This window comes from Lathyrus oleraceus, chromosome 4 (assembly GCF_024323335.1).
Source record: "Lathyrus oleraceus cultivar Zhongwan6 chromosome 4, CAAS_Psat_ZW6_1.0, whole genome shotgun sequence".
NCBI lineage: Eukaryota > Viridiplantae > Streptophyta > Magnoliopsida > Fabales > Fabaceae > Lathyrus > Lathyrus oleraceus.
Window position 1 is genome coordinate 294243316 of NC_066582.1, and position 72089 is coordinate 294315404.

Sequence of the window (72089 nt, forward strand, 5' to 3'; positions counted from 1 at the left end):
TTCACCGGAATCTTTACATTTGGGACCAAACATAGCTCAGAGGCGCTCTTCCCAAACAAGTCCTTCCCTCGAAGGGCCTTCATTTCCTTCCTCAAGTCAGAGAACTGGTCTCTCATCTCGTCTAATTTTTCATACACATCCGGGTTCTCAAAGGCCTCGGAATGGTAGATAGTCTCGTCAACACGGACTTGAGGAATGTAAGCTGGAATAGGAACAGAATTAACCACCGGGGGTGGCACCACAGGGACCGGGCTAGATGTCGACTGAGCTTGCACCTGCGGATGATATCCTTCGGGCATGAAATTATGGGGCATCCCCCAAGGGTAACCGGAAGGCATAACATTGACTGATCCCATAGCAGGGGCTGGTATAGAGGTAGGAGCTACTTCAGGTGCTTGATTGGACGCAGATGCTTGCACATTTACAGCTTGTTTTTGAGCTTGGAGCAGAGACTCCACTAGAGCAGATAACCGGCTGACTTCTTCTTTGAGTTCTCTGTTCTCATTCTCTAGTTGTTCGGCCATTTCCTTGACGTTTGCGCGAGTGCGGTATGGATGCGTCAGCTTGTCTTCAAAATAAATGAAGAGCAAAGAGTTAGACCACTGTATCAAGAGCTCGGAACCATAACCTGCTTATGCATATGATGCATGCAATGCTTGTGCATATGCTTTTTTTTTTATCGGAGGAACTTTATAAGGATCTATTTACAAATATTTTGAAAATATTAAACTTTTTGAGACATATGTGGAATACTCATAGCAATATAATATTTGGAATTTTTTTACACCAAAGAAATAGTACAGTCTCGGTAACCAAATACAATACAAGAGAAAAGGAGAATAAACATCCTATGGAGCCCTAGAAGCAGTCATCTAAAGCCCTCGAGGTCGGAAGATACTTCGCACGAAGCTTCTTCACCTCTCTCTCATAAGCTGCTTCCATGTCGGCCTTCTCCTTGGCGAGCTGATCACATCTCTTCTTCCAAAACCTAGACGAGTGAGGTAGGAGAGAAGTAACCACATTATCGAGCTCATCAACAACCTGATTCTCTAGAAACTCGATCAATGCATCCTTATCCTTGAGTTACTGAAGAAGCTCCTCACGTTCACGAACCCAAGCATGCGAACGGTCTTCGTCTCTCAACTTCTCTACTCCTTGATTAGGGAGGGTTGAAGGCCCAACCATAACCATAGGGGTAGGTCTCGGATACTCATACGGCATGCGGTACTCAAGGGCTCTCTTCCTTACCCAAGAGGTGTAAGGCTCCAAAGCAACACAGTTCCACGGACCAAGTGAAGGAGAATTTCCATCCAAGGCGCAACGGAATTTAAAAATTTCTCCATTTAGTGATCCTTACGAATGGGCATGATCAGTGATAGAATTGTTACCTCTTGTGGCGATTACGAATGTTGAACGATGACAACGTCTCTACTCAGTCCACACGAACGGATTCCTTCAATCTCAGTGCTAGCTGGTACGAATGAAGGTTTTGAGTGAGAGAAAGAGAGATACGAAATTCCAACTCTTCAGTTGTGTTGTATTCCCATACAATGCTTCTGCACAAGAGTTCTATTTATAGAACCACTTGTGTGGGCTTCAAGCCAAAAAGCCCACTTAAGTGTATTTTGGCCCATATCTCATAATATGCCAAAATCACTTAAGTATTTGGTACCTTACCATATTTCGTATTCTAATTAAGTACATCGTACCTTACGATGTTCCTTAATTACTCTATCTCTCATCAATCTGTCCTTTGTGTGTGACCCTATAGGTTTTCGCGGCGTTGACAATTATATTAAATCACATATTTAACATAATAAACAGTGAGCAGTATCTAGCAACACATCACTGCTACCCAAGTCACGAAAATGTCATGTGATCTGACAAAACCTCCTGTGATATTAATTATGTGTATAATTACCCCTTTGCCCTTATGTCTATATTGAACACAAGGTATAGATCGTGTCATCCTTGTCCAGTTCAATATTGGGCCCATAGACATTTATCCTGTTACGCAGGATGGGCAAATTCCATTTAGGTCACTCATGTCCCTCAGCATGCTTTGTGGAGTACCCATCAACTGTCTTTATGGTTATCCAGTTACAGACAACGTTGGATCAGCAATAAAGCACTCGACTCTACATCTAGGGTCCATAGTGGTTTCAGGTCGAAGAGTGGTATACATCATTATCACCATGAGAATAACTTATGACACTTTGCATAACTTTCTATATAGTATTCTCATAGCGGGTCAATCCCGTGTAAATATTACTCTTAATATTCATATCTATGTTTAAGACTTGATAACTCCTTATCCATGATCCATGAGATGTGATCATCAGTCTACAAACATAATAGTCTTAATGCTTTAATGTTATCCCACTTCACAATAAATCTCGACTACGGATACTTTAAGAATAGTGTCCTTATGTTTAATGTGGTCTCATGATCAAGTCACACTTGATGCATTAAACGGACTAACTATTCTAGGGACTTTATTTAAACAAACGTAATAAAGAAAAAGCCTTTTATTATTAATAAATAATTCGATACAAGTACCAAAAGTATTGGCCTCTAGGGCTTACACCAACACCAAGCTCATTCCTCCCTTTCTTATGAACCTTACGCCAGGCGCGGACCATCCTATCATTCAGGTTTTGGGGATCTTTACCCTCTTGAAAGAATAAGCCTTCCAATGAAATATTGTTAGGTTTATCCTTTAAGGGGAACCCAAGTTGACGGCGAGCCAAAGCAGGGTTGTAGTTAATTCCACCACATGTACCAAGAAGAGGTACATTGGAGAACTCACCATAAGAATCAATAATCTTAATGCCATCATAAACATGATTATACCAAGAGATATCATCATTAGTGAGAGACATAAGTCTCGTGGACCACCGTAGACATTCCTTGTTCTCCTTGAAGGCAAGCGTCTGAGGCAAGTGCGAAATAAACCACTTGTACAACAGAGACAGATAAATACAATGGAACCGCCACCCTTTGAGTTCCTCATATGCAAAGAGAAATAAGTGTCACCCAACAAAGTCGGAACAGGATTAAGAGAAGAGAAAATCCTAATAGCGTTCACATCCACGAAGTTGTCGATGTTGGGAAATAACACTAGCCCATAGATGAGGAGTACAAATATGGCTTCAAAAGCTTCCTTACTCATGGCCTTCCCAAATAAGGTAGCTTTGGCAATCATAAAATCAGACGGGAGACCTTGAATTCCACCTTTGGTAGTCATATTGGCAACAATGTCGGATACCTCTGCCGCATCCGCGAAAAACAACCGGCGGGCAAAAACAAAACAAACAGAGCCGCCACCGTGCGTTATTTATCCCAAAGAGGGAAAGGAAACGCTCAAAGTAAACCTGGAAAAGACATGGTCTCGCGACCAAAGAGAGATGGGATCAGGAGTCGGTTATGCGAAGGGAAGGTATTAGCACCCCTACGCATCCGTCGTACTCGACGGGATCCACGCTCAAAAGGATAGAAGAAAGGTTGCTAAACGCTGCTCAAAAGAATGCACACACACACCAGAACAAAACACAGATGGAAGAAAAGGGGGAACGGGCTCGCTAGGATATCGCATCCTATGCCTACGTATCTCATCTGGAATGAGAATCAGAGCTACCGTAGTTCGGCTCACGCACGCCGAAACAAAAGACACAGGAAACCGACTGCCAATCGCTGGACTTACGTCAGACTCCACACAAACAGGCAAACATGGAAACCGAATGCCAATCACTGGACTTACATCAGACTCCGAACCAACAAACACACACTGGAAACCAACTACCAATCGCTGGACTTACGTCAGACTCCAAGAAAGCAAGAGGTTAACCGGACACTGAGTCGTCAAAAGCAACAAAAAAGAGAACAAACAAGCTAACAGGGAGTCTGGTACTCGAGCCTGCTAACTGTCACGCAAACACACACCAAAAAAGGAAAAGGGTGGAACATACAGACTAGAAGGGAGTCGGGAACTCGGACCTAATAGATGTCAAGCAAAACACACACAAAAAAGAAAAGGGCGCCCGGAGAGATCTCGCACGATCTCCTGCCTATGTACCTCATCTGGTATGAGGATCAGGGCGACGTAGTTCCCCTCAACAGGGGAGAAACTTCTTCTAAACCAGAGACTGGGAAATGATAAACTAAAAGGGAGACTGACTCGAGCCTAATAGTTATCATGCAATCCACAATGGTCCTAGGTTGAGGTTTCTATCTAACTTGCACATGCAACAAGCTATCCTAAACAACACAAGCAAACACATACAAGCACAAAAAGCAAGCACACACACTATATGCAAACAAATGGGTTCATACAAGGTTAGGCTGTGAAACATAAGCCAACTGGAATCGGGTATAGTTAGCTCTTAACCCTAACATTGAGAGTTAGGGTGAAGCAGATAAAATGGGAAGTGAGGGTAAGACCTCACAGCTCTTATCCCTGGCCTGGGAGAGCTTTAGACAAATGAAAGTGTGGGAGTTCAGAAAGTTGGAACTCTTCTCCACATATGACTGACACAACAAAGATCTTGGGTTAATATCCACAATGCATCAACACAAGGTGTGAGCAAAGTGGATGACACACTGAATAGCAGGAGATGGACTACACATCTCTTTTATCTGCCAATTGCCTTATCAAAGGACTTTTCCTGCTTGGCACAAAAGTAAACATTCACAAGCATTGCCTCTTAAGGAGGACTTCAGACAGGTGCCTGCCCACATAACAGGACAGGTCTTCCAGACTACATGAAGTCAGAAAGTTATACCTCAATGGTTAAGCAACCAAGCAAAGCAAAGTTCACAGTGAACTTAGAGCAACTAATGTACCTGCGGAAACATCAGACAAATCAGTTCAACTGTCCAGACAAACAGACAATCATGAATATCAAACAGTCAAACCCAATTAGCAAAGGCATAAGCCAACAAGTCAAACTCAAATGAGTTAACAACCCTACAAAACACACAAGGTTAGTAGTCAAAAGTAAACATCAAATGCTCAAGTGATAGAGCATCATCAACTATGGAACTTGCATGCTCAACCTGAAATCAAAGCTCAAACATAAGCAACCAACCACTAGGTCAAGGCCTAGGGTCAAAGATGGAGAAACAATCCAAAACAGAACATGAAATTTAACATGAATCAACTTCATTCAATCAAGAACACAATCCAAAAGGTCTCACATCAATATCAATTACCAAATTCATTTCATGAACCAAATATGGCAAGGTATGCAAATTGTGACCACATTGTGACATCAGAATGAACAAATGCACATTAAATCAAAAATGATTCAAATAACCTTGGCAAAATTCATGAGTAAACAGGACATACAACATGATCATCACACAAAAAATTAGAGGCATTGGACAAGATTAGGCATGGTAATCATATTGCATAAGTCAAGGCAAGCACAACAAGCATATGTGTGACACAAATTGTCACACCAAATTAGCATAGGCCTAAAACAGAAATGGTAATTGGTAAAAACCTCAAACCAAAGCCAAAACACCATTCAACATGTCTAGAAATAGTGTGCAAAATTTCAGAAGCATTGGGTAAACCATAAGCATTTCACAATCAAATGAAGTTCAAGGCAATTTGAAAGCTCAAATGTGACCAACCAGAATGAAAAATCTCAATTAAATCAGAAATCAATCCAAAAATTCCACCAAAAATCATGAGCAATCACAACATCCATATCAAACATCATACAAAGAATCAAAGCAATTGAAGTTCATTTGGCATGACAAACAAATTAATAAATTTGGACATCACAAGGTGTGACACACATTGTCACACCTACATTCACATGATCATAAAACAGAAACCACAAATGGTAAAAATACCAAATCAACACCAAAATGTCAAGCCAAGAGTCTAGTTTCAGCATGTAAAATTTCATGAGCATTGGATAAACAACCAGCATTTCACAAAGGATATGGCAAGGCAATGTACAAAATGGACATGTATACACAAACCCTAGAACAAATTATTTTCCAGCCAAGCACAATTTATGGAAAAATGATGATAAAAAACTAGAGAGAAAATGTGGCACAATGCAAAAAACCTCATATTTTTTGGATCAAAACTCAATTTGATATGATTTTTTAAAGATTGAAATGAAATGAAATAAAATGTAGCAAATTAAATGGATTAATTGAAATTATTTAATTAATTTGAAAAAAGGATTTGGCGCCAGCAGCGAAACGCTGCGTTCCACTTATGTGGTGGCAGCCAGGCGCGCGTTCAACAGGAACCGGCCAATCAGAACGCAAGCATGGGCGTCTCATGCAGCCAATCACGTTCCAGCCCCAACCAAACACATATGGCAATGCTTTTCCATGGCAGAATGAATCAAAACCGTTCCCTTAGACCTGGAAATCATCTTCTTCATCGTGTTCATCACTGTTCATCAACCTCAAGAACAATTTTCCCAGTTTTCACAATTAAGCATATGAACATGAAGATCTTTCAATGTACATCACGAATCCATGCCTAGTTTATCCTAATTCTATCTAACATGAGAGAATCGAAGCCAACAAGTTTCATGCATGAATCTTTAAATCAACATAACTCAATGAATATGGCATGAAAAATCACGATTCAAAGCTCAGTGTTACCAGCGCAAAGAGATCTACAAATATATCCTAACAATTTTAAGAATCAGAGAGATCGAATTTGTGACCTCTTGATGAGCAGCTTTGGAATTGGACGAATTCTGGCCTTGCAATGCTCAAAAGCTCTTCTAGGAAACTTGTACAAGTGAATGGATGAAAGATCAAAGCTCAATTGTTCTTGATTCAACCAGAATTGGATTTCACCATTGTTGAGCTCAAGCTTGCATATGCTTCAATGTGCACGAATTTTCTTGGATCTAGGTTCAATCTTGATCAGTGATGCTTCAGAGTCATGAATTAAGCAAAGGAAATGCAAATTGTTTGGAGAAATTTGGAGAAAAAAGTGAGAGAGAATTTTGATGAATTTTGTGATTCTAGATCTAAAATTGGGAATTGTGAAAAACAGTTAGAGATTAGGCTTATATATGCAATGCTAATCATGTTTAATTAATCTTAAGCCAAATGCAAATGGAATTAGTGAATTATGGAGTGTAAGTGCAAAAATGAGTTTTCACCCTATGCATGAAAATGCATGGTGAATAGTGCACGAAAATTATTGAATTTCACTTAAAACCACATTTTAAAATCAATGGTAATTGCCAAATGTTCAAATAATTCACCAATTTTGAATTTCATGTTTTCCCTCCAAAAATCCAAGATTTTGAAAATGATTATGTGATGATAATTGATGAAATGCAATGCAAGATTTTGAAATTAGAGGTCAAAAATAAGAACAATTCAAAAAGAACCACTTGAATTGGAGTTTTGGTTGAGAAGTTATGCCTATTTGAAGTTCAATGCATCCTTGGCCATGTTTTGATCACATCTCCTTAACCACACATGAGAAATTGATGATCTTGGAAATTTTGGAAATGGGAGAGAAAGATCTACAACTTTCATGTTCAACAAAATTTCATTTGAAGCATTCTTGATGATGAAATCTTGAGTTGAAAACCTTTCCATTTTTGGCAAATTCAAAATACAGGTCACTTTCTATTTTTGGAAAGTTCTGTCCTGACTTTAAATTCTTCAATGTTGATGTTTGAAATGTCAAATGAGACTTGTTTGAACATGAATGAAGTATTTCTAACCACTTCCCACCTCCAAATCCAGCAGTTGACCTGACAGTTGACTTTTGCAGTTGATAGATGACTTGGTCCTACACAGATGATTTTGAGCCTCAATCTCTTGATGAAATGGCTCCAAGATGACACCCTAGCTTATATAAGCTCAACAAAATCATATGATGATCTCCATCTCATTAAAGACCTCATCTCCTTGACAAACCCTGATTGGCATAATTCAACTGATTAGGGTTGACTAGAGGTCAAAACCCTAATCCCAAGGAAACTGATCAGAAATAATGAACCATGATGATGATGATGTATCACTTCAACCAAGATAATACTCCACCTCCTTGAGGAACCAAAAAAATCTAATTGAAGCACAGTCCTCAGATGATTAGTGATCAATTCATGAGACCCTTAGGCTTGCATCTCTTACCCTCTCCATCTTCTGAGAAAGACCTAGGAGGATGACTTGCTTATTTTCACATGATATGCAATATGAAATGACTAATGTCCTACAAAATGAAATGCAATATGCTAAGCTAGTCCCAAGAGAGGAGGGCAAATTTTGAGGTGTTACAACCTCCACCTGAAGCATGTCAGCAATCTCTTGAGAAGACGGAATCTTCTCCAAACCACTGAACGACAATCGGTCAAGAATAGGTATACCCACATGATAAGCGTACTCCTCCAATGTAGGTAAAAGCTGGAAATCCGGAAAAGTGAGCACCGATACAGAGGATCGTAGAACTGCACCAACACACTCATCAGACCCTCATCCACCTTGGTAGAGAGAATAGCTAGAAGCTTCCTATGGCGAGCTTTGAAATCCAAGGGCTCTAATAAATAAGATGTCAGACGCCTTAACTCTCTCAAGTCGGGTTGTCTGAAACTGTACTTCTTCGTATTCCTTCTTTGCTTATCCATGTCTAAAAATTTGCAAATAGACCTTTTAAGTTCCTTGCAAAAATCTTATTGTTGATGACATGAATGCGGATGAATACATGGATGCATGGATGCAACAAACACACTCAAGGATCAAGCAAGTCACACCACACAAAGGTCACGGGATGGCTCAAGTTATCGTCAATATCAATCATCTATCTTGGTGGATTAGATTTTACACCATATCAACACCCAAGATCCATTGATTTTAAGGATATACGAGAACGGATCGACCGTGAATCACGGGTTTGTTGTGAGTCGCGAGCATGGAGTCTCGGTTAAGAACCACTCAACAGGAGTGTACTACGGTTAAACCTGACAATCATGTTCTAAAAAGTTCCCATAGTCATCATCCTATCTTTCGGATATTATCGGATAAAACGACTACTCGTCCTCCAAAAATATTCTCGAGAGGGACTCTTATGAGTGTAGTATCGCATAACAATCACATCAAGTCTTACACTTATATGAACTTCGCACTACGTCCTAAAATAGGCCAAGATGGGCTAGGTATCTAAGGTCTTTGGTTTCTAGGGTTCATATTGGAAATAGTAATGCCTAACCACGACTACTCGTGTGACATTAGTGATCCCAATAAGACCTCCACCAAGTGAATGGACTTGCAAGTTAACTTGTTAAGGACTAAATCCACACAAGTCAACAAGACCATGCTATTCTCTTATCATAAGTGCACTCGAGTTCGGGTATAGAACTCATCTCACAAGAAACCACCAAGCATACACGAAATTAATATATCAAGCAATTCATACATTACAAACAATACATTCATCCCAAATTTGCATAAAAGTATGCCACAAATAAATATAAGCATACAACACATACAAGCAAAAAGTAGGCTAAACCCACGGGACTCTCATTCTCCAGCAGAGTTGCCACTTTTCTGTAGCGGGGTTTTCGTTACCTTTAAGTATATTGACTAAACCAAAAGTCAACATACAATTTGAGTCGCCACCACACTTTTATTTATCCAAAGGAAAGGCTAAAAAGCGAACAAAAGCCAAGTAAGAAGTTTATCAAATAAAAAACTAATAAAAATGTCAGAGATCTAGGTAAGGGGGTTGGTTATGAAATGGGAAGGTTTTACGCACCCAAAACATCCTTAGTACTCTAAGGGAACCCTTTTTGAAAATATGTGTTGTAGGTTGGTATTTGTGAAAATATTTGTGCAAAAGATTGGAGGGATGAGAAGAGAATAGATTACATTTACAAATTTTATTGTTTGAATGGATGAACCCATTGCCTACGTACCATCACAAAGGAGGATCAAAACCTCGTAGTTCGTGGTAAAAATTTCAAAGATTGGTGAATTGATTTTAATCAAAAGCCTTAAGGTCTTTTGTTATCAAAGGGAGAAAACTCAACCTAAACCAACAATCCACCATGCGAGGAAGGCTTCAACATGCTAGTGAGGGGTTAACCCTATGATAAGCATGGAAGGCTTATAATCCAACACTAAGGATGAGGTGGGATTTACATCAACCACTATGATAACTCAAACCTATGACTAATGTTTTTGAAAAGAGTTTAACAAGTGGCCATTGGAACCACAAAAACAACTTGAAATGGGTTATATTTACCAGTTGAATTTATTTACAAAATTAGGTCAAAGTTGGATTGAAGTTTATTTACAATGAGTATTTATGAAAATGGTTTTGAAAAGTCAAAGGCCTAAGGCCTAGGTTTCTAATTTGAAATAAAGTCAAAGTTTTGAAAATGATTTTTGCCTTGGTTAGAGGGGGGAGAGGAGAGAAGGGTCATTCCTAAAGTATACAAAGATAAGAGGGGAGAGATGACCGTTGGAGTTCCTTTTCTTGGAGTCATAGAGATGACTCAAGATGCTTCTTTCCTTTGGATTTAGCGCACAAAGCAAGCAATCAATAATTTGAATTCAAGCTCCTAGGATCTCCATTTGGCTTGGCTCTTAACTTGGCTACTCATGGAAATGGTCTTCTTTTCCCAATCTTAGGATGAGATTCCTATCATACAAAGGCACACTTAAAAAGCTCTCAACATAATAAGGGGAATGGACAAAGAATAAGTTTGAGGAGAAGTCCTTTGAGGTCAACTTTGAATTTTAGCATTCTAAAAGCATGAGGCCTAGTTGCTCTTCAACACATTTTTCATTCTAAAGGCATGAGGCCTAGTTGCTCTTGAACTCCTGTAAGCATGGGTGAATCCTAATTCTAAGTCCTTTCTCCTTTTGTATTTTGGTTCACATCAAAACAAACACAAAACACAAAATAGCAGTATATTTATATAAAATAATGGGCTCAAATGAGCAAGAGAAAAAAAGGCATAAACATAAAATATGTGCTTAAGTGAGCAAAATGAAAATCAAGATGAATAATGAGCAAGAAATAACTGACATTAAAAGTAAATGACAATAATTTAAAAACTCAAATTAAACTTAGTAGTTAGTAGAGTTATGTTAGCTTGTAATAAGACAATGTAGCACTATGTTAAGCAATCGTAAGTGGACTAATATAGTAGCCACACCTATCTGAGGCCGGTCAATAAGAATATAGGCAAAGAATACAAGTTAGAGGTCATGACTAGTAAGCCAAGCTCCATAAACTTTCCATGCCAAACAAGAGGGGAAGGGCCTTGTATTGACTTTTGGTTATTTGCTTGACCAAGAAGTAACCTATATTTGACACAAAATAACTCACTTGATCATGGATCAAGTTGAGTTTGGTTTGGATCAAAGAAGGTTAAACTTCTATTTGTCAATACCAACCTCAAGACTTTAACTCATTGGCCATTGAGGGAAAGAAGAGATGAAGATGAAAGGGAGGGGGGGGGGGGGGTAAGAAGACAGCAACCAATCCCAATTGATCAAGGGATAACTCATCCCTTATCAAATTCATTCATCTCTCTAGGTGATGATCCTTAAGGATTCTAAAACCACAAGATCCAATGAATTTGATCAAAGTTGAATCAATTCAACCTTGATCAAAACCAAACAAAAGAGGAATGAATATAATAAGTCAAGAAGTCAATAATATGTTTTTGGTAATTTTTGAATTAAGAGAAAATACAAATAAAAAACAAACAAACCAAGTTGAACCTCAAATTCAATTCAAAACAACTTCAATAAGTCCAATTAAATTTTCATAGGTTCAACATAGTCAAACAAACTTTGACTAATTTTCTCACAAATTTTTAAAACCGGAAAGCAATTAAAATCAATTAAAAGACAACCAAAAATAGCATAATATGAATTAAAATCTCAAATAATCTCAAAACAAACAAGAAATTATTGAGACTATTTTTCATTGACTTATCATGATCCATAGATGCTATGAAAATATTTTTGTAGTTTTCTAAAGTCAGAAAGTATTTTAAAATGAATTAAAATCATTAAAAACCAAATAATTCATGAAAAATATCAAATGAGGTCACAAAAATAATTAAAAATCATAAGATGAAACTAGATTTTTCAAGAAATTTTTTTAAGTTGGTCTCATATTTTTCTGACCTCATATGATTTTTTTATGAATTATTGAAAATAGAATTAATTAAAAGAAAATAAAGAGAAAATGAAATAAAGCGAAAAAAAAAACTGAGCCACCGGACCCGTTTCATTAACTGACGTGGCGTGTTACACGGCCTGGATCTGAGGGTGCATAATGTACTATAGACAACAACGAAACACAATGAATTAAAATAAGTAATTAGAATGGATGCACGAGATTAGATCGTGAGGGAGAGATCCAATGGCTGTGACCAGTACACATGGTGGTGGCGGTGGAAACCACCATCTTCTCCGATCAGCCATACAAACTTTGGCCAGAAATTGCAGGAAAATGAATCTCATCAAAAATGAAAAACAAGACCAAAGAAATGAAGCTTATGTGATGTAGATCATCATTTTACCATTAAATTCCTCTCATTCTTTCTATATTGAGAGGAAAATGAAAGATAAAATCATGGTGTCCACACGGATTGATCTTGAAATGGAAAATTAAATGCACCAAAAGCTTGCCTCAAGTATGAGGACTTCAGAGAACCACAAAAACACAAGAATACTACATTGAATTGTGAGTTTCAGATCCAAGCAGTTTGAGCTTATAACTTCAAAAATTGTGAGTTTCTGGCCACGAATCCTTCAAGCTTTTTGCTCCTTTTTGATCTCTGAATATGGGGAAGATGACTGGCTAAGGAATCTAGCTTTGAAACTCAACTAATGTTGCTGAATTTCAAGCTCGAAAATATTGAAAATGGTGAGTGATTCCTTTGGTGAGGGTTGTGGTTTCAGTTCAGCAGCATGTGGGATCTCCAAAGGGTTCCCAAATGAAGGAGAGGAAGCCCTTATTTATAGGTAAATGCATCTGATCATCACACTTTGCTCATGTGCATGGGAATTACAATTTTGAATGCATGGGCCTTTGTGGACGTGTGAGAGGCCCATGAATGGCTGAAGGGACCTGCTGAGCTCATATGGAAAGCATGTGGTCATGCACATGGAATGGAAAAAGCTTGCACCTCAAGTTTTAACATGAAATGTCAAAAATACACATAAATGAAGAAAAATTCGAATCTCTCAAATGGTAAATCCAAATGACTATTGTGAGTAATGGTTTGAAAGCTCTTGAAATAAGTAATAAAATTCATGTTGGGAAAAAACCATTTGACATGTGAAAATTGATCAAAACTGGCTTGGAAAGTTCAAGTGTAAAACATGTTCAAATCATTTTGAAAAAGTCAACCAAAAGTAAGCTTGATCAAACCCCTCTGTCCTTATGATAAAGCTTCAAATGAAAACATATCCAACACAAAAGTTGTATATCTTTTCAAGAAAGTCAATTTAGAATCAAATTTTGCATCATTTGGATTTTCTATGACAATGTTTTGGGCAATTTGAAGTTGGGTACTTTTTCAAATTCAATGAATTAGGTCAAAGATGACCTATAATGTTTTGCAATGGAACACGTATTTCCTTTAGGATTATGAAATTTTGTCCAACATAACATTTGAATTAGACATCTCAAGAGTTCCAATTCCTTTTGTCCCACCTCAAAATCATAAAAATTGAGAAAGTTATGCCCTTGGCAAGTTGACCCAGAATTAGGGTTTCAGCCAAAATGACCTATAATGTTTTGAAATTAATGATGACCTTAAAAGCTTCAAATGGATTTTTTTATGAACATTAAAGTTGTTCATATGGTTCTTAGGAACATTTTTTATTTTAGGGTCATCTTCATTTGACAAACACATCAAAAGTTATAGCTCATTGATCCTCAGCTTAGTCAGATGACTTGACTGGTCAACTTTTCAAAGTCAAACTTCCAATCTTGATGAATAAATGATTGAGGGGCATAAAATAGGCTCATATATGCATAAAATGATAAATGAAAGAACTTACCTTGATTAAATTTGATCAGAGGTTGAGATTGCTTCATGGGCAAGGCATAGTTAAAGCATAGTGAAATTAGGGTTTCCTTGGGAAAAAATCTTCAAGCCCTTTGGGTTATCTTGATCAAATTGGAAAATTGAGATACTTGGGAGACATATAGGATTATTAGGAACTTTTTGGACCATTGTCATGCTTTTTCTCATCTTCATCTAGCCATTGCATTGGGCTTAGGAGCCTCATAGGAGCATTGTGGAGCACATGATCACTTGAGCTTTAAAACAAAAAGAGTTAGTGACATATTTTTGTGATTTTGGTTAGTAATCAAATAAGAAAAGCAATAACATACAATACAAGCATGCTTTGTGATCTCAAATCACTCAAACAAGTCCCAACCCTAGGGTTAAGGAGCCAAACATGCTATGATCCTTGTGGCAATGCACTTGTGCAATAACATGGTGTCATGAGGGATCTTAGGGTCAAAATTAGAGTCTTACAATCATACCTTGGCATCCTCATTACCCCTATTCATTGGGCTTATTTTGGGAGAGATCACCAAGCACCATGTGATTGTATCATACTTGTATTTTTATCATTTTACTAACCAAAATACCAAAAATATGTCTTTGCATTTGCCTAACTCTTTTGTAGGTAAGGCATGATCACCCTTGATCTAGCAAGTTCACATCTAGGGTTTAAGACCCTCATTGCCAAGAGAACAACCAAGGAATAATCCACAATGACTCTAAGCATCATGTATGAGTCCCAATGATCTCTACATGTTATTTTGATCAAACATTCTTCAAGAATTTGGAGTTGATTTGTCTTGGAAACCCTAGTTCATTTGAGTATCTTGAGTAACTTCTTTAATAAGCTTCTTCACCAATTGATCAAACTTTTCAAGGGAAACTTCAAATTTCATCATATCATGCATATATTATCTACCATGAGCCTAAAAAGTCAAGAGAATTGCAAGTTAGCAAGTTGATTGATGGTGGTTGGCCAGATGAGTTTATCTAATCAAAATTGGGTCCCCCTAGACCCTATCTCCTACAGTTTTTATCATATGAAAATTATTCCAAAACAAAACTTACTCTAAATGACACTCCAAACAACTTTCATGTTGAAGTCTAGAGCTAATTTTGCTTAGAAAGTCATTTTCTATGTTAAAGCATTATAGGTCATTTTGTCTAAACCCTAATTTGAAAGTCAACTTCCCAAGGCCATAACTTGCTCATTTTTTGTGATGTTTGGAGTGATAGCTAAATCAACTTTTATGAGCATGTGATATGAGGATACATTATAGGTCATTTTGGACCAATACCATTGAACAAGTGATTTTCCTCAACCTCAAAAATGCATAACTCACTCATACCTAGTCCAAATGATGTCAAATTTGTGACCATTTTGAAGGTTTTTGAAATATCTACAACTTTGATGAAAAAACGTTTGTCATTTGGAGCTCACATAAAAAGTTAAGAAAGGTGGAATAATTGAACATGTGGCTTGACACATAGAAAATATTTTGACATGTTGAAATTTCAAAACTTCCACCTCAAAATTCACCATGATACAAGTTTCAAATGGAAAAGCGTTCTACATAAGAGTTGTTCCTATTGATCTAAGCTTTCCAAAGAGTCCTAATTCATTCATTTTGGACAAAGTTTGAGGGGTATGCACATGGCTTAAACAGGGCTATATCAGTTGGCAAGATTCATGCTTCAAATATTCAAATAACTTTGCCTTGCAATCCAAGCTTCATGCAGACCTCATTTCAGTTGATTGTGGACCTTTTTGCATTGCTTCATGGGCCTGCACACGCCCATGCAAGCATGTACATTGCATTGACAATTTTGGAGGTAATTTCAAGTGTGCAAATAACACTTCCCATTTGCTATAAATAGAGGTCTAATTCTTCAGTTTGAAGGACCTTGCGCGCCAGCTTTGAATCCCTAGCTCCAAATCCTCACCATTCAAAGGAAAACCTGATAAATTTCAATTGAAATTTGAGTTTGAATCTCACTGTTTGGAGATTCACAAACTCCAGGATCCTAAGCTTTGCATTACTCTTAAGCCACTTCCACAAGTTCCATAAGAAAATCAAGCATGAATTGAAGCAAGAGAGATCCATTTCTGCACAACATTGAAGGTATTTTTCCAGATTTTTCTTCTCTTCGATTCTCTCTCAATTCTTATCAATTCTCTTGGATCTTTGATTGTCTGAAGTCCTACCAATGTAGGCAAGAAGATTGAATGGCTTTGAGGTCAAATCGAAACAACTCAGTTGACACACCTCAAAATTCAACTCCAGTATCTCTCTATATATTTGGAGTTAGGTTAAATTGAGGTGATATTCGTGATCTACAACATTTTTTCTTTAAGATCATGTCCTCCTTTTTCATTTATGATATGGTGATGATTGAACTAGTTCGGCCAGGGTCATCGGAGAAGATGACCGACCTTTGGCTCCGGCGATGAGCTGGAAGTGTTCAGAGTCATTGATTTGTTTTAAAATGTTTTAATCTAGAGCGCTCATTGTGATTACCAAGCGTGTGGACAATTGACTAGCGTGCATCATGGAACGTGCATTCTCCACCATTTGATCTGCCACCTCAATTAATGAGGGAGATCAAGTGGCCCACGTTTTTTTTATTATCTGATTTTTATTTTTATTCCTTTGATTTTCATTAATTCAAATTAATTTTAATATTGATCCAAAAAATATGAGAGTTTCACCAAAATTTTTTTAAATAAAATCCTCCTTCATTTTCTGAATTAAAATTATTTTTTGGATCATTATTAATATTTTTCAGGAATATTTTTAAATTGATTTTGATTATCTGATTATCTGATTTTTATTTTTATTCCTTTGATTTTCATTAATTCATATTATTTTTAATATTTTTCTGAATTTAAATTGATTTTGTGAATATTTTTAATTGTTTAAAAATACTTTTAAGTTTCCAAAAATTCTGAATTTTTTTCTCCAAGGTCCTTTGACCTTGTTTGACCTATGATAAATCTCATAGCCATTTCTTTGGTGTTTTGATGAGGTTTTAGGAAATTGACCAACCATATTTAATTTAATGCATTATTTTTAATATTTTTAATTGATCAAATGTCAAATTAACTGTGTAGAGCCATTCTAATGGTCTTTGTGAATTTGACTTGTGTTGTTGGGCCTTGATCAAGGTTGATTTGACTTTGTTAGATTAAGATCATTGGATTTAGGAGATTGATGGAATGTACATTCCATCTCCCAAAATGAATGAATGATCTTAACTTGGTAAAAGTCCTCCTTTGTCCAATTTGAGTTTGATCCATTTCCCCTCCCTCTTCATCTCAATCCCATTCTCTTCTCATTCATTTCATGGACCTATGATATCTCCATATCCTAAGGCTAGTTGATTGCAAAATCAACATAAATATGGATGAGATTAGGTCCATCCCACTCTGCATATTCTTTTTGTGTGTGGTATGTTTCATGAGCATGGTTCATCATACTATGTCTCTAACATGCATTAACACCAAAATTCTATTGCCCAACCTCAAATAGTTGTGACTTATACATAAATCCAATTACGATTGCTTAACATAACGCTAAATTTTGACACAAAAGGCATAACATTCTAGTTAGTGAGATTGTAAGTCTCCCCTCTTTCATGGTAATGTGTGGAAACTTGGCCTTTTTTCCTTCCTTTGGAAGATATCTTGGTTCAAGGATCCATGCTTGTGATAAGTGGGTTAAGTGTTCTCCAAAGAATGACTTAAACAAAAGAGAAAAAGCAAAAGAAATACTAACTTCTAACTTATTAATAGCTAACATTTAATTTCAAGGCCATTATTCATACCATTCTAATTGTTTATGTTAAATGTCATTTTCACTTTGTCCACTTGGACCATATTTTGTAATATATTTTGTTTGTGTATATTGTGTTTGTTTGTGTGGTATTTGACCATTAATGTACATAATAAGAACAAAAACCCTATAAATATCTTGTGTGGACTGTTGGTTTGATCTGAGGCAATTGGAATTAGAATTTAGACAACACTCCATATGCAAAGGACTTGGCCAATGCCAACTTTCATGAAACCAAGTGCTTGATAATTAAAACTTCATCTGATGCAATATTGGAGATCCATTTGAATTCATCTGTAACATGATCATTGTAAATCTGTTATTTTGAACCTGTGACTTATGCCATCTTGGAATTCATCTGCTATATGGGCAATTTTGGAGAAGATCATGGAGTTGCTAAGCTTGGATGGGGATATCTTTATTTGATGCCTTGCTCTTCAAGTTGATATTTTGTGCATTATTTGTTGCTTGATTCTAAAGTCCAAGGGAATTGTGGGTTTCTATATGACATTCTTGTCTATTGGATTGCAGCTCATTGGTCAGATCTTTTCAACTCTCAACTTTTAAATTTGTGCTTAGGATTAGTCTCTTCATCTCCTCCTCACTTCTTTAATTTCAAATCTCTCCCTATTTTTAAAAAAATCTTCTTTGCTTGTGTTTGTTTCTAAACTTAGACCATTTCTTTTGCAAACTAGAAACTTTGGCCTTATGCCATTGCATTTTTCAAACTCTTTTCTTAAGCAAACTTGTAAATAAACTTAACTATACTTGACTTTAAATTTTCAAAAGCCAAAAAGAACTAAGACTCATTCAAATCATTTTAGGATTCTGTGCCTTTCAAACTTAAATTTTTTATTAAAAGCAATGCATCCACTTTGAAATTGATACCATGAACTACGAGGTTTTGATCCCTCATTTTATGTTGGTACGTAGGCACAAGTCCGAAGGTCTTGTCAAATACAAAAATATAATTAATGAATTCTTTTCTCATCCCTCCATTCTGTTTGTTTGCAAACATCATTTGTATAAAAACACATATGCACACAAGAAATGGCTCCCTAGGAGTACCTAGGACACTTTGGGTGCTAACACCTTTCGTATGTGTAACCAACCCCCTTACCTGTAATCTCTGGCATTTTATTAGTTTTGATTTGAAAACTTCTTATTCTTGGTTTTTATTTGTACTTTTCCCTTTTCCCTTGGAAACAATAAAAGTGCGGTGGCGACTCTTGTTTAATTGATGTCCGGCTTATCCATAGCTTGATGATCATGAATTTACCGCTACAGATTAGTCCAACTAAAGTGGATGATCTTCCTTTGGCTTGGAGGTCTTCAAAGGGCCATGCGATTGATAACATTATTGGGGATATCACCAAAGGCGTGACAACCCACTCTAAGCTAAGTAAGTTTTGTTATCACTTTGCTTTTGTTTCACAATTTGAACCTTAAAACGCAAAAGATTCCTTGATTGATGAACATTGGTTAAGGGCCATGGAAGATGAGTTAAATCAATTTAAAATAAATGATGTGGGACCTTGTCCCACCTCCGCGAGATCATCAAATCATTGGCACTAAGTGGATTTTTAGAAATAAACTAGATGAAAACAGAGTGATAACTCGAAACAAAGCTCGGCTAGTGGCTCAAGGATATAACCAAGAGAAGGGCATAGATTATGAGGAAACTTATGCTCTGGTTGCCCACCTCGAGGCTATATGCCTTTTACTTGCTTTTGCTTGCTTAAAAAACATCAAATTATTTCAAATGGACGTGAAAAGTGTTTTCCTTAACGGTCACATAAACGAGGAAGTGTATGTTTCCCAAACCTCCCAAATTTGAAAACCATAAGTATCCTAATCATGTTTATAAACTTAAGAGAGTTTTGTATGGTCTAAAAACAAGCCCCTAGGGCTTGGTATGAGTAACTTAGTAAATGTTTTCTTGATTAAGGATACTTTAGAGGGAAGGTAGATACAACACTTTTCATTAAATGTCAAGGAAAACATCTTCTTCTAGTTCGAATATATGTTGACGATTTAATATTTAGGTCTACTAACATGCAACTTGTCAAAGAGTTTTATAAGCTTATACATGGTGAATTTGAGATGAGTCTAATGGGGGAGTTAAACTACTTTCTCGGACTTCAAATCAAACAACTCAAGGAAGAGACATTTGTATGTCAAACAAAGTATTGTCATGAGTTACTAAAGCACTTTGGCATGACAAATTCTAAGTCAATTGATACTCCAATGCCCATAAATGGAAACTTGGATATAGATGAAATGGTAAGGATGTTGATGCAAAGATGTATAGAGGTATGATTGGTTCTCTTATATACCTTATCGTATCTAGGCCTAACGTAATGTTTAGTGTGTGCATGTGCACTCAATATTAATCTGCTCCCAAGGAATCACATTTAAAAGTTGTAAAGCGCATTCTTAGATATCTTCATGGTACTTCTAAGTATGTATTTTGGTTTTCCATGGGTAGCGATTATAGTTTGGTTTGTTACTATGATTTTGATTTTTCCGGTTGCAAATTGGATAGGAAAAGTACTAGTGGAACTTGCCACTTATTTTCAAAATCCTTAGTTAGTTGGCATAGCAAGAAACAAGTTTTTGTTGCTTTTTCAACTTCTGAGGCAGAATACATCGTAGTCGGTAGTTGTTGTGCTCAAATCCTTTCGCTAAAAAACTAATTACTTAACTTCGATATTAAACTTTAATATATTCCTATCATGTGCGATAATACTAGTGCTATCAATCTAACTAAAAATCTTGTGTTACATTCTCGTACTAAACATATTGAGATACACCATCATTTATTGCGAGACCATGTTGAAAAGGGCGGTGTCATTTTTGAGCATGTTAATAGTAAAAATCAACTTGCTGATATTTTCCAAAACCTCTTGCAACTGAGTTGTTTTTCAATATTCATCGAGAATTGGGTGTTCTTGATATCTCTAATCTTGCCTAAACTATTTTGCTCCATGAACTTGTTTATATTGAGTTTCAACTTTCGTTAGAAAGTCTATTGTCGTAAGTAGTGCATTCTCCGACTTATCTTATGAGGTAATATCGTTCTAAATCTATCTCATTATCCTTAATGTTTCTATCAAATATGTCGCCTCTCTTTGACTATAATGATTGCATGATTATGTTCCAAGAGTATGCGATTTACTTGATGTATGAAGAGTTTCATATGTGTTCACTTCCAAAAATTTCAATTGATTGCACTGGAGTTGGTCAATTTATATGCTTATAATGAAATTGTGTTTACATCTCTTCATTATTCATTTCTAATAACAAATATGTCTTATATTTGAAGTAAGTTCAATGATTTTGTAGTTGAGCATAGTATTTATCTTACTCTACATGAAATGTGCATATATGCCTTCATGTTTTTTTGTTTATCGTGATATTGCATTGCAACCCTTCATTTTAAATGTGTAATTATATTATCTACTTTTGGCTATTCTTGGTTGTGTAATTAGGATTAAGTTTCTATTTCAATTAAGACATGATTCTATGTAAGTGTTGTTTTATTTGATTCATTTAATCTTTGCAACGCCTCTAAGTGCATTTATTTATGTATGTTGTTGTGTATTGATCATGATACTTCTCACATTATCTGTCTTTGCCTCTTTTTGATATTGTCAAATAGGGAGAAGCACAAGGTTTATGATGCACATATTCAGAGGGAGCTTTGCCAAAGTCATCAAGGGTGCTTAGTATGTTTTGCCATGCTCTTAAATGTATGTGAGTGTAACATACTCTTAAATGTATTTTGAATGATGCCAAAACTAGGTAGCTTAGATCTTTGTGTATTTGGACCATACAATATTTGTTAAATATGCATCATCATCATCATAGAACATGTAAGATTATATTACATAAGCCATCACATGTCAAAATATGAGTTTTTTCACAAAATAACATGCATGGGTCGATACAAGTTGTGGATGGGTCGACAGATACTGAAGTGAATTTTAAGGATTTTTATTCGGCCACGAATGGGTCGACACAAAGAAGCAATGGATTGATACATCCTATGAATGGGTTAACTCATTTTTGGTTGGCTCGACTCAATCTGAAACATGTTTTCTAAAGTTTTTCCACTGCCTCGAATGCGTCGATACGATCAAAAAATGAATCGATACATTGATTGAATGGGTCGACTCATCTGTGTTTTGAGCTGACTCATTTTGAAATATTTTCTTCATTATTTAGCTACTGCCTCTAATGTATTGACTCTGTTTGGTTTCGTATTGACTCATTCAGCTAATGTATTGACTTATTCCTTTTTTGGGTCAATACATTCTGAACTAAATTTTTAAAATTTCATTTTGGCTAAAAATCAATTTTGCTCATTTAATTTCTACACACATACATACTTATAAATACTCATTCATTCATCATTTCTAAGCATTGAAACTTGAAATATACAAATAATTTCATCATCTTCAAACTTTCTTGACGCATTTATCAACTACACATAATCATTTTTTATCATTTGTTGGCAAGTTAAGATTGATAAGCTCCAATCTAGGTTGTGTAATCAAAATTAGGTTGAAGTTTTCTTTGTGGGTTTCAAGGATAAAAACTTTAGGATTTTTACTCCAAGATAAAGGGTTGATTTGGAGATTTTTGCACAAGTCTTGTCAAATTGGATTCAGCCTAGCAAAGGCTTTGAAGAACAGGGGTTCTTGCAAAGGAGTAGTGAATAACCAGAGGATCAATTGTAAGGCTTGAGGTAAGATTTCACAATTTGGATTCATCCGAGTGAAAGCTTTGAAGAACGCAAGGTTCGATCAAAGGAGTAGCGGTAACCGGAGGATCATATTGGAGATCTTGTGTGACTTGATCTTGCTAAGACCAAGGGTAGAGAAGGAGCTAGAATCAACATCAAACATAGGGTTTGTAGTTTGTATTTCTATACTTCTCTTGTAAACTAATATTGAAAAGGTTAATTTCAATATCTCAAAAATCTTGGTGCAAGTAACAATTAACCTTTTCAATGTCCCAAGATTCACTAGTCGATCCTGCAAGTAACAATTAACCTTTTCAAACATAGGGTTTTTAAGACGTACCCATAGTGAGGACAATTGGGGAACTGCCTAAACAAATCTTGGTGCTCTCTCTTTCTCTCTATCTATTTCACTCTCTTTTTATTTTGAGAACAATTAGTGTGTAATTTGAATTGTCGAAAATTATGGTTATGTTGAAGTATTTAAAACTAATTTTGTGAAAGCATTGCAATCTAAACCATTTCAATTGATTTGTTATAACTTCAACACAAGGAGAATCAAGCTTGGTGTATTGCACACCAAGTGTTCGATAAAATTATAGCACACTAAGTGTTTGACAAAATTCCTCAGTCAAGCTTTATTTTACTTATCATTGTAAATCATTTACGTTAATTATGATTTATATTCAAACAACTTAAATTGAACTTGTTGAATGGCTTTTCTCATCCTTGGCATATATTCTACTACGGTTGTTCGCATATCTGATTCTACAATAACGAGTTGGATAGATGAGAGTCGATTCAAATTCGTTCCCGAACAGAATTTCATTAATAAAATTTTCATTAGGCGATCTATTCAACCCCCCTTCTAGATTGTTTCCCTTGTCTAACAGAATTCTGTAGGGGTTGGGAAATTCTTAAGTTTTCAAAGTTTGTAGGCGACACAAATGGGTCTAATATCGAACATATTGCTCGATATCAATCAGAGGCAAAAGATTTGGCCAATAATGAAAACTTGAAGATGAAATACTTCCTTAATTGTTTGACCAATAATGCCTTCACGTGGTTCACCACCCTACCTCCAAATTTTATATGTGTTTACTGTACTTTTTTATAAACAAGCGTTAGTCTTAAAAATTGTTACTTGCAGGATCGACTAGTGAATCTTGGGACATATTGTGCATAAATTCCACAAGTGGTTTTTGAATGTTCATAAGTTTGACAAATAAAATATAAATTAAGTAAAGTTACTGATTGGGTCGGAGATAAGAAATGGAGTAAAATAAATGTAAAGACAATGAAAGCAAAGTAGATGTTCAAGAAATGATGCAAATGGCGTCAATTAAATGAATAAAAGATGGTGTACAAGATCATACATTACCTCACAAACTTGTTTCTCTCTTTGTATATGATTTGTCACACTTAACCCCTACGTAAAGACTATCTATATATACTAGTGAAAATATAATTGTTTCCGGTTGTGACTGGCATGCTTAACACGTACCCTTCTACGTGGCCTTGGGGCTAATGGTTGACTCCCACATGTCTTCAACGTCCAAATATATTTAAATGACAATTACTTGATCTTATCCTTTTGTAAGGGGTCATAGTCGAAGTGTTAGCCATCTCTCAACATTTGCCAAAATATATTAAGTCCCACAAATGTGAAAACAAGCATGTCGAAGTTGACCAAACATTGGTCGAACAATATATCACTAAGTAACTTCAAACCTGACCATATATCTTCCTGACATTAACTTTTCTTTGCCGAATTAGCTATGTCGAAAATAATGGCTAACAATTGACCCCCTAAAAAATGCCACTTTTGACTGAGTCTTCAGTGAAAGAGAAAGGTGGCGTTTTTTGAAAAGACTTTCAATGCTATTTAAATTAGTGCACTGACCTCATGACAATCATGACAAATTTTCCTAAATGTCTCCTCAGTTCCATGTGTTTACACGACTTATCATTACTCCTGTTTCCTAGGAAGAATGTGGCCCACTAAATCTTCAAGTCCCCATGTCTCCATTAAGTCCTCATAAAATAAAAGCCACACTTGGCTAGGGCACACCATGTGCTTTCTTTTGAGAAGAGGGTGGTGATTGTCATTTTCCCCAGAAAAAGTATATAAAAACTTAAATGATCCTTTCTTTAAACTTTCTCCATTTCAAACCCTTGAATTCTCCATAGCCAAAATTTCTTTCAAACAAATCTTTTTCTTTCTTGCGTTCTTCCATACCTTCACCATTAATGGCATAATCATCCAACGCAATGACGCTTCAAGTTCCTTAGGCGTCTACCATGAAATCTCCCATTCGTGTTAGAGACAAATCCTTCGCACATAAACTTTATTTAGAAGAAGAGAAAATGTTGATCTAGATATTACAGGTAGTGATCCAATTCACTATCACTGATAAAGTTCATGCCTTTCTAGGACCGTTCAATCTATTGAGTCCAAAAAAGTGAAGGAACTATTTCCTTGCTACCATCACTCAAAACCATGTGTTTTCTTGGATATGCCCAATGAAATGAGGTTTATTAATTCACCCACATGTGAATTCCATGTTGCACCCTATGTCAAGAAAAATGCTTACTCTAAACGGCTAAATGATAACGCGAAAATGTATCGTATATTTGGCTTAATATGCATTGCTTTTTACTTGCTTTTTACTTGATTAACGCGAAAATGCTTTATCGAATAAGAGATGTATAGGCAAGTAAAGTGGAAAATAGAAAAAGGAAAGAAAAAGAAAAAAATGGAGAAAAATAGGAAGCATGGTGCTCACCACACCAAATGAATGGTGGCGCCCACTGTAACACCCTTCTAAAAATACCCCAATTATTTAATTAAATTACAAACATATATCAGAGTAATTATGCCATTTAAGGGTGTCACACGATCATTCACACCATGTTCCAAAATAACAGTCATGCTCTTTATTTAATCAAATAAACATTCGCATAAATCGCAGCGGATATAAAATCAAATCAATCGAAACATGTAACATATTACATGTAAAATGGTTCTCAACAAATAATAAAACATTTGAACAAGTTAAGACAACCCATCCCGATGTTACATCTATCAGAGCACGACCCACTAAGGAGACTACACTAGACTCCAATCATTAACTTCTACTCAACTCATTGCTCGTTACCTGAAAAATAGTTGTAAGGGTGAGTTCCTCAATCAATATAATAAGCATTATAAAACATTATGTAATGCTAAGTAATTTTAACACACTTCATCACCCTAATCCAAACATACATTCAGTAACAGCACATCAACTCAACATAATACTCAACACCAACACAAACACACGTATAATATTGGAATACATCCATTCATATTATACGCCATACATATATTATGCAATGAGACTCCATGCATGCGGTACCGACTATTTGTGAACATATAGTTCAACCTCACCGTCCAAATCCAGGCACGGCTACCAAGCTCACTAGTCCCACTCAATTGAGACATAGTGACTCACTCACTAATTCCTCACCATGGGAATTAGCTACCACCCCAAATGGGCCATGCTATGCACGCTAATCACCTAGCATGCAAACATCAACAACAATCAAAATGATTTACTCACTAATTCCTCACCATGGGAATTAGCTACCACCCCAAATGGGCCACAATATGCATGCTAATCACCTAGCAATGCAACAACAACAACAACTCAAGAATAGACATATGCTCACACTCTAAGCCATAAAACAGTCTATTCACAAATGCATACATAACTGATACATTCACCACATCATGCATACCATCACACATCATCAATACATTTTATCACAAAAGCATATCATATCATGCCGCATAATCAACACAGTATTAGCACACTCTACTAATACCTATACTACCCAAAACAACGGGAAATGATCCCTACCACGTCATACATCAGCTAAGTTACATCCCTCAGCCTAAACAACCAAAAACTGCACAACAACAGTTCAGAAAAACCACAAGTCTGCCCATACGCGTATAGCCTAGTCCCATACGCGTATGGCGCATTCCTCAGCCAAAACCCATACGCGTAACACCATCCCATACGCGTATGCTACGCGTACCACATCCCCATACGCGTACCAACAGAGAGCAAAACACGTTCAAAACATCATCTTCCTTATCCATACGCGTATTGCCTAGTGCCATACGCGTACCATGCCATCTCATACGCGTATTGCCTAGTGCCATACGCGTATGACCAGAAACCAGAATTTCCAGATCTGCAATGGCTTTTGCTCTGCTACGAGATCTCTACAATCCCAACCTTCTACAGTCCAATTTTCATACATGTTCGTTCGTTTTATCAATTACAAATCATACACTTTCATCTTCCCAAATCGCTAACCTTATTATCTCTAATTCCTACGAGTTTTCGTCAATTATCATCCAAATTCGTGCATCAAATATTTCACAATTTCAGCATGCATCATTCAAATCAGAGTCAAAAATCCATGGTCTATCACTACCCATTACATATTATCCCATAATACCCATTAATCGATGATAAACCCCCCTTACCTGAGTAAATCCGGCAGTCTCTGAGCTCCAAGCTTCCCTTCCTTCAACCTTCGTTCTTTGGCTTTTTGCCCTTTTCCCTTTTCTGCCTCTTTTTTCCCTTTTCACGTGAAATTAACCTTTTTACCAAAAATGGGATTTTTTCTAAGTTCCAACTTATATATATTTTCCGAATAATAATAATAATCCAAAAATAATAATAATAAAATTTCCAATTATTTAATTAAATTAATAAATAAATTATTAACTCAGTTTAAATAATTATTTTATTATTATCGGGGTGTTACAACTCTCCCCCACTAAAAGAGTTTTCGTCCTCGAAAACATACCTCAATCGAATAACTCCGGATAAGACTCCTTCATCTGACTCTCAAGTTCCCAAGTCACATTGCCACCTGCTGGTCCTCCCCAAGCCACCTTCACCAAGGCAATCTCTTTACCCCGCAACTGCTTCAACTCTCGATCCTCGATCCTCATAGGTGATGTTTCAACAGTCAGGTTATCTCTCACCTGTACATCATCTACTTGGACTACATGCGACGGGTCATGAATGTACCTCCTCAACTGAGACACATGAAAAACTTCATGCAAATTCGCAAGCGACGGCGGTAAAGCGATACGATAGGCTACCTCTCCTATCCTCTCCAAAATCTGATAAGGACCAATAAATCGAGGTGTCAACTTCTTTGACTTCAAAGCTCGACCAACACCAGTTATCGGAGTAACACGAAGAAACACATGATCTCCCTCTTGGAACTCAAGTGACTTCCTCCTCTTATCATGATAACTCTTCTGACGACTCTGAGCAATTCTCATCTTCTCCTGAATCATCTTAATCTTTTCTGTAGTCTGTTGAACAATCTCCGGTCCAACCACAACACTCTCACCGGACTCATACCAACATAACGGTGTCCGACATCTCCTACCATACAAAGCTTCAAACGGTGCCATACCAATGCTCGAATGAAAACTATTGTTGTAGGTAAACTCAATCAAAGGCAAATAACAATCCCAAGCACCTCCCTTCTCCAAAACACAAGCTCTCAAAAGATCCTCTAATGACTGAATCGTCCTCTCAGTCTGACCATCAGTCTGCGGATGATATGCAAAACTCAATCTCAGCTTAGTTCCCAAAGCCTTCTGCAAACCTTCCCAAAACTTTGATGTAAATCTAGGATCTCTGTCCGAAACAATACTCGACGGAATACCATGCAAACTTACAATCTTCTCGATATACAATTCAGCTAATCTCTCTAACGGATAATCCATTCTGATCGGAATAAAATGAGCCGATTTTGTCAATCTATCAACAATCACCCAAATAGCTTCAAAATTCTTAAATGTCCTCGGTAAACCAGAAACAAAATCCATACTGATACTATCCCACTTCCACTCTGGAATAGCCAACGGTTGCATTAACCCAGACGGCTTCTGATGCTCAATCTTCGACTTCTGACAAGTCAAACAGGAATAAACAAAACTCGCAATTTCTCTTTTCATCCCCGGCCACCAAAATAACTTTTTCAAATCATGATACATCTTCGTAGCTCCAGGATGAATACTCAAGCCACTACGATGTCCTTCCTCCAGAATACTCTTCTTAAGTTCGGTAACATCCGGAATACACACCCGATTACCAAATTTCAAAACACCATTCTCATCAACTCTGAATTCACCACCTTGACCTTGATTCACTAAAGTCAACTTATCAACCAAAAGCATATCGGATTTCTGACCCTCTCTGATCTCATCCAAAATATTACTCGTTAACTTCAACATTCCCAATTTAACACTATTGTGAGTACTCTCACACACCAAACTCAAATCTCTAAACTGCTCAATTAAATCCAATTCTTTAACCATTAACATAGACATATGCAATGATTTCCGACTCAATGCATCAGCTACTACGTTTGCTTTACCCGGATGGTAATTCAAACCAAAGTCATAATCCTTCAGAAACTCTAACCATCTTCTCTGTCTCATATTCAGCTCTTTCTGATCAAACAAATACTTTAAACTTTTATGGTCACTGAAAACCTCAAATCTCGACCCATACAAGTAATGCCTCCATAATTTCAGAACAAATACCACAGCTGCCAACTCTAAATCGTGTGTCGGATAGTTCCTCTCATGAACCCTCAGCTGTCTCGAAGCATAAGCTATAACCTGCTTATTCTGCATCAACACACCACCCAAACCCAACAATGAAGCATCACAGTAAACCTCAAATGGTTCCGACGAACTCGGTAATATCAGAATAGGAGCAGTAGTCAACCTTCTCTTTAATTCTTGGAAACCTTCTTCACATTTTGAGTCCCAAACAAACGCTTGCCCCTTTCTAGTCAACATTGTCAACGGTAACGCCAACTTAGAAAATCCCTCAATGAACTTCCTATAATAACCAGCGAAACCAAGAAAACTTCGAATCTCAGCAACAGACTTCGGAGCTTCCCACTTAGACACCGCTTCTATCTTAGAAGGATCAACAGCAACACCACTTCCTGAAATCACCTGACCAAGAAAACTAACCTCTCCTAACCAAAATTCACACTTAGACAGTTTAGCAAATAACTTCTTTTCTCGTAGAACTCCTAAAACCACTCTCAAATGCTCAGCATGCTCTTCTTCAGATTTCGAATACACCAAAATGTCATCAATAAACACTACCACAAACTTATCTAGGTACGGATGGAAAATCCTATTCATATACTCCATAAATACTCCAGGCGCATTAGTCACACCAAAAGGCATTACAGAATACTCATAATGTCCATACCTCGTTCTGAAAGCAGTCTTCTGAATATCCTCAGTTTTCACACGTATCTGATGATACCCAGATCTCAAATCTATCTTGCTGAACACACTCGCACCAACCAATTGATCCATCAAATCATCAATCCTCGGCAAAGGATATCGATTCTTGATCGTCACTTTATTCAGTTGCCTGTAGTCCACACACAACCTCATAGTACCTTCTTTCTTCTTAACCAATAACACTGGTGCACCCCACGGTGACACACTCGGACGAATAAATTTCTTATCCAACAGATCTTCCAGCTGACTCTTCAATTCAGCTAACTCAACAGCAGACATACGATATGGAGCCATCGATATCGGTCTAGTACCAGGTACCAAATCAATCGAGAACTCAACTTCACGCTCTGGCGGCAATTCATTCACTTCTTCCGGAAACACATCAGGAAAATCACACACCACGGCTAGATCGCAAATCACCAGTTTATCTTTAGCCTCCAAAGTCGCTAACAGCATAAACAACTCTGCCCCATCTGCTACTTCCTCATTCACTTGCTTTGCAGATAGAAATAAACTCTTTCCTTCCTCAATCTCAGGAAAGATCACAGTCTTATCAAAACAGTTAATATAGACTCGGTTAAACACCAACCAGTTCATACCCAGGATAACATCAACCTGTACTAGTGGAAGACACACAAGGTCCATCCCAAAGTCTCTACCAAAAATACTCAAAGGACAATTCAAACAAACTGAAGTAGTAGTCACTGAACCCTTTGCAGGAGTATCAATCACCATACTACCACGCATCTCAGATATCTCTAACTTAAGTTTCACAGCACAATCCATGGATATAAAGGAATGAGTAGCACCTGTGTCAATAATAGCTACAAGAGGAAAGCCATTAATATAACACGTACCTCGGATCAAACGATCATCTGCAGAAGTCTCAGAACCTGATAAAGCAAAGACCTTGCCTCCTGACTGATTCTCTTTCTTCGGCTTAGGACACTGTGGACTGATATGACCCAACTCTCCACAGTTGAAACAAGTCACAGTCTTCAACCGGCAGTCTGCAGCCAAGTGACCACCTTTTCCACACTTGAAACATTTCTTCTCATTACTGGTACACTCATGGATACGATGCCCAGCCTGACCACATCTATAACACTTAGCAGGAGCACTAGAGTCTCCCCCACTAGGCCTCTTCATCCCACTCTGTCTCTGAAAACCCTTGCCAGCTGCATACGGTTTTCCACGATCATTCTGACTCTTGCCTCTTCTATCAACCCTCTGCTGATAGCTCTCCGCTCTGGCTTTGGAATCCTGTTCAAAAATCCTGCAACAGTCAACCAAGTCAGAAAACACTCTGATCCGCTGATATCCAATAGCCTGTTTGATCTCGGGACGCAGCCCGTTCTCAAACTTCACACACTTCGAAAATTCTCCAGTAGCCTCACTATAGGGAGTGTAATACTTCGACAGCTCTGTGAACTTAGCAGCATACTCTGTAACAGACTTGTTACCCTGCTTCAATTCCAAGAACTCTATCTCTTTCTTCCCTCTAACATCCTCTAGAAAATACTTCCTCAGGAATCTCTCTCTGAACACAGCCCAAGTGATCTCAGCATTCCCAGCAGATTCCAACTCAGTGCGGGTAGCAACCCACCAATCATCTGCTTCCTCTGACAGCATATGCGTACCGAACCTGACCTTCTGGTTCTCGGCACACTCAGTCACTCGGAAGATTCTCTCTATCTCCTTCCACCACTTCTGAGCACCATCTGGATCGTATGCTCCCTTGAACATTGGAGGATTGTTCTTCTGGAACTCACTCAGTTGACGAGCAGCTCCCATTCCCACAACATTCGGATTTCCTCCAAGTACTCCAGCTAGCATACCCAGAGCCTCAGCAATCGCAGCATCATCTCTACCTCTTCCAGCCATCTCTATTCTGAAAACCCAACAAACGAAAACAATAAGTACTGATAGGGTTACACAACACCTATCTCGTACAGGTGAAACAGAATAATTACGACTCGACTCGACCGACTATGCTCTGATACCACTAATGTAACACCCTTCTAAAAATACCCCAATTATTTAATTAAATTACAAACATATATCAGAGTAATTATGCCATTTAAGGGTGTCACACGATCATTCACACCATGTTCCAAAATAACAGTCATGTCTCCTCAGTTCCATGTGTTTACACGACTTATCATTACTCCTGTTTCCTAGGAAGAATGTGGCCCACTAAATCTTCAAGTCCCCATGTCTCCATTAAGTCCTCATAAAATAAAAGCCACACTTGGCTAGGGCACACCATGTGCTTTCTTTTGAGAAGAGGGTGGTGATTGTCATTTTCCCCAGAAAAAGTATATAAAAACTTAAATGATCCTTTCTTTAAACTTTCTCCATTTCAAACCCTTGAATTCTCCATAGCCAAAATTTCTTTCAAACAAATCTTTTTCTTTCTTGCGTTCTTCCATACCTTCACCATTAATGGCATAATCATCCAACGCAATGACGCTTCAAGTTCCTTAGGCGTCTACCATGAAATCTCCCATTCGTGTTAGAGACAAATCCTTCGCACATAAACTTTATTTAGAAGAAGAGAAAATGTTGATCTAGATATTACAGGTAGTGATCCAATTCACTATCACTGATAAAGTTCATGCCTTTCTAGGACCGTTCAATCTATTGAGTCCAAAAAAGTGAAGGAACTATTTCCTTGCTACCATCACTCAAAACCATGTGTTTTCTTGGATATGCCCAATGAAATGAGGTTTATTAATTCACCCACATGTGAATTCCATGTTGCACCCTATGTCAAGAAAAATGCTTACTCTAAACGGCTAAATGATAACGCGAAAATGTATCGTATATTTGGCTTAATATGCATTGCTTTTTACTTGATTAACACTTATTATTACACAGTATTTTATGTTTATTTCAGGTATTTATCGAATAAGAGATGTATAGGCAAGTAAAGTGGAAAATAGAAAAAGGAAAGAAAAAGAAAAAAATGGAGAAAAATAGGAAGCATGGTGCTCACCACACCAAATGAATGGTGGCGCCCACTGTAACACCCTTCTAAAAATACCCCAATTATTTAATTAAATTACAAACATATATCAGAGTAATTATGCCATTTAAGGGTGTCACACGATCATTCACACCATGTTCCAAAATAACAGTCATGCTCTTTATTTAATCAAATAAACATTCGCATAAATCGCAGCGGATATAAAATCAAATCAATCGAAACATGTAACATATTACATGTAAAATGGTTCTCAACAAATAATAAAACATTTGAACAAGTTAAGACAACCCATCCCGATGTTACATCTATCAGAGCACGACCCACTAAGGAGACTACACTAGACTCCAATCATTAACTTCTACTCAACTCATTGCTCGTTACCTGAAAAATAGTTGTAAGGGTGAGTTCCTCAATCAATATAATAAGCATTATAAAACATTATGTAATGCTAAGTAATTTTAACACACTTCATCACCCTAATCCAAACATACATTCAGTAACAGCACATCAACTCAACATAATACTCAACACCAACACAAACACACGTATAATATTGGAATACATCCATTCATATTATACGCCATACATATATTATGCAATGAGACTCCATGCATGCGGTACCGACTATTTGTGAACATATAGTTCAACCTCACCGTCCAAATCCAGGCACGGCTACCAAGCTCACTAGTCCCACTCAATTGAGACATAGTGACTCACTCACTAATTCCTCACCATGGGAATTAGCTACCACCCCAAATGGGCCATGCTATGCACGCTAATCACCTAGCATGCAAACATCAACAACAATCAAAATGATTTACTCACTAATTCCTCACCATGGGAATTAGCTACCACCCCAAATGGGCCACAATATGCATGCTAATCACCTAGCAATGCAACAACAACAACAACTCAAGAATAGACATATGCTCACACTCTAAGCCATAAAACAGTCTATTCACAAATGCATACATAACTGATACATTCACCACATCATGCATACCATCACACATCATCAATACATTTTATCACAAAAGCATATCATATCATGCCGCATAATCAACACAGTATTAGCACACTCTACTAATACCTATACTACCCAAAACAACGGGAAATGATCCCTACCACGTCATACATCAGCTAAGTTACATCCCTCAGCCTAAACAACCAAAAACTGCACAACAACAGTTCAGAAAAACCACAAGTCTGCCCATACGCGTATAGCCTAGTCCCATACGCGTATGGCGCATTCCTCAGCCAAAACCCATACGCGTAACACCATCCCATACGCGTATGCTACGCGTACCACATCCCCATACGCGTACCAACAGAGAGCAAAACACGTTCAAAACATCATCTTCCTTATCCATACGCGTATTGCCTAGTGCCATACGCGTACCATGCCATCTCATACGCGTATTGCCTAGTGCCATACGCGTATGACCAGAAACCAGAATTTCCAGATCTGCAATGGCTTTTGCTCTGCTACGAGATCTCTACAATCCCAACCTTCTACAGTCCAATTTTCATACATGTTCGTTCGTTTTATCAATTACAAATCATACACTTTCATCTTCCCAAATCGCTAACCTTATTATCTCTAATTCCTACGAGTTTTCGTCAATTATCATCCAAATTCGTGCATCAAATATTTCACAATTTCAGCATGCATCATTCAAATCAGAGTCAAAAATCCATGGTCTATCACTACCCATTACATATTATCCCATAATACCCATTAATCGATGATAAACCCCCCTTACCTGAGTAAATCCGGCAGTCTCTGAGCTCCAAGCTTCCCTTCCTTCAACCTTCGTTCTTTGGCTTTTTGCCCTTTTCCCTTTTCTGCCTCTTTTTTCCCTTTTCACGTGAAATTAACCTTTTTACCAAAAATGGGATTTTTTCTAAGTTCCAACTTATATATATTTTCCGAATAATAATAATAATCCAAAAATAATAATAATAAAATTTCCAATTATTTAATTAAATTAATAAATAAATTATTAACTCAGTTTAAATAATTATTTTATTATTATCGGGGTGTTACACCCACCACATGGATGTGTGGCGCCCATCACATGGCTTTAGGAAGTGGTGGCGCCCACCTCACATAATGTGGCACCCGCCATAAAGCTTGGATGCGTGGCACCCATCTCACAAAATATGGCGCCCACCACGTAGACCACATTAGGGTTGTGGCAGCCGCCATCAACCCGGTCTTCCTTATTCCTCTCCACACTTTTCACCACGACCTCCTCTTACTTTTTCAACCAACCAATGCTACATTTAAGGAGAGTGGGGTGTATATATGGGAAGGTCGATTTTTACGAAGGTGTGCATTTTTTCAGTCAGATTCTTGTTGTTAGATTTTCTTAGGCAGTTTCCTACTTTGTAAAAGTAATAGATTCTCCACATCAGGGACTATTGCAATTATTGTTTAAGCATCTGAATTTGATTGTAACAGCGTACTCGAATCTAAAGCTTGCCGGTATTGTTTAATTTGAAGAATCAGGATTCATTACAAGTTCTTGATTTATATTCCAGGTTTTATTTTAATTGCCATTTTAATTACTTATGCCTTATTGTATGCTTAATTGTATGAATATCATGTCTGTTACCGGATCCATGTCCAGCTAAACCCCTAGGTATCGGTATGTAAAGATCGTCGAAACGACAGAATTCGTAAATAATTAGTGTTGGCTTTTATAAAATATTATTTTCCGGTTTTAGTTTCTTGTTTTATTCAAAACTGTTTTTCGTACGAGAGTACAAAGCAAATAAAGGTTACGGTCAATAAGAACGAGTTTGAGATTTTAACCGGATAGATGAAACTATGCATTAATCCTAAACACAACGAGAGCGCTTTGGGATTAATTAGACTTTATTCATATTCAAAAATTACTTTTAAATTCATAATGAGACCGCGAGAGCCAAGCATTGTGGTTTAAGAGTATGGTCAGAGTCAATAAAAATGAGAGTGTGAGACAAAGTCCTTTTTATAAATAATATCTACTGAAGAATGTTTTGATCATTAAGATTACACCAACTATCTATCGAAACCCCTAAGTTTGATGTGTTACATAGCGATATCCCTTTATTAAATATCTTTATTAATATTCTATTTACGTTATAGTTATTTCTCTTCATCCCTCCAATCTTAGAAAGATCCTCAGCCTTAGATTTACATAGTAACATTAGATAACGATACATTTGATTATTAGTCCTTTTGGGTTCGATAATCTTTAAAACTACACGATACAACTGTGCACTTGCAGTCACGATTCCCATAGACTTAATACTAAGTCACGATCAAGTTTTTGGCATCGTTGCTGGGGACTAATTTAGTCGATATCGTAACTCCAGTGTTGCCCAGTATAGACTAAGGCAAACAATTCTATTTCCCTTTCTAATTTTTCAAGTGTATGCCAAGTACTCACTCTCAAGGTGAGAAATTAAAGCTACCGTTCAACGAACCTGAGCGTTATCTAAGATTAGAACACCGAATACGAGACCTGATACGAGAACATCGTATCAAGCTAAATCTTCCCGATCCTAATATCCGTATTCATGAACCAGTTATACAACAAGAGATGGCCGAAGGACCACAAAACAGTCCTCTGAAGTACTATGCCATCCCTTCGTAGGATGAACCACATAACAACATCATTGCCCCTGCCATCGAGGCTAATAGTTTCGAGCTAAAACCTTCGTTGTTGTCAGCCATATAGCAAAACCAATTTTCAGGTAGTCCCACGGAGGACCCGAACCTACATTTGTCAGTGTTTTTGTAATATGCACAGTGAAAGCAAATGGTGTCAACCCAAAGCTATAAGACTATATCTTTTTCCTTTCTTATTAAGAGATAGAGCTATAGCTTGGCTCCAGTCTCTACCATCCAACTCTATCACTACGTGGAACGAGTTGAAGAAAGTTTTCCTAGCACGATATTTCCCACCTAGTAACACGACAATGCTAAGAGCCCAAATAAACAGGTTTAAACAAAAAGATAACGAATCACTTTTTGAAGCTTGGGAGAGATACAAAGACATGATGAAGCTTTGCCCACATAATGGTCTAGAAGAGTGGTTGATCATCCATACCTTTTACAACGGTCTCTTGTACAACACAAGATTGATAATAGATGCCGCTGCAGGTGGCACACTGATGGATAAACCCTACAATAAGGCCTATTAACTTATCAAAAGTATGGCCCAGAATCATTACCAGTGGGAAAGCGAAAGAACCTCTGTAGAGAAACCTCCAACGAAAGGCGTTATGTACGAAGTAAGTAGTCTTGACCATGTCAATGTTAAGGTAGACACTCTTACTCAAAAGATAGACAACTTGACCATAACACCCGCAACCACCGTGGTTGCCGTAACACTGAACTGCGAGATATGCGGAGTTCTTGGGCATGCTTCCCCTGAATGTCAACTTTTGGTGCAGATCTCTTGTGACGATCAAAACCTTTGATGCAAATCCACGAAGCGATCACGAACGTTGAACGATGACAACGTCTCTACTCAGTCCACACGAACGGGTTCCTTCAATCTCAGTGCTAGCTGGTACGAATGAAGGCTTTGAGTGAGAGAGAGAGAGTGATAGAAAACGAAAATAATGCAACCGCCATTTTTGCTTCTACACAAGGGTTCTATTTATAGAATCACTTGTGTGGGCTTCAAGCTAAAAAGCCCACTTAAGTGTATTTTGGCCCATATCTTATAATATGCCCAAAATCACTTAAGCCCATGGTACCTTACCATATTTCGTATTCTACTCAAGTACACCGTACCTTACGATGTTCTATAATTCACTTAAGGGTACCGTACCTTACGATATTCCTTAGTTACTCTATCTCTCATAAATCCGTCCTTTGGGTGTGACCCTATAGGTTTTCGTGACGTTGGCAATTATATTAAATCACGCATTTAACATAATAAACAGTGAGCGGTATCTAGCAACACATCACTGCTACCCAAGACACGAAAATGTCAAGTGATCTGACAATTCCTTCTGTGATAATAATTATGTGTATAATTACCCTTTTGCCCTTATGTCTATATTGAACACAAGGCATAGACCGTGTCATCCTTGTCCAGTTCAATATTGGGCCCATAGACATTTATCCTGTTATGAAGGATGTACAAATTCCATCTAGGTCACTCATGTCCCTCAGCATGCTTTGTGGAGTACCCATCAACTGTCTTTATGGTTATCCAGTTACGGACAACGTTGGATCAGCAATAAAGCACTCGACTCTACATCTAGGATCCATAGTGGTTTCAGGTCGAAGAGTGGAATACACTATTATCACCATGAGAATAACTTATGACACTTTGCATAACTTTCTATATAGTTTTCTCATAGCGGGTCAATCCGGTATAAATATTACTCCTAATATTCATACCTATGTTTAAGACTTGATAACTCTTTATCCATGATCCATGAGATGTGATCATCAGTCTACAAACATAATAGTCTTAATGCTTTAATGTTATCCCACTTCACACTAAAGCTCGACTACGAATACTTTAGGAATAGTGTCCTTATGTTTAATGTGTTCTCATGATTAAGTCACACTTAATATATTAAACAGACTATCTATTCCAGGGACTTTATTAATCAACCATAATAAAGAGAGTGCCTTTTATTATTAATAAATAATTCGATACAATTACCAAAATGTATTGGCCTCTAGGGCTTACACCAACAAACTTGACCATAACACCCGCAACCACCGTGGTTGCCGTAACACTGAACTGCGAGATATGCGGAGTTCTTGGGCATGCTTCCCCTGAATGTCAACTTTTGACAGGAGTCTCCACAAACCAGTTGAACTATGCTCAAGGAAACCCTTACTCAAACACCTATGACCCAGGTTGGAAGAACCATCCTAACTTTTCATACAAAAACAATAATACATTGTATGGACCTAACCAAGCACCTGCTGTACCACCAGGATATCATAAAGTTGCCACAAATACTCAAAATGCTCCTAGGAAGTCAAACCTAGAAATAATGATGGAAAACTTCATAGTTACCCAAGCCCAAACAAATAAGGATTTCCTAAATCAAAACATACATACTAGTGAGCAAATCAAGCAGTTAGAAAACAAGGTAGACGCTTTAGCCACCCATAACAAAATGTTGGAAACACAAATTTCATAAGTGGCTCAACAACAAGCACCTACTTCTGCTCATGCAGGCACATTTCTTGGACAACCACAACCAAACCCGAAAGGTCATGCAAATGCTATTATACTACGAAGTGGTACAGAACTAGACGGACCGACCGAACCTAGGATTCAAAACCCATCCATGCACCAAGACCCTGGTAAGGTAACTGAGAAAGAAGACGAACTAGAGGAAGATAAAAGCGAAAAGGTCGTAGAGAAAGAAGCACCTTACGTGCCTCCACCACCGTATAAACCTCATATCCCTTATCCTCAAAGACTTGTTAAATCTAAAAGTGTAGGGCAATTTAAAAAATTTGTAGAGCTTCTAAAACAATTGAATATCACGATACCCTTTACGGAAGCTATCACTCAAATGCCATCATATGCTAAGTTTCTCAAAGAAATCTTATCTAAAGAAACTGTTACACTCACTGCTGAGTGTAGCGCCATAATACAAAACAATATGCCTCCTAAGTTGAAAGACCCAGGGAGTTTCTCCATACCCTGTGTAATCGGAAAATTTGTCATTGACAAAGCACTATGCGCCTTAGGAGCCAGTATTAGCTTAATGCCCTTTTCCATATGCGAAAGGCTTAAAATTGGAGAACTGAGACCTACTAGGATGTTCGTACAACTTGCAGATCGTTCTGTTAAATTTCCCGTAGGTATGTTAGAAAACGTTCTGGTACGCATATGTCATCTCTATATTCCTATTGGCTTCATAATCATGGACATAAAAGAGGATTCCAACATCCCTATCATATTAGGAAGACCATTCCTAGCCACTGTCGGCGCTATTATAGATGTTAAGAAAGGCGAGCTAACATTTGATGTTGGTGAGGAAAAAGTCGGATTTATTTTGACACAATTCTTAAAGGCACCAGCTATAGACGACACTTGTTGTCTACTGGATGTCATCGACGAATGTATAAGAGAAATGGAGAAATGAAAAAACATCATACTTCGAAATACTGAAAATTCCAAGGCCTCCTACTTTTGAAGATGAAAATTGGAGTAAGGAATACCAAGATAACAACCTAAGTGAATGCCTAGCACTAACACCCGATCATATGCCTTGCCCAAAGAAACCAGCCATAGAACTTAAAACGCTACACAAAAATATAAGGTACGAATTCCTAGACACTGAACTCGAGCGACTTGTAATAGTCAATGCAGACTTAGGGCAGATAGAGACCGAAAAGCTTCTACATTTTCTAAGAAAATATCCAACTGCTTTAGGCTACAACATCTCAGATCTAAAAGGAATAAGCCCTTCCATATGCATGCATCCCATAATGCTAGAGGAAGACAGTAAGACCTCTAGAGAACACCAAAGAAGGATAAACCTCATTCTGAGTGATGTAGTAAAGAAAGAAGTGCAAAAGCTGTTAGAAGTAGGGATTATCTACTCAATATCCGATAGTCAATGGGTCAACCCAATACATGTCATACCGAAGAAGGGAAGCGTCAAAGTTGTTAATAATGAAAAAGGAATCTATAGCACAAAGAGTGGTTACTGGAAGTAGAATGTGCATTGATTATATAAAATTAAACAAATCCACTCGGAAGGATCATTTTCCTTTACCGTTTATTGACCAAATGCTTGAATGATTGGCTAAGCATTATCACTTATGCTATTTAGACGGTTATTCATAATTTTTCCAAATTCCTATTCATCCCGACAACAAAGAGAAAACGACCTTCACATATCCCTACGATACATCCGCCTATCGACGAATGTCGTTCGGACTGTGTAACGCTCCCGCAACATTCCAAAGATGCATGATGTTAATTTTCGCTGATTTTATAGACGACATCATTGAGGTCTTTATGGACGATTTCTATGTTTATGGGAAGAGCTTTGAAGGATGTTTATCGAATCTTGAAATGGTACTTAAAAGATGCGTAAAAGTGAACCTCGTGTTAAACTGGGAAAAATGCCATTTCATGGTCCGACAAGGAACCATACTCGGACACATAGTGTCCGATAAGGGGATTGAAGTTGACAAGGCTAAAATAGAAGTTATAGAAAACCTTCAACCTCCCAAAACCGTAAGAGAAATACGAAGCTTCTTAGGACACGCTGGTTTCTACCGACGATTCATTAAAGATTTATCAAAAATCACCAAACCACTGACTGGCTTATTGATGAAAGATGCCGAATTCATCTTTGATGACTAATGCCTAGCGGCGTTTGAACAACTGAAAACAACTCTTATCACCGCACCTATCATGCAACCGCCCGATTAGAGATTACCTTTTGAAATCATGTGTGACGCTAGTGACTATGCTATAGGCGCAGTCTTAGGACAAAGAAGGGATAAGAAACTTCATGCAATATAATACGCAAGTAGAACCGTAGAACCTGCACAGATGAACTACGTCACCATAGAAAAGGAACTTTTAGCCGTAGTGTTTGCTCTGGATAAATTATGTTCCTACCTAGTAGGAGCAAAGATAATTATCTATATCGACCATGTTGCAATAAGGTACCTGTTAAATAAAAAGGACGTTGAACCAAGACTCCTAAGGTGGATCTTACTACTACAAGAGTTTGACCTAGAAATCAAGGATAAGAGGGGCACTGAAAACATCATGTTCGATCACTTGTCAAGAATGGAAGGTATTGCACCTGAACGAGTGCCTATAAACGACGATTTCCCTTACGAACAACTCATAGCCCAACTGGAAAGCAATACAACTAAATATGCATTAACCTATAAGGATACCGAAACAAACGAGGTAGTGGAAGGAATTTACACTAAAACCACACTACCATGGTACGCTGACTTCGTCAACTACTTAGCAGTTGGGGTACTTCCACTAGACTTGACTTACCAACAAAAGAAAATATTCTTCCACAATCTTAAACATTACTATTGTGATGAGCCTCTGCTTTTCAAGAGAGGTGCCGACGGTATCTTCTGTCGATGTGTCCTCGAAGATGAGGTAGAAAACATAATCTCCCAGTGTCATTTTGCTCCCTATGAAGGACATGCAAGCACCTCGAAGACTTGCGCTAAGATCTTTCAAGCCAGCTTCTTTTGGCCCACTCTGTGGAAAGATGTCCATATCGCAATCATCAATTGCGACCGATGTCAACGCACTGGCAACATATCTAGACGCGACGAAATGCCACTTAAAGGAATTTTGGAAGTAGAAGTCTTCAATGTTTGGGGAATTGATTTTATGGGACCATTCCCATCTTCTTTTGGTACCAAGTACATCCTTGTTGCGGTAAATTACGTATCAAAATGGATCGAGGCTATAGCCTTTCCAACAAATGACACACGAGTGGTAAATAGACTCTTTAAGCGCATAATCTTCCCTAGATTCGGCGTGCTGAGACTTGTCATCAGTGATGGTGGCTCCCATTTCATTTCAAAGATTTTTGAAAAGATATTACTGAAATATGGAGTCCGGCATCGTGTAGCAACACCCTATCACCCACAAACGAGTGGGCAAGTAGAGGTCTCGAACAAAGAAATCAAACAAATCTTAGAAAAGACGGTTGCCACCTCTAGGAAAGGTTGGTCCTCAAAATTACATGAAGCCTTGTGGGCATATAGGACAGCTTATAAGACCCCAATAGGAACCACGCCTTTTAAGCTAGTTTATGGAAAATCGTGTCATCTGTTGGTAGAATTAGAACATAAAGCATATTGGGCCATTAAGACCCTTAATCTTAATTATACTGCCGCAGGCGAAAAAAGAATATTAGATATCCATGAACTAGAATACTTAGATTAGATACGTATGAGAATGCCCGGATCTATAAAGAAAGAACAAAGAAATGGCATGACAATTGCATGTCGAGGAAAGAGTTTAAGGAAGGTGACAAAGTACTTCTGTTTAACTCTCGCCTTAGACTCTTTCCAGGAAAACTTAGTTCTAGGTGGTCCGGTCCCTTTGAAATTACCAACGTCTTTCCAAATGGAGCGATAGAGATAAAGGGAAAAGTGAGCGAACCATTTACGATAAACGGGAAGCGTTTGAAACATTACTATAACATTGACAACAATGAATTCATCGCGAATCTAAAACTTACAGAGCTACCCGCTCATTCACCAGATTAACATCTATCCTATTTCTGTCGAGCTTACGACAATAAACAAAGGGCTTGGTGGGAGACAACCCACACTCTATTTTTTACTATTAATTCAGTTATCTAAATTTCTGTTTATTACTATTGCTTATCTTTCGTTTTCTTTCTTTCTTATTTTTCATAAAGTCAATCGGTATCTTTCTTTATTATTGACCATTACTAACTTAATGCCATTATCTACTTAAATTTATCTAGCTATTAACCATCATAATGCAACAAGTAGATTACATGGACCCTGCTTAATAGCCTTAGGAATTCTAGATAGTGTTAACCATATGTTAAACACTTTAAGTTTAAATTATTTCCTATCTTTTAAGGACCCAGTTTATGCTCATTTAACACTAGAATTCCTAAGTTTGTTAATTTTTAGTCCCACACCCAACAGAAACTGTTCTAGTGGGACTGTCCAGTTTCGCTTGTTCAACATAGAATATGCTTTTACCTTTGCCCAACTAGCGGACCTGCTACAATTTCCCCATGGGGATGGCGTAGTAAGTAAGGTCCCAGATACTAAAAGTTGGCAACGCACCTTTCAACCATTTTGGAGGGCAATAACAGGTACAGTAACCCACGATTTTGAGGGAAACAGAGCCACCTTAATTCATAATCCGGCTATTCGATATTTCCTCCAAATATTGGCGTGCACCATTTTTGGCTGAGCAAACTCTAACAAGGTGAACGAAAAAGAACTCTTTTATCTGTTCGCCACTTTTCTGCCACAAAAGGTAAATACCGCCCCTTTTATGTTCTCTCACATGAAGGCCATTGTCAACGCGAAGAGAGGGCCAATTATTTTTGGAGGGTTAGTAACCTCAATAGCCAGAGTCCTAGGACTCGAAGAAAAATTCTCCCGGCTAACTCCGCTCCCGCCTCATGCCATTGACATTGACATGACGAGGAGCATGAAATTGGTAAAACGAAGGCGAGACGGTAAGTTTAATCTAATAATTGCAAATAATTTTTTACAAGATTTCATCCTCCCAAACCCAACTCACACAGATGAGCGTAACCAGGAAAATTATCACTATATACATGATGTGGTACCTGACCAAGTCCCCGCGCACATTCTTGAGAATGTAGCTGTTGGTGGGGACACCGACGAGGATTATATTCCTGAGAAATCTGCTCCTTCTACTGACACACACCCACACACCACACACCACACACATGTCATCTGAAAATGTTGCAGGTACATCATCCAGCCAAAGACCCAGACGAAGAAATGTGGCACCTACCACTCTTGATGAGATCTATGCTAAACTGTTGCGGCATAGCGAATTAGACGCTCAGCGCGACCAACAAATCCAAAACATGGAAGCTCAGCAAACAGAAATGATGCAAATACTTCGCCAGATGCAGCATGATCAGCATGACTACACTTTCAGGACCGAATAGAACATGTTTGGCTTGATCGATAAAATGGCAGCATTGACAGTACGTGTGGAAGATCTATAAGAATATGCCTCTTATGTGGGTACGCCACCTCACCAGTCTGGGAATGGTGGACGTGCATGAACTTGTGGCAGAAGGCGCCAGTAGCAGGCTACCTAGGTTCTACCTTTCTTTCCTATCTTATGTCGTTGCATTGAGGACAATACACGGTTTAAGTATGGGGGAGGAAGCTTTACCTCTTTTATTTATCGCTTTCTAGGTATATTTAAATTATTGTTATTTCCTTTTGTTATTTTATTTTTGTTAAGTGTCAGTCGAGTCAAATATCAATGTGCTGTCGAGTCTTTATGCGTGGTTTCCGTTATTTACTAATTCTCCCATTTGCTTAAGCCATACATTTTTTTTGTAAAAATCTAGACTTAGAAATACAGTACATCTTTTGAAAATTCTAACCTATAAATAAAATTGAGTTTGAATTATAGAGATTTGGAAAAACTTTACAAGATCGGTATCATTTTAACACCTTAAATCTCCCAAGTATAAGATCGATTTGAGTACTTGTCATGCCATAGTCTTAAATTCTATCCTTTAATATTCCTTAAGTAGTTTATCTAGTAGTCAGCACCATCCTAAGCATACACTACGCAAGAAGTTGATGCAAATAAGTGTATGATCTCAGACTTAGAAAAAAAAAGATTAACAAAATTTATGAAAAATGTTGTTCCTTCTAAGATAGGTGACCCTCACCCGGTCACTTAACCCAACGGTATAACCATCCTTAGCTGTATTTGAGCCAAAGTGCGAGAAAAGAAAAAAAAATAATGATGAGATCATAGTCACTAACAGATTATCTTGCTATGAATGTGAAAGGATAACGGGCTTAATGTGATTGCGCCAGAATGAAAAAGGATAAAAAGAAGGATTAGTAAGGTAAGCTTAGGTATGATGACATGATTCAGATTGGTTTGTATAGGAGGGAGGCTTATGGTTGCACTATTATGACTATGTGTTCCAACGATACCCTTAGTGTGGAAGTTAGTACCTGTTGATGCAATTTCTGACCAAAGTAGAGTTTATAGACTAAAATGAGTACCTGAATGCAACTGTGTCTTTCACGAGTCTTGATACTATATGCTGCAAAGATTTTTTACAAAACTTTTATTTATTTATTCATGTACGCGACATTTGCTTGACGACAAAAAAAGGTTTAAGTATGGGGGAGTTTGATAACGCGAAAACATATCGTATATTTGGCTTAATATGCATTTCTTTTTACTTGATTAACACTTATTATTATGTAGTATTTTATGTTTATTTCAGGTATTTATCGAATAAGAGATGTATAGGCAAGCCAGTGGAAAATAAAAGAAAGGAAAGAAAAAGAGAAAAAAATGGAGAAAAATAGGAAGCATGGCGCTCACCACACCAAATTAATGGTGGAGCCCACCACTTGGATGTGTGGCGCCCGCCACATGGCTTTAGGAAGTGGTGGTGCCCACCTCACACAATGTAGCGCCTGCCACAAAGCTTGGATGTGTGGTGCCCATCTCACAAAATGTGGCTCCTTCCACGTAGACCACATTAGGGTTGTGGCAGCCGCCATCAACCTGATCTTCCTTATTCCTCTCCGCATTTTTTGCCACGACCTCCTCTTACTTTTTCAACCAACCAATGATACATTTAAGGAGAGTGGGGAGTATATATGGGAAGGTTGGTTTTTACGAAGGTGTGCATTTTTTCAGTCAGATTCTTGTTGTTAGATTTTCTTAAGCAGTTTCCTACTTTGTAAAAGCAATAGATTCTCCATATCGGGGACTATTGCAATTATTGTTTAAGCATCTGAATTTGATTGTAACGGTGTACTCAGATCTAAAGCTTGTCGACATTATTTAATTTGAAGAATCAGGATTCATTCCAAGTTCTCGATTTATATTCCAGGTTTTATTTTAATTTCCATTTTAATTAATTATGCCTTATTGTATGCTTAATTGTCTGAATATCATATCTGTTACCGGATCCATGTCCGGCTAAACCCTTGGGTATCGGTATGTAAAGACCGTAGAAACGACGGGATTCGTAAATAATTGATGTTGGCTTTTATAAAATATTATTTTCCGGTTTTAGTTTCTTGTTTTATTCAAAACTGTTTTTCGTACGAGAGTATTATCGCGGTGAAAATCAGATATCAAGCTATTGTATTAACTTGAATCACAAAACATTAAATGTTCACCACCGAACTTTAATTTATCCAAGGAAAGGGGAAAAGATCGAATAAAACCCTAATTGTGCAATATAAAAACAATGCGAAGAGATCTAAAGTTCGGGGGTTGGTTATACTAAGGGAAGGTATTAGCATCCTCAGTATCTATAGTATCCTATAGGAACCTTTTGAAAGTATTTGTGTTATGTTATTATTTTTTTGCTATTATTTGGAAAAAATTTATCGGGAAGGACCTACGTATCCTTATAAGGATGGAATCAGAGCAACTGTAGTTCACCTAACTAATGGTGAAAGAACACTTGGTAGTGATCAAGGTTCCAAAGGGGGAAGTAAGTGTTCATAACAAATATACTTACAAGAGTTACCAAGTAACTCTTACTTAAATATAAGTTGAAAGTGAGAATGACTCTAACAAGGTCAAATGGGAACTAGGGATTGCTAAACTACCTATGACATTAAGTCAATAAAAATGTCTTTCCCTTGGATTTGGGAAAAAAGATAAACAAAAGATAAGCAAAATGAAGAAGATGTTCAAGCATGACATCAATAAATATAAGCACGTGATAAAGAATATTTTCAAACCTGACATCAACAAAGATAAATAAGTGGTAAAGAAAATGTTCAAGCATGACATCAACAAAGACAAACAAGGATGAAGAAGATGTTCAAACATGACATCCACAAAGATAAGAAAATGAAAAAGACGTTCAATTATGATACCAACAAATATAAGCACATGATAAAGAAGATGTTCAAGCATGACATCAACAAAGATAAACAAGTGGTCAAGAAAATGTTCAAGCATGACATCAACAAGGACAAACAAGAATGAAAAATATGTCCAAGCATGACATCAACAAGGACAAACAAGGATGAAGAAGATGTTCAAACATGACATCCACAAAGATAAGAAAATGAAGAAGATGTTCATACATGACATAAACAAGTATATGGAAGTATGATCATAACAATATCAAGCATGGTATGTAAACACATATGTACAACATGTGAACATGAACAAAGATACAATAGCATCAATCAAAGATGTATAAAGTTAACATGAATATGAATGACATGGATATATCAGCATGAAGAAACAAAGATGAATGACATAACAAAACATGAACATGTATATGGATGTCATAATAAGTATGAATGAACATGTATATGCATGAAGTAAGACATGGTTTAGACATAACATCAACTTAATCGTGAAAACAATTTAAGGTATTCAAGACATGCATGTTAAGATTTAATATGATCACAATCAAAGGTTCAATATCATACAAAATGTTTGAACATGTAAGCATACAAGTCATACAAAGACATGTTATTACAAGTTTAAAGCATTTGTGAACACATAAACAAAGACAAACACAAGGGAATACATGCACACAAAGTTCCAACAAAACATGAAATAATGACATGTGAATGATGGATCAATGGAAAAATAAGCACGCAAAAGTTCATGGCATATTAACAAAAGTTCAAAGCACATAAACATGTAAACATACATTAAAGTAAGTAAAAAATTAGGTAAAAACCAAGAGGCATATATTAACAACATCAAAAAAAAATTCATATATGATGCACAACATTCATACAAGTCATGGTGATCAAGAAAAATTAAAGTATCAACCAAAGAAGGTCATTTGAAATCCTAAACAATCCTAAAAAGGTACCAACTTTAGACAAGTAGAAGTATGTGCAAAATAAATAAATTCTGGAATTTCTTTTCATCATCATAAAATAGATAAAATTATGAACACATAGAAAAAAGAGTGGGTCAAAAAGGCTTAGGGATCATCAAGTTAAGAGTCTTTGAAGTTATGAAAAATAACAAATATAAATAGGCAAAAAAATAATGAATAAAAATGGTTCTGGGGCAAGCAAGATTCAAACCCCAAACCTCTTGCACACTTAAAGCCTTAACACACACTCTCTAATTACTGGGGCGGTGATACATACATTAACTTATTTACAAACATTAATATATATAATAAAACGATTTCAGAAACTGGAAAATGATTCAAATTCATCATCCTCTTCCTCGTGTTCTTGCATGTTTCTTTTAATTTTTTTCTCAAAACTTCAAACAACCATAACTCTCTCAATTTTCTATGAAACTAAAAACCATAAGAACCTAAATTGCTCTATTTTTCTCAAGGAATCTAATGGTATCATTATCTCATCTTAAAACTCAATGTAAAAAGCGTGCCAAGGCAAAAACCAGAACTGCACTCTTAATTTCCAAACAATAAAATTTCAATGCATGAGCACGGTATAATGCATACAGTAGCAAATATACAACAAACACACTATGTACTATATTTTTACTTCAATAAATATTCAAGAATGATGCATGAACAAGAGTTTTCAAGTGTAAGTGCACTTACCTATTGGAGAAAGTCCAATGCTTCTTCTTAGCTACTATAGAGATAAGAGAGAGATTCTAGTAACTTTGTTGGTCCTTGAGGATAGTGTTTGAACAATGAGAATGACCAGAAACAACTTGTATTATCTCACACAAATGTTCTTGCAAAATATAGAAGTGAAATGGTGAATGATAAAATAGAGGTTACAGAACTTGTTCAACTGATTAAACAAGATCTAAATGGTGTCTAGAGATGATTTATGGTATTTGTTTGAAAGATACACGTGGAGAATAAGTTTGGTTAAAGAACTTGCAAAAATAGTGTGTTTTTGCAAATTCTAATGGAATGGGAGTTTGATGAAGTGTTGAGGGGTTATTGTTGTGTGTTTTGAGGCTTAAGGGATCCCTCTATTTATAGGAAAAGAGTGAGGATTGGAATTGATTAGAAATAAAAGTTGTGAAGTTATGGTTTTAGTTGAGAATGAATGAGAAGTTTGCATGTATAGTTGAGTTTCAAGGAGTTTGTCATATTTCCCTAGCCTCTACAAGGTTGCTTCTGATCTCTTAAGATTGTTTGTGATCTTTAGGGACAAGTTTCAAGGGTGAAAGAGTGAGTTGTTGACATAAAGCTTACTTTATCAAAGTAGTAATGTGACCTTTTGCAAATTCGACCATAAATGGTATAATCCAATGGACAAAACCTCAACTCCTTGTGTAATGCACTTAGGATTCATATAAACGTCTTACTATGGATAGATTTATACACAAGAGGACCTGCAATCAAGAGATTTTTACATTTGAAATGGTTTTCCTCCAAAAATTCATCATGAACATGACTTGAAATTCAAGGTTGGAACCCCAACTTCCCATTTTCTAAACTCATAACTCATGCATGGAATAAAAATGTACTTGTACTTTTAAAAAAAGCCCCATACATGCTCTACAACTTTCATGTTTTGAGTTCTTTCTGAATCAAAGTTGACCATGATGAAAATTGGCTGTAACATTTATCACTTTTTAGGGATCAAAGCTGTCTTGAATTTTTTTTAAGTGTTTCAACTTGAGACACCAACTTTATAGCCTCATAAATCAAAATCCTTGCACTTTTATGGAATTAACCCTCTAGGACAAAGTTGAAGTATGGAACAAGAGATTCCATTTGAGCTTTGTAGAAAAGGAAATGGTTGCTCGGATTGGAAGTTATGGCTTGAGAAAGTAGTGCACTTGAACATGAAATTTGGATACTTAGTGAAATTTTCAATGTTTTCAAGATTGTCCTTTTTGCAAGTAAACTCATTTATCTTGATTTTTCTTGATCAAATTCATCAATTAAGCATATACTCATGAAATTTAACTTGAGAAGTTAATAATTTGATCATAAATCTCAAAAGTCAAAGGTTTGACTTTGTAGTGCACTGATTGTGTATCAGATGAATTTGAATTTCTTGATCTTGAGGTTAGCTATGCATGAATGATGTTTAGGATGAAAATGATTCTGAAATCTAGGGGTAAAATTTGGGGTGTGACAGTTTCCCCTATTTAAATAACTTTTCCAGATGGCATGAGTGATGATAATACTCATGAAATCAGGGCGAAAGGTATTTAAATATAGAAATAACCGGAAACTTTGCCCTTAGATTTAATGACATGCTATTCTATGGACAAACAAACTGTCTTTTTGGTTTTTTTTTCTTCAGTTGGGGATATGATTTAAAATGCAATGAATTCTAGCATGAAGATTTATGATGAATGATGAATATGATATGTAGAAAATGATGGAGATAAAGTATAATGTCAATGACCACGAGCAACAACTCACTAGGGATAACATGTACTGGGAAAAAAACTGGGGAATATTCAAAGCTGTTGATCACCAGGTTCTGGCATGACCGGATGACACTGAGAATAACAAGAAATAAACAAACTGGAAATAAGTGATTGATCACCAGGTTCAGGCATGACCGGATGACACTAAAAATAGAAAGCTGGAAGTATTCAAAGTGATCGATCAACAAGTTCAAGCATGACCGGTTGACACTAAAAATAGAAAACTGGAAGTATTCAAAGTGATTGATCAACAAGTTCAAGCATGACCGGTTGACACTTAGAAATATCCTCATTGGAGTTTTCAAACAAGATAAAACATCCAATCCTCTGGAAATTCCTTACAATGAAGAGTTCAAACATGACCTTTGGGAACCATCAAGAAGAATACAGGGTAATTAAACTCTTTTGTATGTGCCAAATCAGATTGGATTTTATACCGCAAGCAAAGGTATCACGACCATCTTCTAGCAGATTTAATGCCAGCAACAACAGGACTTTAACGATGATGTCAACAATAATTGGACTTTCAAAGTAAAATACCAGTAACAACTGGACTTCAAGGGGAATGTTGGGGTTAACCAATTGGACTTTCATAGGGGACACCAATAACTTACTAGAAAAAAACATTGGTCATGTTCAAACTTCGAGGTACCAACAACAATTGGATTTTCAACTGGAGTGCCAGCGATAGCTGGACTTTTGGAGTTAGAAGAACGACAACTAAGAACAAGGATTTAGATTAAATGTCAAATGCACATGATTGAGCATGATGTGAATGATCATGATATACAAATGCTGACTCTGGAGAGACAAAGAGTTTTGTGGAGACTTAATGGGGAATACATCCTCAACACCAGTAACTTAAATAAGTATCACAAGATGGACACTAAGGAGATCCTCAAACTTGAGAGTTTCATACAATCGAAGGATTTATCCAAGAGTGCTTGTTAGTTTAGACTTCAATGGGAATTTCTATATTGACGGTGTAAAAATGCTTATGCAACCTTGATACTTATTGGGGAGACAAAACATTTCCCTTTCAATGTTTCCATATGTCAAAGAAAAATTATGTTTTTCAAAGTTTTTTCAAAATATTTTCTTTTCAAAACCTTTTCATTTTCAAAAATCAATATTAACAAATAAATAACGTTTTGCATAACAAGGAAAGGTAAGAGAAGTACAAATGACAAAATTGATAGGCAAAGTTTGTTTTTTTATTCAAGAATGGTAGCTTGAAAGTGGCAAAAGCTCCATGGAGTATTACATTTCGAAGATGGCAATAGGGAAAGGTTTACATTGAATCCAATAACCACTACTATCCCTAATAACTAAGATTTTCCCAAAACTTTGCTTCTGATGAGAGCAACTGGATTGATCTTCAACTTTGATTCTTTAGTAATGGTAAACAATCTGATACAGTCAAATGTCTTTTGTCCCTAATTTTTGCCTAGACCTCCGTTTCGGGTTTTCAATCCACCAGAACGCTCTTTTTTGCCTAAGCCGCCCTTTCGGGTTTTCAACTTAGCGAGCTTTCATTTTTTTATTTTTACCCCTAACTTTTGCCTGGATCTCCTTCATAGGTTATGATCCACCGGGATACCCATTTTTTTGCCTTAGTCGCCTTTTTAGGTTTTTGAATTAGCGGGTTTTATTTAGGCATAGTATTTTTTGACCACATCAGAGTTCACAGGGTGTGCAAGCTCTTCACCATCCATAGTTGTGAGAATCAAGGAACCTCCGGAGAATGCTTTCTTCACAACATATGGGCCTTCATAGTTCAGACTCCACTTTCCACGCATATCATTATGTATTAGAAAGATATTCTTGAGTATGAGATCTCCTTCTTTGAATTCACGAAGATGGAATTTTTTGTCAAATGCCCTCTTGATCCGCTTCTGGTACAACTGACCATGACACATAGCAGTCATTCTCTTCTCATCAATGAGGTTCAATTGGTCATATCTATTCTGGATCCATTCAGCCTCATCTAGCTTGGTCTCCATCAAGACTCTCAAAGATGGTATCTCTACTTTAATTGGGAGAACTACATCCATCCCATATACTAGAGAGAAAGGGGTTGCCCCTGTTGAAGTGCAAACTGAGGTTCTGTATCCATGCAAAGCAAAGGGTAACATTTCATGCCAATCTTTGTAAGTTTTCACCATCTTTTGCAGGATTTTCTTGATATTCTTATTTGCGGCTTCAACAACTTCATTCATCTTCGGACGATGCGGAGAAGAGTTGTGATGTTCAATCTTGAAGGTCTCACACAACTCTTTCATTGTTTTGTTTTTCAAATTTGTCCAATTATCCGTGATAATTCTGCTTGAAACTCCATAGCGACAGATAATCTGGTTCTTGATGAAGCGGGCAACCACTTGTTTCGTCACGTTGGTGTAGGACTTTGCTTCTACCCATTTGGTGAAGTAGTCAATTGCAACCAAGATGAAATGGTGACCATTGGAATCTTTAGGCTCAATTTCCCCAATCATATCAATTCCCCACATTGTGAAAGGCCAAGGTGATGATAAAACATTCAACCGTGTCGGAGGCACATGCACCTTGTCAGCATAGATTTGACATTTGTGACATTTTCTAGCATAGTTAAAACAATCAGACTCCATGGTTAACCAATAATAACCAGCTCTCAAGATCTTCCTAAACATGGCATGTCCATTGGCGTGAGTTCCAAATGATCCTTCATGAATCTCTTTGATCAACAGGTCTGCTTCATGTCTGTCCACACATCTGAGCAGAACCATGCCATAGTTTCTTTTATATAGCACCTCGTTGCTAAGGAATAATTTAGATGCCAACCTCCTTAGAGTCTTCTTATCTAGGGTTGTTGCATTCACTGGGTATTCTTGATTTTGTAAGTAGTTCTTGATATCATAGAACCACGGTTTCTCGTCAATTTCTTCTTCAACCAATAGACATTAGGCTGGCACAATTTTCCTCTCAATTATGATGAGTGGTGCCTCATTGAGAAATTTGACTTGGAACATAGAGGCTAGCATAGCCAAAGCATCTGCTATCTGATTTTCTGCTCTCAGAACATGATGGAAGGTGATTTCATCAAAGTACTTTATCAATTCCATAATATGGGCACGGTATGGGATTAACTTCTCATCACGAGTTTCCCATTCTCCTTTGACTTGGTAGATCACCAAGGCTGAGTCTCCATATACTTTAAGGATCTTGATTCGGGTGTCAATTGCAGCTTCAATACCCAAGATACATGCTTCATACTCTGCAATGTTGTTGGTACATTCAAAACACAATCTTGTTGTGAAAGGAGTATACCCACCATTGGGATTCATCAACACAGCTCCCACACCATGCCCCATACAATTGGAGGAACCATCAAACATCATCTTCCAATAGGAACCTGGCTCGGAACCTTCATCTGGGCTTGGAGTTTCACAATCTTTCACCAACATAATGTCTTCATCTGGGAAATCAAACTTCAATGGCTCGTAGTCTTCGACAGGATGAATAACGAGGTAGTAAGACAAAACACTTCCTTTGATAGATTTATGGGTTATGTACTGGATGTCGTATTCAGATAACAACATGTGCCAACGGGCAAGTCTTCCAGTCAAAGCAGGCTTCTCAAAGATATACTTTATTGGATCCATTTTGGAGATCAACAAAGTAGTATGACAAATCATATACTGCCTAAGACGTCTGGCAGCCCATGCTAAAGCACAACAAGTTTTCTCTAAAAGTGAATATCTGCTTTCACAATCAGTAAACTTCTTCTCAAGTAGTAAATGGCATGTTTTTTCTTTCCAGTTTCATCATGTTGACCTAGTACGCAACCCATGGATCCTTCGAGCACAGTCAAATACATGAAGAGAGACTTCCCTGGAATGGGTGGAATCAAGATAGGAGGCTCTTGAAGATAACCTTTAATCTTCTCAAAATCTTGTTGACAATCAGAATTCCATTCAATTGCTTGATCCTTTCGGAGCAATTTGAATATAGGCTCACATGTAGTAGTCATGTTGGAAATAAACCTAGAAATGTAGTTCAATCTTCCAAGAAAACCTCTAACTTGCTTTTCAGTTTGTGGAGCCTTCATTTCTTGTATCTCTCTGACCTTGTCTAGATCTACTTCGATTCCTCGTTGACTAACAATGAAACCAAGTAACTTCCCTGATCGTACCCCAAACATACACTTAGCTGGATTTAGACGCAATCTGAATTTTCTGAGGCGCTCAAATAGTTTCAACAAATGGTCCAAATGATCCTCCTCACTCTGTGATTTGGCAATCGTATCATCCACATAGACCTCAATCTCCTTATGCATCATGTCATGAAAGAGGGTGACCATCGCCCTTTGATAGGTTGCCCCTGCATTCTTGAGACCAAAAGGCATAACCTTGTAGCAGTAAGTTCCCCATGGTGTGATGAAGGTGGTATTTTCCATGTCATCGGGATCCATCTTGATTTGATTATAGCCTGAAAACCCATCCATGAAGGAGAAAACAACAAACCTAGTAGTGTTATCAACCAAGGTGTCAATATGTGGGAGAGGTAAATCGTCCTTCGGACTATCTTTATTCAAATCCCTGTAGTCCACACACATTCTGACCTTGCCATCCTTTTTAGGTACTTGCACAATGTTAGCTACCCATTGAGGGTACTTTGCAACTGCAAGGAAGCCAGCATCAAACTATCTTTTGACCTCTTCCCGAATCTTCAAAGCCATGTCTGGTCTTGTTCTTCGGAGTTTTTTTTTACTGGTCGAAGTGGTAATTTATGAACAACAATGTTTGTGTCTAAACCGGACATATCTTGATACGACCATGCAAACACATCCACATATTCTTGTAAAAGCTTGACCAATCTTTCTTTGATGTCTGCCCCAAGTGTTGTACCAATCTTGACCTCTTTCTTCGCTTCTTCGGTGCCAAGGTTGATTGTCTATACCTGCTCTTGATGTGGTTGGAGATCTGTGTACTCGTACTCAACCAATCTTGCCAGTTCGTCGGGAACATCACAATCTTCCTCACCCTCTTCTTCAGCTTGGTAGATTGGTGAATCAAAGTTAAGAGTGACAGTAGAGTCATTGGATTCAACATGGTTTTCTTTTATTCTGCATGTTTAAATGAATTGTTTTTATTAAAAGTAAAAAAAACAAAGGAATGCAAGAGGAAAATGATTTTCATTTTAATGGTTTTGAAAGATTGCCATTTTTCTTTAAAAGTGAAAGAGAAAAAGCAGTAAATGAACAAACAGGAATTTAACAAAACGCCTTCATTGATATAATCTTGAAAATGCAAAGGGTGGCCCTACAAAATAATCCATAGCTTTGGGAATAGCTATGGAATTTTGAAAACAACAAAGAAAAACAAGTAATTACTTTGACAAAGGAAACATCTCTGGGATTTCAATCGCCTTCCAATTGTTCAAAGCCACATCACATTGGTACACCAGGTTGCTCAAATCTTCATCTTCAAGATCTTCATCAATAGCATTGACTTGATATCCATTTCTCACAAACACTTCTTGGATAGTCTTCGGGCGTCCTTTGATGGAGATTGATGCTCCCTTCTTTACATTAGTTGGTTTGTAACCCAACCCATAACGGTCTAGCTTTAGTTTTACATCAATAACATCTCCCTAACCTTCGGGACTTCCTTCCTTAATGGTTGATCATGCTTTGTTCCATAATGCAAAAGATGGAATACCCTTCCCCTTTGGTTCTTCGACTTCCATAAGGACAACGTTGGCTATTTCAAGAGCTTGGAAAGAAGTTTCTAAAGCATCCTCATCAGCCTCAATGTAACTGAACGAAGAGAGGTGGCTTACCATAAGATCTTCCTCACCAGACACAATCACCTACTTATCATCAATAACAAATTTCATTTTTTGGTGCAAGGTGGAAGTCACGGCCCCAGCGGCATGAATCCACGGTCTTCCAAGCAAATAACTATAATTTGGATTGATGTCCATAACCTGAAAAGTAATTTCAAACACATGTGGACCAATTAATATTGGCAGCTCCACCTCCCCTATGACGGTCCTCCTCAATCTATCAAATGCCTTGACAATTAATGCGCTTGGCCTCATCTCAGTCCCTTGATATGCCAACTTAGCGAGCGTCCTCTTAGGTAACACATTCAGAGAGGAGCCAGTGTCCACAAGGACTCTTGCTAGGGTATCTTCTTGGCATTTCACAGATATGTGCAAAGCACGGTTATGGTCTTGGCCATCCTTCATCAAATCTTCTCTACTGAAGCTGAGATGGTTGCATGTTGTAATGTTGGCAATGACCCCATCAAATTGATCAATAGTAATGTCGTGAGTGACATGAGCCTGAGCTAACAATTTCTGCAAGGCACGCCTATGAGCTGGAGAACTCATGAGAAGAGACAAAATGGATATCTTTGAAGGAGTTTGATGCAACTGATCAATAATCTTGTTATCATTGTTCTTGATAATCCTCAGAAATTCAGCGTCTTCATCATTTGTGATCACCCCTTTGTGGTGGTTTCTTTCGGTGGAATTGGTGGAGCCAAGTTGAACTGAGGGGTATAAATGCGACCACTGCGGGTCATTCTACTTCCCACTGTTATATCAGTGCTTGCAATATTTAGACCTTTTTTATGACCTACTTTGCCAGACCTTTGGTTAACCACAACTGTATCATACTTCTAAGGAACTGCTTTGGTATTCTCAAAAGGAAAAGAGCTAGGCCTTTGAACAACCACTGGATTAGGCATATTGAAGATTGGTTCAACTGATTCTGGAATGTTGAAAATTGGTTGAACAATAGTAGAATCTGGAATGTTGAATACTGGCTCTGGAATGTTGAAGATTGGTGTTGTAGTACTTAACTCAGGTAGATTGAAGATGGGTTCAATCACTGCTACCTCATTCTTTTTCATACGACTGCTTACTTGCAACACACCTTGGTTAATCAATTCTTGAATATCCTTTCGGACCATTTCACATCCTTTAGGACCAAATACTACATTCTTCACAACTCTTATGGTAATTCTTCAATAAACCTGCCTCCACTAACTTTGCATGAAAATCTCTGAGCGGAGTCTTGATTTTGGTTGCATCAAGAATTAGACCTTCATTAGGCTCATCATCAATAGCATTTGCAGACCCATGAGCGGGCAAAGGATTATTTTTGACATTCGGATTGGTATCCCCAAATGAAAGAATCTTCTTTTCAATCAACTCCCTCACAATATGTTTTAAGGCATAACAACCTTCCAAATCGTGCCCTGGGGCACCTTCATGGAACAAACAATGTGCATTGGGATTGTAATATGGTGGGAGAGGATCTGGTGGAGGTCCCAAAGGTCTTGGAACAACTAACCCTTTCTTCAACAATGCCAGATATAATTCAGTGTAAGACATAGGAATCTGAGGAATCAGAGGTTTTCCACCTTGTCTTCTATTTTGAAATGGAGCATTTTGGCGCGGAGCTGGAGTCCTTTGTTGATAAGCTGGAGCGTTAGGCGTTTGTTGATAAGTTGGAACGTTGGGTGTTGTTTGAAAGATCGGAACTGCTTGAGTCGACTGATGCACTGGGACTTGCTAACTAAAAGTTGGTGTAATAGCTGCTACATACGGCTGTTGAGAAAATTATGGTTGTTGAACATAATGTTGTTGAGCAAAATATTGTTGCTTTTTCCAAGGATGATTCTTTCTTCTACTACCCATCACTGCATTTGTTTCTCCTTCCTTTTTCTTATGGAAATTGGTAGAGAATTTCTTGGTATTGTTGTTATTGTTGGAATTACTAGCTGCAATAATCATCTTGTCAATTTTTAAGCCAAGTTCCACTTTCATACCCACGGCCACCAAGTCTGAAAAACTTGCAGTCACGCTTTCCACCATCCTTTCAAAAAATTCTGGTCGCACTGTGTCGACGAACCAATCTGCCAATTCTTTTTCAGTTAATGGAGGTTCCACTTGAGATGCAGTCTCTCTCCACCTTTGTGCATATTCTTTAAAGGATTCAGAATCCTTTTGGGACATGCTCAATAATTGCCTTCTGATGCGTGCTTTTCGCAAGTATACGAACGCGTCAGAGTAATATAAAAGATTGTCGAATCCACAGAGACCAAGTGTCAATCTATCGTTATCTGTTGTTATGGTGTTTATCAAAGGCAATCAAAATAGGTGTTTTTGGAGTGTGCAATGAAAAGTAAAGTGTTGAATAAAGATTAATTAATAAAGACAGGGTCGAATGTAATTCATATAATTAATTGATAATCCAAGTACTTGCTAATAGAACTACTTATGGGCAGTGTTTCTTACTTTGAAAAGAACTAATTTAACAGGAACTGTCGCTTTCGCGTATTCAGAACCGAGTTGTACTCCCTAATCAAACCCTCTTATTGTCACTTATAAAAAGGCGCGCATTGCGTTAGAGTAGTAAACCTATTTTTAAGAAATATAGTATCTTGACTAAGTTGAAAAGTATTATAACCTGGATTTCTTAACCAAAAGAGGTTCTTACGAACCAGACTCTAAACTTATAAACGCGTCCGAAAATAGTTTTAAAATCTCTTTTCTTCTTATGTTAAAAACTCCTAATGAACTAAACAAAGCGCTTTCGCTGTTTTTGAAATAGTTAAAAACAATTAAGTTTAGATAGACGTTGGACGACTTTCGATCTTACCCAACGGAATTGAATTGCGGGAAAACATAAGTTGAAAGTTAAAATAGCCCTTAAGTGTTTCTACGAACAATTGTACGGATTATCGGATCAATTACGATCCTTGCATTCTAACCTTTTAGATTTAGTTAGACATGGTAAAGTAAAAGTGCATTAATTTAAATAAAAGTAGTGCGAGTGCGGAAAGTAAATAAAAGTAGTGCGAGTGCGAGAAATAAATAAAAGTAGTGCGAGTGCGAGAAATAAATAAAAGTAAAGCGAGTGCGAGGAAATAAATAATTTAAAGCGAGTGCGAGAATTAAATAAAAGTAAAGCGAGTGCGAGGAAATAAATAATTTAAAGCGAGTGCGGGAAATAAATAAAAGTAAAGCGAGTGCGAGGAAATAAATAATTTAAAGCGAGTGCGGGAAATAAATAAGATAAAGACAAGTAATAAAAACCTGCTCCAATCTGAGGGTTGAGTAAATTGCAATGCGGAAATGAAAATGGCGGCAGGATTAACTTCCTTCCAAAATGCTCCAAACTCGATTACAGACTCTATCACAGACTTGATTACACAATTGTGGTAACACTCCAATGCGAAGCGATTACCACTATAAAATATTGAATATCTGCCTAAGTGAAACAAAGTTGCTTATGAGTTTACCTCTGTTCTAAGTTTGGATGATTGTAAAAGTGAATTCGAGTTTCTATTTATAAGCAAGTAAAAAGATGGAAATGACTTGGATGCCCTTCAACTTGAAAATGGGAGGGAAACCATTTTCCTCTTGTGGCGCCCGCCACAAGCACAAAATGGGGCGCCTTAGTGGAAGTAGTGGGGAACGTGGGAGTTGAGGGAAGTTGAGTTTTGACACGTCATGGCAGGGTCTATGGCGCCAGCCATGGGGTAGGCCACAAGAACAAAATGCTGAATTTTAGGGTCTTTGGCTCTTTTTCGCTCCTTTTCTCGATCGGGGCTCCGATTAAAGTAAAAACCTGAAAATAAAGGAAAACATAGTAATAACACAACAAAATGACAATAAAAAAACTAGAATGCGTGTGAAATCGGAGTCGAAAATACGGTAAATTTTAGTGTTATCAAACTCTCCCACACTTAAACCTTTGCTTGTCCTCAAGCAAAACATTATAAAGCTCATGAAAGAAAAACTGGTGTAAACGAGTGCTTCAGGTAAAAATTCTAAGTTCAAGTTGGGATGCAGTGATAGGTACTAACTGAGTGAACTAAGGGTATCATGATGACACTAATCCGCAAATACGGACATAAACTTCATTCCTATATTAACCAACCCATATTATCCCACAATACCTAGGACTGCCTCTTCATCTCTTTTTGTGTCCTTTTCATTCAGGCGCAATCACATTAAGCCTGTTATTCGTACATGCTTCATAGTAGAGTGGCCTGTTAGTGATTATGATCTGAGAATGGGGTTTTTGGCACATAGATATGTGTAAACCATTTTATTCGACCCAACTGTAGTTGTGGGGGATCGGATCGTAATCCGCCCTACCGAGTTCAGTGCCAGATACCTCTGAACCAACTAATAGCGGGTGAGTTTCTTTCTTTTTCTTTTTCTTTTTATTTTTCTTTTTATTTTTATTTTTCTAGCAATTTTTACAATCCTTTCGTTTAAATGACTTTGTGAGGGTCACCTATACCGGAGTTGCCTTTTTGCTTTCTTTTATTTATTTTATTTTTTTCTGGATCATTCACTTATTTGCATCGGTCCCCTATGTAGAGGATGCGTAGGCCGGAGCTGACTGTTGAGATAAACTACTGAGGACTTATACGGAAATGATGATTAAGGCCATGGTATATGGGGTTTCGGGAATTGTTCTTATATTTACGAAGTCTATGGTGCTAAAATAATACTGATGTTTCGCAAAGTTCTAACAAGTCACCGCATCCTTACTCAAAACATGTCTTTAAAACCTGAAAGCTTTCGGAATAACACTGTTTTCTTTTGCAAAAAATAAAATTTTGGTGGGGCTAAAGGTATGGGGAGATTAGATTTGAACTAAAGATCTACTATATTTGGTGACTCGTCAGACTCATGCATTATACTAAAAAGAAAAATAAACAACTAAAAGGAAATAAAAACAAACTAAAAACAGCAAAGAAAAAGTGATAAAGGAAAAATGAGAAAAACAATAAAGAAAACGAGAAAGGCAATAAATAAAAGACGATAGAGGCTCCTCCCACACTTAAATCGAACATTGTCCCCAATGTTTCGAAATAAGATAAGGGAAGAGTTACTTGACAACTTATTGCTGACCACTGGTGCCCTCGCCATCCTGAGGTGGACGACGGGATCGGGTACGACGACGGTCTCTCTGATCCATCCTCGCCTGAAGGGTGTAACACCCTTCTAAAATACCCCAAAAATTTAATTAAAAATAATAAACATATAACAATTCAGAGTAATTATGCCATTCAAGGGTGTCACACATAATATTCACACCATTCAACCATATAACGGTCATGCTCTTTTATTTATTCAAAACATAAACATTTGCATAAAACGCAGCGGATAGAGATCTCCTCAATCATGTAAAACATGTAACATTCACATGTAAATTATTCAACAACATAAAACATCCCATCCCGATGTTACATCTATCAGAGCACGACCCACTAAGGAGACTACACTAGACTCCAAGCATTCACTTCTACTCAACTCATTTCTCGTTACCTGAAAAATAATTGTAAGGGTGAGTTCCTCAATCAATATAATAAGCATTATAGAATATAATGTCATGTTAAGTAATTTAACACAGTAATCACCCTAATCGCAACGTACAATCAGTAACAGCACATCAGCTCAACATCATACTCAACACCAATGTAAAGCACAAGTATAATCTCAAATCATACTCCATAACAACACAAACACACGTATAATATTGGAATACATCCATTCATATTATACGCCATACATACACTATGCAATGTAGACTCCACACATGCGGTACCGACTATTCTTGAACATATAGTTCAAGCTCACCGATCCCTCCAGATACGGCTACTAAGCTCACTAGTCCCACTCATTTGAGACCTAGTGACTCACTCACTAATTCCTCACCATGGGAATTAGCTACAGCCCCGAAGGCTAGACTATGCACACTAATCATCTAGCATGCAAACATCAACAACAAACCCACAATGGTTCACTCACTAATTCCTCACCATGGGAATTAGCTACAGCCCCAAAGGCTATGCTATGCACGCTAATCATCTAGCAATGCAGCATCAACAACAATTCACAACGGACATATGCTCACACTCTAAGCCATACAACAGTCCATTCACACATACATGCATAATACATACATTCACATCATTATGCATACCATCATACATCATCAACACATGTAAATCAATTAAACACAGTATTAGCACACTCTACTAATACCTATACTGCTCAAAACAGCGGGAAATAATCCCTATTACATCATACGCCAACATAGGCCAACTCTCAATTATGTACACAACATTAAAAGCCAATTTTTCCACTCTGCAACAGTGTTAACCGGTTAACGCCCTGGGTTAACCGGTTAACGCAGGCAAAACACACTCACTGCCCAAAACTTAACAGTGTTAACCGGTTAACGCCCTGGGTTAACCGGTTAACGCAGGCAAAACAGCACCAATTTCACAATTCACAACAGTGTTAACCGGTTAACGCCCTGGGTTAACCGGTTAACGCAGACAAAACAGCAGTTCCTGCGCTAACACAAGGCAGAATGCAGAATTCTCCGCATTTTCCGCCGTTGGAGGACTTCCGGACCTCCGATTCCGATTCCGTAAAAAGCTATACGTTCGGAATTTCACAACTAACCCAAACACAGATTCAATTACAGTCTAAATACAATTTATCCAATTCAATTCTTCAGCATCAACAATCCCAATTAGGGTCAAATTAACGGCTTATCACTACCCATCACATATTATCCCATAATACCCATTAATCGACGATAAACCCCCCTTACCTGAGTTAATTCGGCGAATCTTTGAGCTCCAAGCTTTTCTCTCTTCAACCTTCAGCCCTTGCTCTGTCTCTTTGCCCTTTCCTCTTTCACGATCGTTTCTCTGTTTTCACGTGAAACTTTCTTTTTACCAAAATGGGATTCTTTCTCTTATTTCCAACATATATATATTTTCCAATAATAATAATAATAATAACCCAATAATAATAATAATAAAATTTCCAATTATTTAATTAAATTAATAAATAAATTATTAACTCAATTTAAATAATTATTTTATTATTATCGGGGTGTTACAACTCTCCCCCACTAAAAGAGTTTTCGTCCTCGAAAACATACCTCAAGCGAACAACTCTGGGTAAGACTCCTTCATCTTACTCTCCAGTTCCCAAGTCACATTGCCACCTGCTGGTCCTCCCCAAGCTACCTTCACCAAGGCAATGTCTTTACCTACCGCAACTGCTTCAACTCTCGATCCTCAATCCTCATAGGTGATGTTTCAACAGTCACGTTATCTCTCACCTGTACACTCATCTACTTGGACTACATGCGACGGATCATGAACGTACCTCCTCAACTGAGACACATGAAAAACCTCATGCAAATTCGCAAGCAACGGCGGTAAAGCGACACGATAGGCTACCTCCCCTATCCTCTCCAAAATCTGATAAGGACCAATAAACTTCGAGGTGTCAACTTCGTTTCGACTTCAAAGCTCGACCAACACCCGTTATCGGAGTAACGCGAAGAAACACATAACCTCCCTCTTGAAACACATGTGACTTCCTCCAGTCTTGTCTTGTCGTGATAACTCTTCTGACGACTCTGAGCAATTCTCATCTTCTCCTGAATCATCTTAATCTTTTCTGTAGTCTGTTGAACAATCTCCGGTCCAACCACAACACTCTCACCGGACTCATACCAACATAAAGGTGTCCGACATCTCCTACCATACAAAGCTTCAAACGGTGCCATACCAATGCTCGAATGAAAACTATTGTTGTAGGTAAACTCAATCAAAGGCAAATAACAATCCCAAGTACCTCCCTTTTCCAAAACACAACCTCTTAAAAGATCCTCTAATGACTGAATCGTCCTCTCAGTCTGACCATCAGTCTGCGGATGATATGCAAAACTCAATCTCAGCTTAGTTCCCAAAGCCTTCTGCAAACCTTCCCAGAACTTCGATGTAAATCTAGGATCTCTGTCCGAAACAATACTCGACGGAATACCATGCAAACTTACAATCTTCTCAATATACAACTCGGCTAGTCTCTCTAACGGATAATCCATTCTGATCGGAATAAAATGAGCCGACTTCGTCAATCTATCCACAATCACCCAAATAGCTTCAAAATTCTTACTTGTCCTCGGCAAACCAGAAACAAAATCCATACTGATACTATCCCACTTCCACTCTGGAATAGCCAACGGTTGCATTAGCCCAGACGGCTTCTGATGCTCAATCTTCGACTTCTGACAAGTCAAACAGGAATAAACAAAACTCGCTATTTCTCTTTTCATTCCCGGCCACCAAAATAACTTCTTCAAATCATGATACATCTTCGTAGCTCCAGGATGAATACTCAGGCCACTACGATGTCCTTCCTCAAGAATACTCTTCTTAAGCTCAGTAACATCCGGGATACACACCCGACTACCAAATTTCAAAATACCATTCTCATCAACTCTGAATTCACCACCTTGGCCTTGATTCACTAAAGTCAACTTATCAACCAAAAACACATCGGATTTCTGACCCTCTCTGATCTCATCCAGAATACCACTCGTTAACTTCAACATTCCCAATTTAACACTATTGTGAGTACTCTCACACACCAAACTCAAATCTCTAAACTGCTCAATTAGATCCAATTCCTTAACCATTAACATAGACATATGTAATGATTTCCGGCTCAACGCATCAGCTACTACATTTGCTTTACCCGGATGGTAATTCAAACCAAAGTCATAATCCTTCAGAAATTCTAACCATCTCCTCTGTCTCATATTCAGCTCTTTCTGATCAAACAAATACTTCAAACTTTTATGGTCACTGAAAACTTCAAATCTCGACCTGTACAAATAATGTCTCCATAACTTCAGAACAAATACCACAGCTGCCAACTCTAAATCGTGCGTCGGATAGTTCCTCTCATGAACCCTCAGCTGTCTCGAAGCATAAGCTATAACCTGCTTATTCTGCATCAACACACCACCCAAACCCAACAATGAAGCATCACAGTAAACCTCAAATGGTTCCGACGAACTCGGTAATATCAGAATAGGAGCAGTAGTCAACCTTCTCTTTAACTCTTGGAAACCTTCTTCACATTTTGAGTCCCAAACAAACGCTTGTCCCTTTCTAGTCAACATCGTCAACGGTAACGCCAACTTAGAAAATCCCTCAATGAACTTCCTATAATAACCTGCAAGTCCAAGAAAACTCCTTATCTCAGAAACTGACTTCGGAGCTTCCCACTTAGATACCGCTTCTATCTTAGAAGGATCAACAGCAACACCACCTCTTGAAATCACATGACCAAGAAAACTAACCTCTTCTAACCAAAATTCACACTTGGATAGTTTAGCAAATAACTTCTTTTCCCGTAGGACTTCTAAAACCACTCGCAAATGCTCAGCATGCTCTTCTTCCGATTTTGAATACACCAAAATGTCATCAATAAACACCACAACAAAATGGTCTAGGTACGGATGGAAAATCCTATTCATATACTCCATGAATACTCCAGGCGCATTAGTCACACCAAAAGGCATTACAGAATACTCATAATGTCCATACCTTGTCCTGAAAGCAGTCTTCTGAATATCCTCAGTTTTCACACGTATCTGATGATATCCAGATCTCAAATCTATCTTGCTGAACACACTCGCACCAACCAACTGATCCATCAAATCATCAATCCTCGGCAAAGGATACCGATTCTTGATCGTCACTTTATTCAGTTGTCTGTAGTCCACACACAACCTCATAGTACCTTCCTTCTTCTTAACCAATAACACTGGTGCACCCCACGGTGACACACTCGGACGAATAAACTTCTTATCCAACAGATCTTCCAGTTGACTCTTCAATTCAGCTAACTCAACAGCAGACATACAGTACGGGGCCATCGATATCGGCCTAGTACCAGGTACCAAATCAATCGAGAATTCAACTTCACGCTCTGGCGGCAATTCATTCACCTCTTCCGGAAACACATCAGGAAAATCACACACCACGGCTAGATCGCCAATCACTAGTTTATCTTTAGCCTCCAAAGTCGCTAACAGCATAAACAACTCTGCCCCATCTGCTACTTCCTCATTCACCTGCCTTGCTGATAAAAATAAACTCTTTCCTTCCTCAATCTCAGGAAATATCACAGTCTTATCAAAACAATTGATAGAAACTCGGTTAAACACCAACCAGTTCATTCCCAAGATAACATCAATCTGCACTAGTGGAAGACACACAAGGTCTATCCCAAAATCTCTACCAAAAATACTCAAAGGACAACTCAAGCAAACTGAAGTAGTAGTCACTGAACCCTTTGCAGGAGTATCAATCACCATACTACCATACATCTCAGATATCTCTAACTTAAGTTTCACAGCACAATCCAAAGATATAAAGGAATGAGTAGCACCGGTGTCAATAATAGCTACAAGAGGAAAGCCATTAATATAACACGTACCTCGGATTAAACGATCATCTGCAGAAGTCTCAGAACCCGATAAAGCAAAGACCTTGCCTCCTGACTGATTCTCTTTCTTCGGCTTAGGACACTGTGGACTGATATGACCCAACTCTCCACAGTTGAAACAAGTTACAGTCTTCAACCGACACTCTGCAGCCAAATGACCACCTTTTCCACACTTGAAACACTTCATCTCAGCACTGGTACACTCATGGACACGATGTCCAGCCCGACCACATCTATAACACTTAACAGGGGCACTAGAGTCTCCCCCACTAGGCCTCTTCATCCCACTCTGACTCTGAAAACCTTTGCCAGCTGCATACGGTTTTCCACGATCATTCTGATTCTTGCCTTTCCTATCAACCCTCTGCTGATAGCTCTCTGCTCTGGCTTTGGAATCCTGTTCAAAAATCCTGCAACAGTCAACCAAGTCAGAAAACACTCTGATCCGCTGATATCCAATAGCCTGTTTGATCTCGGGATGCAACCCGTTCTCAAACTTCACACATTTCGAAAATTCTCCAGCAGCCTCATTATAGGGAGTATAATACTTCGACAGCTCTGTGAACTTAGCAGCATACTCAGTAACAGACCTGTTACCCTGCTTCAATTCCAAGAACTCTATCTCTTTCTTTCCTCTGACATCCTCTGGAAAGTACTTCCTCAGGAATCTCTCTCTGAACACAGCCCAAGTGATCTCAGCATTCCCAGCAGTTTCCAACTCAGTGCGGGTAGCAACCCACCAATCATCAGCTTCTTCTGACAGCATATGCGTACCGAACCTGACCTTCTGGTTATCGGCACACTCAGTCACTCGGAAGATTCTCTCTATCTCCTTCAACCACTTCTGAGCGCCATCTGGATCGTATGCTCCCTTGAACATTGGAGGATTGTTCTTCTGGAACTCACTCAGTTGACGAGCAGCTCCCATTCCCACAACATTCGGATTCCCTCCAAGTACTCCAGCTAGCATACCCAGAGCCTCAGCAATCGCAGCATCATCTCTACCTCTTCCAGCCATCTCTATTCTGAAACCCAAACAAACTAAAACACTAAGTACCGATAGGGTTACACAACACCTATCCCGTACAGGGGAAACAGAATAATTACGACTCGACTCGACCGACTATGCTCTGATACCACTAATGTAACACCCTTCTAAAATACCCCAAATATTTAATTAAAAATAATAAACATATAACAATTCAGAGTAATTATGCCATTCAAGGGTGTCACACATAATATTCATACCATTCAACCATATAACGGTCATGCTCTTTTATTTATTCAAAACATAAACATTTGCATAAAACGCAGCGGATAGAGATCTCCTCAATCATGTAAAACATGTAACATTCACATGTAAATTATTCAACAACATAAAACATCCCATCCCGATGTTACATCTATCAGAGCACGACCCACTAAGGAGACTACACTAGACTCCAAGCATTCACTTCTACTCAACTCATTTCTCGTTACCTGAAAAATAGTTGTAAGGGTGAGTTCCTCAATCAATATAATAAGCATTATAGAATATAATGTCATGTTAAGTAATTTAACACAGTAATCACCCTAATCGCAACGTACAATCAGTAACAGCACATCAGCTCAACATCATACTCAACACCAATGTAAAGCACAAGTATAATCTCAAATCATACTCCATAACAACACAAACACACGTATAATATTGGAATACATCCATTCATATTATACGCCATACATACATTATGCAATGAGACTCCACACATGCGGTACCGACTATTCTTGAACATATAGTTCAAGCTCACCGATCCCTCCAGATACGGCTACTAAGCTCACTAGTCCCACTCATTTGAGACCTAGTGACTCACTCACTAATTCCTCACCATGGGAATTAGCTACAGCCCCGAAGGCTAGACTATGCACACTAATCATCTAGCATGCAAACATCAACAACAAACCCACAATGGTTCACTCACTAATTCCTCACCATGGGAATTAGCTACAGCCCCAAAGGCTATGCTATGCACGCTAATCATCTAGCAATGCAGCATCAACAACAATTCACAACGGACATATGCTCACACTCTAAGCCATACAACAGTCCATTCACACATACATGCATAATACATACATTCACATCATTATGCATACCATCATACATCATCAACACGTGTAAATCAATTAAACACAGTATTAGCACACTCTACTAATACCTATACTGCTCAAAACAGCGGGAAATAATCCCTATTACATCATACGCCAACATAGGCCAACTCTCAATTATGTACACAACATTAAAAGCCAATTTTTCCACTCTGCAACAGTGTTAACCGGTTAACGCAGGCAAAACACGCTCACTGCCCAAAACTTAACAGTGTTAACTGGTTAACGCCCTGGGTTAACCGGTTAACGCAGGCAAAACAGCACCAATTTCACAATTCGCAACAGTGTTAACCGGTTAACGCCCTGGGTTAACCGGTTAACGCAGACAAAACAGCAGTTCCTGCGCTAACACAAGGCAGAATGCAGAATTCTCCGCATTTTCCGCCGTTGGAGGACTTCCGGACCTCCGATTCCGATTCCGTAAAAAGCTATACGTTCGGAATTTCACAACTAACCCAAACACAGATTCAATTACAGTCTAAATACAATTTATCCAATTCAATTCTTCAGCATCAACAATCCCAATTAGGGTCAAATTAACGGCTTATCACTACCCATCACATATTATCCCATAATACCCATTAATCGACGATAAACCCCCCTTACCTGAGTTAATTCGGCGAATCTTTGAGCTCCAAGCTTTCCTCTCTTCAACCTTCAGCCCTTGCTCTGTCTCTTTGCCCTTTCCTCTTTCACGATCGTTTCTCTGTTTTCACGTGAAACTTTCTTTTTACCAAAATGGGATTCTTTCTCTTATTTCCAACATATATATATTTTCCAATAATAATAATAATAATAATAAAATTTCCAATTATTTAATTAAATTAATAAATAAATTATTAACTCAATTTAAATAATTATTTTATTATTATCGGGGTGTTACAAAGGGCATCCTGAGCGGTCCTCACCTCTCAAAGGTTACCTAGAATGGAACCCTGAGTGGCTTCGATGAGTGCCTTGTGTCGCTGGTTTTATTGTTGCTGACGGGGCTTGCGTATTTGTAATCACTTGCAGGGACTGTAGAACAGTATCGTAGGACCTGTCTGTCCTCCGCTGCGATTCCTGCATGAAGTTCATGTTGTCTGCCATTTGTTGCTGGATGGTAGAGAGTAGGTCGTCTCGCCTTTACTCTCTAGCCATGTGGTCACGCCACATCTCCTCTGTAATATAGAAGCCAGGAGTGGTACCTGCAGAAGAAGAAGATGGTGCGGTGTGTGGTGGTGAAGGATGATAGGAGGACACATGGGGTACGAGAGATCTCTCTCTCCGATCATATTCATCATCAGTGCCATGTCCCGCCTCATCAGGAATATTAGGAGGAAGAGGACCCAAAACAGGTGGAGCATCTAAATCGTAGGTCCAATTCCTCTCATCTCGTATATCTGTACGTCTAGTGCAAGGTAGGACAACAGATGGGATGGCTACACCATGAACCATAAGTGTATAACCTTCTTCTCTCCTTGAACGGCAAAATTTCATGTCTCTTAGAAATTTTAGGTTAATTGTGCGAGGAGGTAAGGGGTCTAGGGTAGCCATCTCATTGTTCAGGTTAAGTGCCCGAGCAATAGACGTAATCAATCCACCAAAACAAATCGGTCCCGCCTTATTCAGAGTTAAAATCATATGGGCGAGCATGAACGGAACCGAATTAATTCGCCTATTTGTGAGGCTTCCTTGCAAATATAGAAGCTCTCTAGCGTTAACCTTATTTGGATTCTCCCGGCCAAAAATAGTGCATGCCAACAGATATCTAAAAACTCTGATGGCCAGGTTATGGATAGTTGAGGCAAGAACTCCTTCAAAAGAGTTTATGGAAGTGTTTGATAAACGCTCCCAGAAGGAAAATACCTCAACAGACCATTCGGAATCCAAAGGGGCCTCACAAATAGCACCTTCCCCATGAGGGATCCCTAACAAGCTGGCTAGTTCGTCGGTACTGAACTCGTATTCAACAGCAAACATTCTAAATCTGACAGTACCAACTGTACTAGCAGTGTTAGGGTTGACAATATAAATTAAGGAACTTAAAAATTCAATTGTCAACCGCTCATAGGTAGGTTCTTTGGTGGAAAAGAAATTATGCAAACCTAAATTATCTAATAAATGAAATATGCTATGATAGATACCTAAAGTGTAGAGACAGTTTTCGTCAACATACCTTGTCGGGAGAATTTCCGGATTTTGCAACCGTTCAATAATTTTTCTTTGTCTATCCCCCGGTTTCCCTCCTCGAAGAATGAATCCGTTAAACTCCATTTGAATGCTCTTGAAAAGTGGTGGAGAAGATGAAGTGGTTTGGGAAAAGGTTGGATTTTTACAAAATCCGACGGATGAAATCGAAAATGGAAAGTGGAATAATGATTTGTGTGGTATGGTGGTTAGGAAAGTATGAGCTTTTTTGCGGGTTCAAGGATGTTTTTCCAAGGTGAAAAAATGGGTTTGGGAGGTTGTAAGTTGCAAAAATGGTGAAGAAAAGGGTTCTGCCCCGACCATTTACAGACGCTGTGGCGGGCGCCACAGGTCCTATGGCGGGCGCCACAAGG

General features: G+C 37.9%; 1 non-coding gene across 1 annotated transcript; it reads right to left on the reverse strand.

Annotated features, from left to right (window-relative positions):
• Positions 1 to 36934: 36934 nt before the first annotated feature.
• On the reverse strand, positions 36935 to 37041 carry LOC127078042 (small nucleolar RNA R71). The gene has a single exon (XR_007787789.1). It is a non-coding gene; the product is annotated as a small nucleolar RNA R71 (small nucleolar RNA).
• Positions 37042 to 72089: the final 35048 nt, after the last annotated feature.